At 32.8% G+C, this 60,948-nt stretch overlaps 2 protein-coding genes across 4 annotated transcripts in view; one reads left to right on the forward strand and one right to left on the reverse strand.

Moving 5' to 3' along the window:
* The window catches only part of LOC139513704 (uncharacterized), a 1,997-nt gene extending 1,560 nt beyond the window's left edge, over positions 1–437 (forward strand). The window contains exon 3 of the mRNA XM_071302449.1: positions 1–437. This exon is cut by the window's left edge and continues 41 nt beyond it. Coding sequence (XP_071158550.1) covers positions 1–126 — 126 coding nt within the window. The 3' untranslated portion in view covers positions 127–437.
* Positions 438–4,135: 3,698 nt separating this feature from the next.
* LOC139513705 (deleted in lung and esophageal cancer protein 1-like) lies at positions 4,136–60,452 on the reverse strand. Of its 3 annotated transcripts, XM_071302450.1 has the most exons (41): positions 60,322–60,412; positions 58,341–58,572; positions 57,874–58,027; positions 56,831–56,941; positions 55,023–55,213; positions 54,393–54,610; positions 53,725–53,806; positions 52,948–53,035; positions 52,053–52,226; positions 46,891–47,024; positions 45,455–45,638; positions 44,805–44,967; positions 44,270–44,453; positions 42,201–42,357; positions 41,805–41,944; positions 41,282–41,375; positions 40,196–40,326; positions 39,671–39,829; positions 37,630–37,772; positions 37,098–37,251; positions 36,707–36,817; positions 36,196–36,326; positions 34,840–35,001; positions 25,785–25,861; positions 25,049–25,200; positions 24,420–24,446; positions 22,101–22,207; positions 20,503–20,514; positions 19,816–19,886; positions 17,692–17,823; positions 17,256–17,270; positions 14,310–14,572; positions 13,636–13,755; positions 13,121–13,212; positions 12,613–12,694; positions 12,019–12,207; positions 11,636–11,782; positions 11,214–11,367; positions 10,702–10,825; positions 5,227–6,377; positions 4,136–4,507 (listed from the first exon to the last, which is right to left on the reverse strand). In XM_071302450.1, exons 2-40 carry the CDS (start codon positions 58,569–58,571, stop codon positions 6,254–6,256), a joined length of 5,184 nt encoding a protein of 1,727 aa, XP_071158551.1. In that variant the 5' UTR covers position 58,572; positions 60,322–60,412; the 3' UTR covers positions 4,136–4,507; positions 5,227–6,253. The 3 variants fall into 3 exon arrangements, with proteins under 3 accessions (XP_071158551.1, XP_071158552.1, XP_071158553.1); XM_071302451.1 differs by lacking the exons at positions 17,256–17,270; positions 20,503–20,514 and having other exon boundaries at positions 60,322–60,421; XM_071302452.1 differs by lacking the exons at positions 17,256–17,270; positions 20,503–20,514; positions 24,420–24,446 and having other exon boundaries at positions 60,322–60,452.
* Positions 60,453–60,948: the final 496 nt, after the last annotated feature.

Consider the following 60,948-nt stretch of genomic DNA (forward strand, 5'->3'; position numbering starts at 1 on the left):
GCTATGATAGATGGTATTAATACTGATGACTTGAAATTTGATGTGAAAGGTGAAATTGAAGACTCAAAACACGGACTCGCCAAAGCTATGGGATGCTGTTTAGATGGCGTGCAATCTACAGGATAGCTATTTTTCAATCAACACCAATGATCCATTGAAATGAAATAACAACACCCGTTTTGCCTTGATATTTTTCACTGTACATTGTATATAATCAAACCATGCTCAAACAGCACATAGTATGTGAATTCTACAAATCTTTGTATCATTCATGTCTAGTTTGTCCAACTGACTGTCCGCTAGCAGTCTTTTACATTTTACATTTTGACATCATGTTTCATATTTTTGTAAATATGTCAAAATTATGTTTCTATTTCATTTTTCAAACGAAGGTTGATAATGGCCGAATAGTTTTTATAATAAAATGTTACAACATTTATTGTGTCTTTTTCTCAATTTCATTATAATTTTGTTATAAAACAGAGCAGTCACACACACACGACTATTATTGAATACTTCACTGTATGAGAAGTTGAAATCCCAGTTATTCTTTCTACGTATGCTGCAATGGTAAAAAGTACGCACACTCAATTTCTAGATAGTCTGATCAAAGGAGATGCTAGTTCACTAAACAAATTGTCGATAGTAATTACAAAGATCCAAAATTGTTGAACTTCCTTGTCTGAATTTGGAACCTGCCATTTACTAACTGATTCAACATTTTTTGAAATCGGACTAATGCCATTTTTACTGACAGTATGACGTGATGAACTCACACTTAAAAGGTTTAAGTTGCAAACCAACATTTTTGTAATCTACCTAGAACTTCATCTAATTTATTAAAATGGTCTTCTGAATTTGAACTATAAATTATATATATTAATCCTCTTCGTGCTTTGAAGCACATAAGGCCGACACTAGCTCTCTCCATAACACTCTGTATGATGATGGAAGTGTTAAACGACCTTGACTGGATATACATCCCTTGCACGGTCGGCTCGGTGCCCATGGGCGATTGGTGAGCTTTAAATATTTTCTGCAGTTGGTGGTCAAGGAACAGGTTAAAGGCGCCATTTTAATGAGCGGACATTTTGGTTTTGCTGAGTTGTTTTTGGTTTGTTTAGGGAGCTACCATTTGATTTTTATGGGGGGGGGCTAGGATGAAAAATTTTGTCCTGCCTTTTCTTTTAGCTGTAATCTCTGTCCTGCCTTTTTATTTTTCACTCTAATCGGTCCTGCCTTTTTTTTTTTAGTTTATCCTGATTTTTTTTTACCTAAATTGTCGTCCTGACTTTTTATTTTTGCAAGTGTCACATCCTGCCTTTTTTTTTTTAACTCAAAACTCCTGGCCTGCCTATTTTTTTCAAATTTCATCCTAGCCCCCCCCCCCCCCCATAAAAATCAAATGGTAGCTCCCTTACTATTTTGATGTTTCTTTACAGTCATACTCCACAACGGCTGCTTTCAGGGCCAGGTTGATCAGCTGGACAGCCCGCTAACCACGACGATGTGTTGTTGGTAAATGAATCATTGACTCTGTAGTAGATGACTGCATATTGTACAATTTGCAATTGCAAAACTACGATACAATAGCCCTCCGACGTCTGGGCAGCATATGACACTCACCAATCCACAATGGGTTTCAGAGTGTCGCTGACACGGATCTACTGTAAAGGACGTCTCAAGCCTACCGGTTTGTCTTTGAACATTCTGAGCAGCATAAGATATTGTAGCCAACGGGTAATCAGGAGCTGATACAGCACGTCCTTTCAACTGTAAGGACTGAGACGTGACTAATGGATTGAATTGAATGGATTGGTAATGACACTCTGTCTTTTTTTCTCTACTTCTCGCCATGACATCCCAACCTCCTTCGTCTCGCTTTCCACTGTTCTTCTCAATGTTTCTTTTGGTCTTCCCCTTTTTCTCTTGCCAGTTGAAGTCCATCTCAGTAACGTATTAGCGATGTTTGCTGGTTCCTTCTCTTTGTGCTGTCAGTTTGAATAGTACCTGATTGGTTATTTTGTTGGACCAAAAGATTTTACATATTCTTTTCAAGCAGGTATTGTGGAATGCAGCCAGTTTGTTGAAGTCAGTTTGTATAATTCTCCAACTTTCTGAGTCATAAAGCAGTACAGATTTGACATATATATTATAATATCTTTTAAATAAATCAACGAAAAATGACTCAATACATCTTGGAAAAGTTAAAGAAGCACACATATTCCGCAAGGCATCTCAGTGTACTAAAAATTACCATTTTTCGTAATATATGCATTTTTATGTCGATCTTTCTGCGCCATTTTTCAATTGCCAATAACCCCACTGAGGGTCCATGACAGGAAATATGCTAGCGCTGGCTAGACAATCTAGGCACATAGATATATTTGGTATCGGATATTCATCCTTATTAGTCAACTCATTGAGTTTCCTGTAATCTATGCACCACATAAATGAATTGTCCTTCTTACAAACCAAACAATTATTCATGCTGCGAAAAAGGTTTTTATATTAAAGAATGTTTTCTGTGTTAAAAGTTGTCCAAGTTGACAAATGAATTTGATTCTCGAATTGTGTATTGAGCGCATTAAATCAGTATCATTCTGTTTATTGATTTGGTGATGCAACCAGCTGACTGTTTCAACAAAGAGACTACTCTTCTATCTCAAAACAAATATATCAGTTAGAACAGTAGAACATTTTGGACAATATAAAAAAAAAATGACCAGCTATACAAAAAATGTAAAGGAGAGAATCTTTTCTTATACATATGCCTTTCATTTTTTTAACCAATTAATATGTAGAAAATCTTTTTATGGCCACGCAACGAAGTTGTCGGTGCTATATAGTTTTACCCTTGTCCGTAATTCCGTCATTCCAAAACAAACCATTATACAGACCTTTTTTCTAAACGCGTTCAGATATTGGGCTGATTTTTGGTATGTGAGTTAACCATGATGAGTTATAGATCAAGTTTAAGTTTGGTCAGCTCCGCTAATTTTTACCGAAATTACAGGTTTATTTGGTATGTTAGTTAACCATCATGAGTAACAGATCAAGTTTAAGTTTCGTTCTGCTCTGCTAATTTTAAGAAATTACGGGGTATGGACTTTGATAAATTGTTTAAAATCACAGTTATACAGAGTTTTTTACTAAACGCTTTCAGATATTGGGATGATATTTGGTTTGTGAGTTATCCATGATGAGTTACAAATCAAGTTTAAGTTTCGTTCCGCTCCACCAATTTTAGCCAAAATGAAGGGTTTACAGTTTTGAAAATTATTGAAAATCACAGTTAAGAGACTTTTTTTCTATACGCCTCCAGATTTTGAGCTGTTTTCTGATATGTGAGACTACCATCATGTTTGTGTCTGCATGTTTTATTGAAGTTGCAGATTTTTCAATTTTTAAAACAGTGCCTTCAGGTCGCTTTGACACATCTAGTTTTTAATCTATAATCGACAACCTGAAGATACTACCCTGCAGTTTTGATCTTCTATATATATATTTTGGTTTTGCTGTATGTAGACCCCTCTACAACGAAGTTTGTTTTACAGTCACACTTATAAAAATTGCTGTTTTTATCCAATGCAATCATAGGTTTGAACGTTGTTTTCAATTTAGACTTATTTATATTTATTCTGTTTGGGCTTGTATTATATTTTCACTCCGGTTTATATAATCCGTTCATCCTATTTCAACTTTTTAAAATTCAAGAGTCTCTTAGAGGCTCAAATTTCTGAAAGAAACTGTTACAAAATGATAGAAATTATTATAAATTAAGAAATGTATCTCCCTCATGCAAAGCTCTGATTCCTTTCACGGATTTGGCTACACTTTTTGGACCTTTTGGATTATAGCTCTTCATCTTTTATATAAGCTTTGGATTTCAAATATTTGTGCCACAAGCATCACTGAAGAGACATGTATTGTCGAAATGCGCATCTGGTGCAAGAAAATTAGTACCGTTAACTTTATTTTATTGACAATAGCTCTTAGCACAAATCAATTAAAATAGTTAAAGTACATATAAATGTGTACTAAAAAGAACAAATCACATTTAAAAACAGAAAACTATGGACTTTTCAGCAGCATTTAAAAAGGAATATTTGTTAAAAAAGACAAAACAACTCAATGATGCAATAATTTTTAATATCACAGTTCTCAAATTATAAATATGGTTTTAATTCTTATCATCACATAAAACTGGTAACTTTCTTTTGATTTAACAAATATAGAAATACTTAAAATTTAGGACTTGATAACACATTCCAATAATGTACACATAAAGCCTGATACTAGAGAGAAGTGATGAGACTTTGAAGAACTTGGTGAGATCTCAAAGATAAATGCTAGCTTACTTGTGATGCTACCATTATGCTGACTTCACATTTATTTTGTACTACTTTGTTTAAAATTAATACAGTAACTATAACTAAAAACCTAAGTAATGTGACTTTTCTTGGCTAATTGTCCTGAATTTTAACCATTTCAACACAATAACAAACTTAAGGTAGCACAATACAAAGATTTTTCATCCCCAATCAGACATCTTTAAACTGATGTAATTCCACTCATCTTTCTTTAAATTTTATAAATGAGGTACCAAAAGAAAGAAGAAGGATTAATCTTTCAAATTGTGATAATTTCATTATGACATAATTATTACATAATTAATTGTTATGTAATTATTTGCCATATTGTGATGTCCATACTTGAATGAATTTAGCTTCTTTGTTACTCATAGCGTCCCAAAATACTTTATAGATTCTTGCACAACACAGTTTGACCTCCAAAACTGTGTCTCAGATTTTTCCTATTGTATTTCATTCTCTCATAAATCTTCAATGAAGTTTGCAACATCAATTCATAAGAGACCACTAAATTCAATTGGGTATAAAATTTGTTCTATTGATGTTTTTAGAAATCTGAGACACAGTTTTGGAGGTCAAGCTGTGTTGTACAAGAATCTATAAAATATTTTGGGATGCTATGAAGAACAAAGACGCTAAATTCATTCAAGTGTGGACATCACAATATAGCAACTAATTACATAATAATTAATTATGTAATAATTATGTCATCATGAAATTATCACAATTTGAAAGAATTAATCTTTCTTCTTTCTTTTGGTACCTCATTTATAAAATATAAAGAAGGATGAAATGAATTACATCAGTTTAAAGTTGTCTGATTGGGAGTGAAAAAATCTTTGTATTGTGCTACCTTAAATTAAAAATTAGATTAACTTAGTTTTACATTTATCGCTCTTCAGTGTAATTCATCAAAGTAGGTATAATTTAAATACAGCAATCATATGACACTTATTTATACACTAGTAACCAAGAGTGGGTTTCACAAAAATACTTAAGACTTAGATTGATCGATCATGAACAATTCAGTATAATTATGATCAATCTTAGTAATAAGGTTTTTGGTGAAATTGACTCCAAGTTATTACAAGAGAGTCTAGATAGAAACAAAACTACAAAAGGGAAGGCAAGTTCCTCATCCCTGCTGACTGCTAGCAATTACAAAAAAACATGTTCCTAAAATACAAAAGTTTCCAAGAGAAACATGACAAAATATAAAATAAAAGGACGGAATGTATTATATAATAACAAATTTCATTATTATGTGAAACAACAAGTATTATAGCATACTTAACAGTGGTTAAAAAACACAAAACGCACTGTAATTATGTTCATTTCACTCCTTCAGAGTTAAATAATATAGATTATTTCAAATTTTTTCAGGAAATTATTTTAAAAAAACATTAGAAATCAAACGATTTGTTCGAAAATTTCCAGTCTGGAGAATAATTTTGAACAGATCAATTATGATCAGTTTTTAGTTCTTAGGATAAGAGAAAGTATTCACCAGAGAGTTATTGCCAAATAGAATTTACAAAAATAGATGAATTGCATTATCATCTTGATTTTTGTAAGAGCTGTATTTCCCAACTATATTATTAAAATTCAAAATTTTATCATTGAATTTCAGACAAATGCTGATTTAAAATTTAAGAAAATAAACTGTTTATCAAAAGTTAAAAATATACTATCTTGCTCATGCAAGCTTTGACCTTTAATGATGCTAGTATGAAAAAAGGCATTTAAACTTTTGCATAAGCAGTGTTAACATGAACAAATATAATTAGGTTTGAGAGAATCCCTCCATAAAAAATAATGTATCATATAAATACTCATACATATATATCATCTCTAGAATTTAGTCACATGACAGTCAATGTTCACACATTCAAAATGGCTTCATGTTTCTCATCATAAGATCCAGTGCCTCTGATAAACAATTTACGTGATTCTTCACCAAGGTTTCCACGGAAAACAAATACAGATTCATAATGCTCAGAATGCCTGGAAAAAAATAAATCATAATAAAGAAACAATTATTCAACAGCTTAATTTCATCATATTCTGGGTTAAATCGAGGTTACCTATAGAATCATTTTCAAAAATGTGATAAAGAAAAGTTTTCAATTCACTTCTTTGTAAAGAGTTATTCAAAAGGTGAGTGATAGCAAATTTATTTAGAAAGAAATGTCTCAACTAAGCTTTCATACTATTTAAAATCTTCTACATTATTAAGAATTAATCATTCATTTGAATTAAATGTGATATCCAGTTAAATATGTGAGAATACAATACCACGGGAGATAATCTAAACTGATTGATTTTGAAATATTGATCTTATCTCCTTTTACATTACCTTGTGAGAACATATTGACGTTTATAGTATATTTAACAAAATATTTTAAATATTAATTTAAAGAAAGCTTTGAAATATGCAAAAAAAACACCATTTTAGATGAAATAATTTGAAAACATAATTTCAAACAAAAAAATTCAACACCCTATGAATATCTCTTTACAATAAAAATATGAATAGAAATTTGAAGCAACGTTTTCATATCAGCAATGAGGTGAAATTAAAAATCATAGAATTGAAGGTATGCTTTATATTATCACCTTCCACTTTCATGAAATGTTTCTGGTTTTCTACAGTAGTTGGTTAAGATTGATGACCAGACAAACAAAATTGATTGTTGTTATTTTAACATGGCAAAACATTTCAGATGAACAATAAAGTTTGATAAAGCAAATTGCATTTAAGTCAAAACTGCAAAAAAGTGGAGAACAAAAAGTTACATTCAAGTCAAAGTAATCCTGCAATGCCTGCTTTATAAACAATTTATATACCTAAATCAAACCAAAGGTTCCTAATGATATACCTATATCAAACCAAAGGTTCCTAATGATATACCTATATCAAACCAAAGGTTCCTAATGATATACCTAAATCAAACCAAAGGTATTAATGATATACCTATATCAAACCAAAGGTTCCTAATGATATACCTATATCAAACCACAGGTTCCTAATGACATACCTATATCAAACCAAAGGTTCCTAATGATATACCTATATCAAATCAAAGGTTCCTAATGATATACCTATATCAAACCAAAGGTTCCTAATGATATACCTATATCAAACCACAGGTTCCTAATGATATACCTACACCAAACCACAGGTTCCTAATGATATACCTATATCAAATCAAAGGTTCCTAATGATATACTTATATCAAACCAAAGGTTCCTAATGATATACCTATATCAAATCAAAGGTTCCTAATGATATACTTATATCAAACCAAAGGTTCCTAATGATATACCTATATCAAACCAAAGGTTCCTAATGATATACCTATATCAAACCAAAGGTTCCTAATGATATACCTATATCAAATCAAAGGTTCCTAATGATATACCTATATCAAACCAAAGGTTCCTAATGATATACCTATATCAAACCAAAAGTTCCTAATGGTATACCTATATCAAACCAAAGGTTCCTAATGATATACCTATATCAAACCAAAGGTTCCTAATGATATACTTATATCAAACCAAAGGTTCCTAATGATATACCTATATCAAACCAAAGGTTCCTAATGATATACCTATATCAAATCAAAGGTTCCTAATGATATAACTATATCAAACCAAAGGTTCCTAATGATATACCTATATCAAATCAAAGGTTCCTAATGATATACTTATATCAAACCAAAGGTTCCTAATGATATACCTATATCAAACCAAAGGTTCCTAATGGTATACCTATATCAAACCAAAGGTTCCTAATGATATACCTATATCAAACCAAAGGTTCCTAATGATATACCTATATCAAATCAAAGGTTCCTAATGATATACTTATATCAAACCAAAGGTTCCTAATGATATACTTATATCAATATCAAATCAAAGGTTCCTAATGATATACCTATATCAAACCAAAGGTTCCTAATGATATACCTATATCAAACCAAAGGTTCCTAATGATATACCTATATCAAACCAAAGGTTCCTAATGATATACTTATATCAAACCAAAGGTTCCTAATGATATACCTATCAAACCAAAGGTTCCTAATGATATACCTATATCAAATCAAAGGTTCCTAATGATATACCTATATCAAACCTACGGTTCTTAATGATATACCCTAATGATATACCTATCAAACCAAAGGTTCCTAATGATATACCTATATCAAACCAAAGGTTCCTAATGATATACCTATATCAAATCAAAGGTTCCTAATGATATACTTATATCAAACCAAAGGTTCCTAATGATATACTTATATCAAACCAAAGGTTCCTAATGATATACCTATTTCAAACCAAAGGTTCCTAATGATATACCTATATCAAACCAAAGGTTCCTAATGATATACCTATATCAAACCAAAGGTTCCTAATGATATACTTATATCAAACCAAAGGTTCCTAATGATATACCTATATCAAACCTATGGTTCTTAATGATATATCTATATCAAATCAAAGGTTCCTAATGATATACCTATATCAAACCAAAGGTTCCTAATGATATAACTATCAAATCAAAGGTTCCTAATGATATACCTACATCAAACCACAGGTTCCTAATGATATACCTATATCAAATCAAAGGTTCCTAATGATATACCTATCAAACCAAAGGTTCCTAATGATATACCTATATCAAATCAAAGGTTCCTAATGATATACCTATATCAAACCTAAGGTTAATAATGATATACCTATATCAAACCAAAGGTTCCTAATGATATACCTATATCAAACCAAAGGTTCCTAATGATATACCTATCAAACCAAAGGTTCCTAATGATATACCTATATCAAATCAAAGGTTCCTAATGATATACTTATATCAAACCTAAGGTTAATAATGATATACCTATATCAAACCACAGGTTCCTAATGATATACCTACATCAAACCACAGGTTCCTAATGATATACCCTAATGATATACCTATCAAACCAAAGGTTCCTAATGATATACCTATATCAAACCTAAGGTTAATAATGATATACCTATATCAAACCAAAGGTTCCTAATGATATACCTATATCAAACCAAAGGTTCCTAATGATATACTTATATCAAACCTAAGGTTAATAATGATATACCTATATCAAACCACAGGTTCCTAATGATATACCTACATCAAACCACAGGTTCCTAATGATATACCCTAATGATATACCTATCAAACCAAAGGTTCCTAATGATATACCTATATCAAACCTAAGGTTAATAATGATATACCTATATCAAACCAATGGTTCCTAATGATATACCTATATCAAACCAAAGGTTCCTAATGATATACCTATATCAAACCAAAGGTTCCTAATGATATACCTATATCAAATCAAATGTTCCTAATGATATACCTATATCAAACCAAAGGTTCCTAATGATATACCTATATCAAACCAAAGGTTCCTAATGATATACCTATATCAAATCAAAGGTTCCTAATGATATACTTATATCAAACCTAAGGTTAATAATGATATACCTATATCAAACCACAGGTTCCTAATGATATACCTACATCAAACCACAGGTTCCTAATGATATACCCTAATGATATACCTATCAAACCAAAGGTTCCTAATGATATACCTATATCAAACCTAAGGTTAATAATGATATACCTATATCAAACCAAAGGTTCCTAATGATATACCTATATCAAACCAAAGGTTCCTAATGATATACCTATATCAAATCAAAGGTTCCTAATGATATACCTATATCAAACCAAAGGTTCCTAATGATATACCTATATCAAACCAAAGGTTCCTAATGGTATACCTATATCAAAGCAAAGGTCAAACCAAAGGTTCCTAATGAAATCTTGTGTAATGTGTTAGACTGAGAATAAATACTTCAAAACAATGATAAAACTTTTATTCTAGATCTATAAGTGTCAATGTTCAAAGTGTGTGATAACAATATCATAACTTAATGCCTGTTTTAAAAGTTTCATGGACTGAGATGAAACTTTGTTTTTTGTACATATAAAAAACATCAACTTTTTTAATATTTTAACAATCTTCGACAGTCTCAAGAAAGAAAAATTTGATAAGGAACAGGGTCTGTTATATGAAGGATTTTTTTCTTCTATTGGTATTCCTATCACATGAATGTTTGTATAGGTGTAAATGAATTTCATTTGCTAACAGTAACTATATGAAAAGTTTTTGAAAATTTCTTAAAACAACATTTGCTGGATAATTGTTCTTACTTACTCAAAACAACAAAAAAACGTAAAAACAAATACATTCTGACAACAAATATATATACTAACTTTGCAGTGAAGTAGACTTTTAGCAGAGATTTACTGTCTGAGACATGGGTAATGTGAGCCTCTAAATATCCTTCTGTCGGTTCAATGGAGAACCTATCAATAGTGCTGCTGTCGTATGTGCTCTCTGTAAAAAAAAAAAAAAAAAAAAACAATTGGAAAAGTTTCCTTTTGCTATATATAATAAAATCATTGTTCAAAAATGTTTACTGTGATTCATGTATTTTCGTGGGTACCAATTTTCATGGATTAAGGAACACTATTATGTTCGCGGATATTTAAATTTGTGGTTTCGCCAAAGTCTGCATACAAGCCTATTGAAAATTTATTATTCGTTGAACATTTAATTTCGTGGTTCGCCTATACCCATGAAATCCACAAAAATTGGTATCCACCAAATAATAATGAATCCACAGTATTGACATAAGTGAAACACTATATGAACTAAGATTGTCAATTATAAACTCAGAGTAAAACGAACCAAAACATAAAAGAAATAATAAAGACATATTTACCTTGATAAACTCTCCAGTGACAATGAGAAGCTGTCTTGTTAGATATGGTCAGTTGTAGCTCCCGTCTCTGTCCTACTAAACAGACACCAAAGTCCAGGGATTCTTTAGATAGCTCCATCTGAGGTACTGATAGGGTAGCATACAGTGGTAGTTTCTAAAGAAAAACAACATTTCAATTTGAAGCAATTAATCAAGCATAAAAACAAACAATATAGATATAAACTATAGTAATTGGTTTCAGAAATTTTTTTAATTATTTCCAAGCCCTTCAAACTTATCCAGATTGTTTTATGTTAAAAATCCAGCAGTAAATCATACATAGAAAAAACAAGAATGTATCCATAGTACACAGATGCCACAATCAAGATGTACAAAAAAAAGTGTCCAGACATGGAAATACGTTTGTCAATAAGATAAGTTACCTGTGTTGTTCCATTGTTGAACTCTACAACAAGATCATCTTTAATGTCAATCTTTTTACCATCCTGTTCTCTCAAGGTAATGTTATCAAAGTCCGAGTCATTTAGGTATTTAAGTAAGTCTGTGGTTGTTTGAAATGCTATCTTTACCTACAATAATTAATTTTTAGAATAAATAACAATATTTTACAGATATAAATTTGGTGCATCTAAACTTTGATAAATAAAATAATACTATTATAGAGTCTAACAGAATGCAACTACTCTCTCCTTGTAATATAAAATGTATGTGTAAACAGTTCAATTTCAGATAATCATATTTATCTCAGATTGCTAATTCTTTTCCTTATATTTTTCTAAAGAATTCTATACCTTTAACTACTTACTGGAAGATTATGTTGTGGTTTTAACGTCTGGAACTCTGTAACATAAGCTTTAGTTAATTCTTCTCTGTTTGTTGATGGATCTAAATCCACTAATAAGAATGGAGGTTTTGATATCAGTCTGAAGGCAAGGGGACTCTCTGTATGGTTAGACAATATAGCTCCCATTACTCGGAAACTCTCAGAATGTGTCTACAAATAGAATGTTTGTCAATCAACTTATACATTTGAGGTAAATGTCTAAAAATAAATACACATAAAAGATGAGAGACCTTGATTTTGGTGGTTATGAAAATAATCTATTAATTCAATTACTTAAAAGAAACTAGATGTGTCAAAACAACACAAATGGCCCCGTCTTAAAAAATTGAAATACTGTAATTTCAACAAACATGTGGACATAAACATGATGGTAGTCTCACATATCAAAAATCAACTCAAAATTTGAAGGCGTATAGAAAAAAAAACTTCGTTGCAGGGCCATAAAAAAGACAAAAAGAGGGAAATGAACTTCAGTTTTTGGTTGAAATAATATACAAACGGAATCTAAAATGGATCTTTAGAAAAATGTTATGATGCTTGTAAAAACAAACTTACATTTCCTTGACTGTCCAACATTAGATCACTCATAGCAGATCTGTATCTCATACCCTCCTCATCCATGCATTCCATACTTAATCTGAAATAAACAATCCAAACTTTTACTGCCAATCAACAATTAATTCCATATGACATAAGCTATTTTACAATAGAATAGTTCCCAGTACTTTTATCATACTACTTTTTATCACAATTTTTTGGTTCAAATAATGACTTCAATATTTCTTTTATCTTTTGAAACTTATTTATAGAAATATCATATGGTTAAAATATTTATATGTCATTATTTAAATGTTTAAATGTAGAAATATTTTTTGTTCTGAAATTGCTTTATAAAGAGAGGTCACTCATTTTCATTAGGTTGTACTGTCAACTATATTTTTATTCCTTATTTACCTAGAAAATCCTAAATATAAGTCGCTGGAAAGTGGACAAGAAAGAGTACGACACTATAAGAAGTATCTGTGAAAGTTAGTTGGTTTATGGTATATAACATTTGACTCACAATGCAGGTTTAAGATGAGCAGCCATATCTAGATGGAGAGGATTAACTTCATATCCCTGTTTTCTTGTTACTTTATTTTCAACATCAGGATTCTACAAATATATACCAATATTAAAACTGATAAATCAAAATAATTAGGAGTAGATAAGCACTGCTATACACAACACAAAACATTCATTTCAAACAATCTGAATACAAAAGAAATTATATTGGTAATTTATAAAAGGATATGTAGGATTGTTGAAAGATACATCAAATCAAAAATGTTCCGTTGTTTAAAATTTTGAATCCAGTATTTTTCTTGAATCTTAATAATAATTGGCCTCACACTTAATACGATCTAATTTCAAATTTATTTATTTTCTACTTCCAAAGATGCTGATTATATCCATTGTTTGGTTGGCTTCATAAGATAGTATGTATCATGTCTATGTCTATAGTAAAGATAGGAGATACTTTATGTTATGATTTCTATATGTATGTCATCTTAATAGATAATTTAGAATCCTTCGTACCTTATCCAAACTCATATGGGCAATGGCATATCCTTCACAGTCCATCTCCTGTGTGACTATTTCTGTTGGTAGTGGTGTAAACGTGATGTTAACATTGGAGAATCCTCTAGCTGGGATAACCTGTAGTATAAAATTACAATAATAAATTAATCTTCATATCTGGTGAAAATTACTGAGACCTTAAGCAATTTAGAAATTGACAAACTGTTTAGATACTTGTCAATTGTTTAAGATTGTGTTGACCTAAATATGTCTGAGTTTTTTTGTGACACCATGTTGTCATCATTAACATATACCCATAATGGCTTCTTCATAAATGTACATTATCTTTACTAAATTCAAATCATACAACATTTATCATATAATCTTATTTGCAATTAAATTCAGTTTAAAATTATCAACAATTTACCACAATAAATTCGTTTCTATTTACAAAGGGTCTTCTTGAGATTATTCAATTTTATATTAATTTTTAAAGATTGTTGTAACAGTCAACAACTTCAAACTATTTCCTGAACAGTTTATGAGTAATTGAACATTTATATCTGAGATATTGGTATCTATTACTGAGTCCAGACAGACTACATTTAATATGCATGAAACTATCCTTTAGTTAGAACATTGCTTTTCTGCCTTCAACTGAAGGGACAATACACTAATAAATGTGAACCTACCAGTTGTTTAGCTTTTATGTTGTAAGGTTCTTGAGCTGGTTCCCCTTCGTGAGCTCTGTAGAACAGGGACACTACTTTAAGTCTGTTTTCTTCCTCCTTGACCTCTAGCTCTACCTCTTCCTCTTCCGAGTCTGAGTCTTCTTCAAGTTCAATGTATGGTTGAGAACGTAGTGAGTATTTGGAGTGCCCTCTGCTGACTAATGGAGAAGAATCAGCAGTGTCTGGTATCATATCCGTTGGCATTCTCTTGATAGGTTCAGGAGCTACAAACACACAACATAAAACTCATATTGTCATTGATTGGAAACTCAAGTCAGATTAAAGATTTCTTTATACTAAAAATATGCTAAAATTGAAAAGCCATGAATAATAATTAGAATATACTGAAAATAACCAACCCCACTCCCTATTCAATTCTTCTACATGGTTATGTGTTATAAAATATTTCACTCTCATTTGTTTTTAAATTATAAGTAATTGATACTTGATTCTAAAGTCATTGCTGAATGGAATAATCACCTTCTAGTACCAGGTACAAGTATTTCATCGAATAGCATCAACCATGCATTTTCCCAGGGAATTTCTCGAAATGCATCACAATACAGAATTATTATTTGTAATTACTTAAAGCTTACTTTGTGCATGTTATAAGCATCTGCACATTGTTGGGCCATATGTAGTTCTCTAATATTTTATTTTAAAACATTTGCTGACTATGAAGAACCCTTTATTTTTCATACAATTAAGTACATGTATTAGATTAGTTATGTTGAGGTTTAAGAAGGGCATAATGGTAGATCTATGGTTAGATTTAAAGTTTGGTTAACGATATGGTATATCCAAAAAGTTGCTATGGGGTTTAGGGTACTATATGGTTTAAATCCCCTGATGTAAGCTAATATCTTCTACCAGACTTTTCATTCTCGATTTTTTGCCTCATTTAAATATACTCCACTTCTCTCCTCCTTTATAAACATGTACCATACTTTATAAATAATGGAGTTTTATTATGACATAAGCTTCTTTTTATATCATCTTCATAGATAATTATATGTTGGTAATGAATAGATAAACACAATCAACAATCTTTGCAATGAGTTTATTTTTTTATTAAGTCCTAAAAAAATTAAAATTTTCAAATCGGGCAACTTTCTTAATATATAGTACATTAAAATTTTAAAATAAGAGGTTCAACTTTATTTAGTTATCAAGGTTATCATTTTGTATTTTATTATTAGTTATCTTCATGGATTTCCTTTAAAAGCTTAAATATACAATCATCAAAGTTCACAGATGCAGAAATTTTTTTTCTCATGTGGCAGTTTTAAAACCAAATTTCTGAATTCTTTTTTATGAAATAAGCAAATAAAATATTCACAAACTTTCAAAATAGAGCTCTGTATTTAAGCAAATCTAGCTTTAAGAAATTAACAGCATTTATTTTTATTTTCTTGTAGCTGGTAAAATTTATTTAGATAATAACATGAAAGCCATTTTATAATAGAATTGATCTTGTAAAAGTAAATAGTAAATATGTATAATCTTGACGAGAGACATAAAGAAGAGAATCTAGATTATATGTAAAAAGAATATTTATCTTATTGGAATTCTAAATGAAATTTACACTAACAAAGAGGCTTATATAGAATATCAAAAGAATAAGGAATGAAAAAGATGGAATCCTGAACTACAGGCTTTTATCTGCTTCAGACATGCATGACTAAATGTCTGCCACTAACATCTGAGGCTAAAGCCTGCCACTAACTTCTGAGGCTTAATGTCTGCCACTAAAATCTGGGTCTAAAGACTGACACTGACTTCTGAGGCTTAATGTCTGCCACTGACATCTGAGGCTTAATGTCTGCAACTGGCATCTGAGGCTTAATGTCTGCAACTGACATCTGAGGCTTGATGTCTGCCATCTGAGGCTTGATGTCTGCCACTGACATTTGAGGTTTAATGTCTGCCACTGACATCTGAGGCTTAATGTCTGCCATCTGAGGCTTGATGTCTACCATCTGAGGCTTGATGTCTGCCACTGACATTTGAGGCTTAATGTCTGCCACTGACATTTGAGGCTTAATGTCTGCCATCTGAGGCTTAATGTCTGCAACTGACATCTGAGGGGCTTAATGTCTTCAACTGACATCTGAGGCTTAACGTCTGCCACTGACATCTGAGGCTTAATGTCTGCCACTGACATCTGAGGCTTAATGTCTGCAACTGACATCTGAGGCTTAATGTCTGCAACTGACATCTGAGGCTTAATTAATGTCTGTCACTGACATCTGAGGCTTAATGTCTGCAACTGACATCTGAGGCTTAATGTCTGCAACTGACATCTGAGGCTTAATGTCTGCCACTGACATCTGAGGCTTAATGTCTGCCATCTGTGGGGCTTAATGTCTGCCACTGACATCTGAGGCTTATTTACTCTTGTTACAGAAAATCTCACAAATAATTATCCTAAAATGTTATAGTGATTTATATCTCAAATGTGAAAATTAAAGCATCTCTTGCACGTGCTGAAAACATCTCACACAGTGAGCCAAATCTGATATCATGCATAAAAGTGAATAATGAAAACACCCTGGTTCCCTTACTGGATAGTCTGATCTAACGCTAAATATAATCCAAAAACTATAAGGTGAAAAAGTACTTTCTCAATCATTTTCAGTACTTACTAAATTTTGTAAATGTGAGAATCAAAACTATCATATGAGACACAAATTAGAAGAGAACTATGAAACAAGTCACCCCTGAGCTAAGGTTACCAATATGCAAATATACTGCTATTTAGGTTTTCTATTTGTTAAAATTTCTTTTCAGTTCCAGACTTAACCTATCATGATATCCAACAGGGAACCAGATCGTGTAATGATTCCAGGTAAAGCTTGTGGAGGCATGCAAAAGATGAAATGATTTCTTTGGCAATAACATTCTTACCCGTTTCCTCTTCACCTGTTATAGATTATTATAATGTAAATATGCAGTAATAACAGCAATAAACTAAACTACAAAGGATTTGTGCAGGAAACACTTCATCTATCTTTAAATTAACCTTCAGAAATGGTAAAGGTGACTTCAAATCTAAATCAAAGTTCTACATTATAAATGAAGCAAGTTTTTTAGGCTGAGAATGTGCACAGGTAAATGTTTATGGGAGTGCATATAAAATAAATATTACTGATAACTCTTGATTACCATAATTTATACATTCTTCTGAAACATGGTGCAAATTGTTTTGCTAATTAAAGTTTCATACAAATTTAATTTATACTGAAATATATTTTGCATTGTTTTTGGGTGAATGTTCTAGTGTTATATTATATTGAAATTGTTCTACAATTAAATTCAAATAGTGATTTTTCTTTCAACCTACTTTGCCATGGTGGTATAATTTCTGTTCCCTTGGTATCTCTGGGTGGGAAAGCATTACCAAAGGCAACCATTACATCCAATATCTTGTTGTCTTCATCAACAATATTGTACGTCTCCCAGTCGACTCGGATATCTACAAAATTAAATATAAAACACTGTATGTCTCCCAGTCTACTCAGATATCTACAAAATTAAATATAAAACACTGTATGTCTCACAGTCGACTCGGATATCTACAAAATTAAATATAAAACACTGTATGTCTCCCAGTCTACTCAGATATCTACAAAATTAAATATAAAACACTGTACGTCTCCCAGTCGACTCGGATATCTACAAAATTAAATATAAAACACTGTATGTCTACCAGTCTACTAGGATATCTACAAAATTAAATATAAACACTGTATGTCTCCCAGTCTACTTGGATATCTACAAAATTAAATATAAAACACTGTATGTCTCCCAGTCTTCTAGGATATCTACAAAATTAAATATAAAACACTGTATGTCTCCCAGTCTACTCGGATATCTACAAAATTAAATATAAACACTGTATGTCTCCCAGTCTACTCGGATATCTACAAATTTAAATATAAAACACTGTATGTCTCCCAGTCTACTCGGATATCTACAAAATTAAATATAAAACACTGTATGTCTCCCAGTCGACTCGGATATCTACAAAATTAAATATAAAACACTGTACGTCTCCCAGTCGACTCGGATCTCTACAAAATTAAATATAAAACACTGTATGTCTCCCAGTCGACTCGGATATCTACAAAATTAAATATAAAACACTGTATGTCTCCCAGTCAACTCGGATATCTACAAAATTAAATATAAAACACTGTATGTCTCCCACTTGACTCGGATATCTACAAAATTAAATATAAGACACTGTATGTCCGAGTATTAGAAAAAAAAGACCAAAACTCAAAAACTTAACTTTGACCACTAAACCATGAAAATGAGGTCAAGGTCAGATGACATGTGCCTGCTAGACATGTTCACCTCACAATCATTCCATACACCAAATATAGTAGACCTATTGCATACAGGATAAGATAAACAGACCAAAACACAAAAACTTAACTATAACCACTGAACCATGAAAATGAGGTCAAGGTCAGATGACACCTGCCAGTTGGACATGTACACCTTACAGTCCTTCCATACACAGAATATACAAGACCTATTGCTTATAGTATCTGAGATATGGACTTGACCACCAAAACTTAACCTTGTTCACTGATCCATGAAATGAGGTTGAGGTCAAGTGAAAACTGTCTGACGGCCATGAGGACCTTGCAAGGTAGGCACATACCAAATATAGTTATCCTATTACTTATAGTAAGAGAGAATTTAACATTACAAAAAGTCTTAACTTTTTTTTCAAGTAGTCACTGAACCATGAAAATGAGGTGAAGGACATTGGACACGTGACTGACGGAAACTTCGTAACATGAGGCATCCATATACAAAGTATGAAGCATCCAGGTCTTCCACCTTCTAAAATATAACGCTTTTAAGAAGTTAGCTAACGCAGCCACCGTAGCTGCCACCGCCGGATCACTAACCCTATATGTCGAGCTTTCTGTAACAAAAGTCACAGGCTCGACAAAAATGAATAAAATATTGTTTGTTTTCAAGACTTGCAACAATAATTTGTAATTTTTAGATGTCTTCAAGCATTTTAACCCAAACATTTATGAAGTTAGATATACAGCACTGAAAACCCAAGTACAGCTTACTGAGTAACTGTTCAATGTAAGAACTTTAGCACAATGTATCAACTCTCATGATCAATTTGGATGTTAATAAAAATTACAAAGCAACAAGCTAGACTCAAGATTATACTTGAATATCTGTAAAACTTAGATTTCCAAGTATTGTCTGTAATAGTATTCACCTTAATGATGATCAATGATGTGTTCTAACACATACTCTAGTTTTCAGCACTTACAAAAGACGACAATGGATACATATATCTACTTTTTAAAGAACACTACTATTAAAGTGTTTAATTCACTGAATGCACATGTGTGACATTTTTGCCAGTGTAGTTTGTGAACAAATGTACATGTTTTATGAGAAATGAATGATTTTTACATGAACTTACCAAAAGGGCTGATATTGTTAATTCTCATAGACCTATTTATAGGTGCTACCCCTGACACATGGGTACCAAATCTGTAATATACAATAGGAATAGGTGCAAGAATTCAATTAGTCAAGACGATACAAGCATTCATAAATGCTGATAGCTGAAAAAAACGTTCAGAGACTTTTTTAAATACTATTTCCAGGATATTTTCAGTTTTATGATGCAAAGAGTCATAGGGTTTGTAACTTTACCTTAAACAAATTAATGAAGACGATAAAATAAATAATTTGGCTTCTTTAAAAAATAATTTATAAGCAATTACTCTAAAAATTGTTGCATGCAGTATTATTATAATATATATGTTTTGTACAACTATTAGTGTAGAATTAATTTTCATGCAAGTTCACTTTTCGTGCTGTTACATTTCATAAATTTCTATATGACAAGGTTATACTAGTTTATTAGATGTCCTAATATCCTTATGCAAGTAATGGTATGAACTTTGCTAATTTTCTCTGAGTCCTCTTTTTATGTCAGTTTCTATATGTTAAAAGACAGTATCAAAGTAGACATTATTGAGATACTACATGTATTACAATTCATTTTGTTTAGAAAAAGACATGAACTGATAAAATCAACAAAGTTGTAAATAAAAACAACAAATTTTAAAACAAATACAATTAATTCACAACTACATCTTACCTAGTAAAATATCTGTTGAAAAGTATTTAACAATCATATATTTATGTAAAAGTGGTATTTCATCCTATAAATTTACTGAAATATGGCTTTATATTTGAATACTCCAGGAAGATGATTGATTGTTAGTTTCTTTATGTCCAGTGGCAAACATTTAATGCATGTCCAGGACATGAATCAAAATTAACAATAAATACAATAGGTAGATCCTAAAATAGAGGCCTTCTTGGATGAAGATTGGGAAAATTTGGACTGCCACTGGAAAATGAGTGTATATCGGATAGGAAATTATGCCTTACAACAGGCCATCTATGGAGTCCTAAAACAGTTATTACAGCAAGGTTTTTTTTTATAGAACAGTGAGCAAAGCACTCTCTTCACAAGAAATCAGATTCAATATAGCTGTTTACTTATACATCCTACACAGGCAAATGTATTCCCAACTTTGGCAAGGGTTTCATAGACCAAAAGGATTATGTTTGTATTCCACAGTCACCTTTTCAGTGATGCTTCCCAGATGTAAGGGTTATAGGAAACATCGACCAGTTTGCTGTACAGATATGATTTGACGCTCTTTTTAATTGATCAATGTTTTAAAACTAACCTTTTATCATAGTTAACAACAAGAATGTGACCATATTACACAGGTGCCCTACTTGCATTATCATTTTCTTTGTTCAGTGGACTGTGAGACCATTTTACACAGGTGCCCTATACTTGCATTATCATTTTCTATGTTCAGTGGACTGTGAGACCATATTACACAGGTGCCCTACTTGCACTATCATTTTCTATGTTCAGTGGACGGTGAGACCATATTACACAGGTGCCCTACTTGCACTATCATTTTCTATGTTCAGTGGACGGTTAGACCATATTACACAGGTGCCCTACTTGCACTATCATTTTCTATGTTCAGTGGACTGTGAGACCATATTACACAGGTGCCCTACTTGCACTATCATTTTCTATGTTCAGTGGACTGTGAGACCATATTACACAGGTGCCCTACTCACACTATCATTTTCTATGTTCAGTGGACTGTGAGACCATATTACACAGGTGCCCTACTCGCAATATCATTTTCTATGTTCAGTGGACTGTGAAATTCAGGTCAAAAATCTAATTTGGCATTTAAATTAAAAAGACAAATCATAAGGAACATGTGCACTAAGTTGCAAGTTGATAGGAAATCAATTTAATCAAAATCTACCTTGACAAAAAACTTTAACCAAAAACTTTAACCTGAAACTCGCACTATCATTTTCTATGTTCAGAGGACCATGTAATTGGGGTCAAATATATAATTTGACATTTAAGTTAAAAAGATCCTAACATAGGAAACATGTGTACTAAATTTTTCAAGTTGAATGGACTTTAACTTCATTTAAAACTACCTTGACCAAAAACCTTAACCTGAAGCAGGACAGACAGATGGACAGATGGACGAATGCACAGACCAGAAAACATTATGCTCCTCTACTATTGTAGTAGGGGCACAAAAAGAATGATTTGATTGAAAATAACTTGTGGTTCCCAACTTCTCCCTTTTAGAAATATTTCAAATTCTATTGGAGTTATTAGACTCTATTAATGATTACCTGACAACCGGTTTCTGTTCATGTTTGGCAGCGGTCATTTGGAAGTTCAGTGGACATCCTATGACATTCATACTGACGGGTATACAATTAGTGTCCAAATCTCCAACCTAGAAACATATTATAATATAGACTTAGTTTAACTGTATTAAACTCCTAAAATGTTCTTAGAATTTCCCTTTAATGTACCACATATTCAATCCTAATACCAAATTTGTGTATCATTTTAATTCAGCTTACTTTTTATTACATCAAATAATAATTATATTTATTTATAATCAGTGACATGTTTATAACTGCTCATAACATAAACAATTGGCATGTAATGTTAAAAAACAAAAAACTCCCTTACACAGATATTTGCATAAATATATTGTCTTGAATTGAATTTTAATGTGCGTATTGTTATGCGTTTACTTTTCTGCATTGGCTAGAGGTATAGGGGAGGGTTGAGATCTCACAAACATGTTGAACCCCGCCGCATTTTTGCGCCTGTCCCAAGTCAGGAGCCTCTGGCCTTTGTTAGTCTTGTATTATTATAACTTTTAGTTTCTTGTGTACAATTTGGAGTTTAGTATGGTGTTCATTATCACTGAACCAGTATATATTTGTTTAGGGGGCTGGCTGAAGGACGCCTTCGGGTGCAAGAATTTCTCGTTGCATTGAAGACCTGTTGGTGACCTTCTGCTGTTGTCTGCTCTATGGTCGGGTTGTTGTCTCTTTGACACATTCCCCATTTCCATTCTCAATTTTATTAATGTTTTGTTACACTATCATAAAAAAAAAAAAAACTATCAATTTTAACAAGCCATAAATAATTTAATTAACTGCCCTTAAATGTTTCCAATACTCTATTAATAAGTTATTGATTCTCAGTCAATCAATGAAGTTGATGTTTAAGTTTTTGCGCATTTTTTATATAGTACAGTGTTGTTTTTTTCATGTGTTACCAACTAGCAAAAATTTAACATGCCTATTTTTGTCATAAAATCATTAAAAAAGCTGATACATAATAAAATAGCTTCATCAGCTAAAAATACTTTGGGGTTTCAATCTAACATACTAGCAGCAAAATCAGTTTTCACCATTACCTCATAAAATCTTATTATTATTTCAATAAAATCAAACTTGTGCAGACTCCCATAGTAATTATATCCATTACCCAATTGTATTCACAGGTAATTGTATCAGACTCCCATAGTAATTATATCCATTACCCAATTGTATTCACAGGTCATTGTATCAGACTCCCATAGTAATTATATCCATTACCCAATTGTATTCACAGGTCATTGTATCAGACTCCCATAGTAATTATATCCATTACCCAATTGTATTCACAGGTCATTGTATCAGACTCCCATAGTAATTATATCCATTACCCAATTGTATTCACAGGTCATTGTATCAGACTCCCATAGTAATTATATCCATTACCCAATTGTATTCACAGGTCATTGTATCAGACTCCCATAGTAATTATATCCATTACCCAATTGTATTCACAGGTCATTGTATCAGACTCCCATAGTAATTATATCCATTACCCAATTGTATTCACAGGTCATTGTATCAGACTCCCATAGTAATTATATCCATTACCCAATTGTATTCACAGGTCATTGTATCAGACTCCCATAGTAATTATATCCATTACCCAATTGTATTCACAGGTCATTGTATCAGACTCCCATAGTAATTATATCCATTACCCAATTGTATTCACAGGTCATTGTATCAGACTCCCATAGTAATTATATCCATTACCCAATTGTATTCACAGGTAATTGTATCAGACTCCATTTCCCAAACTTTGACTCCATTAGCCTAAATACATCAAAAGTACTGAACTCATCCACACCAAACGAAATGTTACCCCCTTTCAACATGTAAAGTTTGCCAGTATCAGTAATTTTTAAAAGTGTTTTAAGATGCAGTCTGCAATACTGTGGATTCATTATTATTCCTTGGATACCAATTTTTTTGTGGATTTTGTGGGTACAGGTGAACCACAAATTCAAATGTTTAACAACATTACCATTTTTCTATAGGCTTTGTATACAGAAATAGGAAAAACCATGAAAGTTGATAGCCACGAAATACATGAATCCACAGTAGTTGGAAATATTGTAAGTTCCCTCAAGAGTAGCCATCACATATATGTACAGTTCCCTCAAGAGTAGCCATCACATATATGGACATTGATTTTTGTTCAATAAATCTTGGGAGCATAGAACATGTGTTATTCCTTTAGAGAATTAGTATGGATGAGTTTAGTACCTCTGATTACAATCCATGTCATAGTACTACCCTATACATTACCTTATGTAATTGATAACTGTGGTAATACTGTTAAAAGTAATAATGTCATAAAATCCTTTCTTACTATAATCATAATAAAATCTTTTTGTTTATTTACCAGATACTTAAAAATATTGAAATGCTGTTATTTCTATATATAGCATCCTTTAATTTGCTTTAGATGAGGTTGTCCTCTTCATTGTCATAGAATCACATGCAACAGTTATATTTATTTATCTAGACAAGGACATCCACATTTATATAATTTCTAAATATCAGTTATAATTGTTCAATCCTCAAAAAGGTATGGTCAGAGCTACATGTATAATATAATAGGTCAAAAGGTTAACTTCTTAGCAGGTTATATATAATGTCAGGTTTTTACTCCATTTATCATCTATATAAAAAGAGAGATGTAGCGTGATTGCCAATGAGACAAAATTGACCTAAAATAACTGACCATAGACCAAAGGACATAGATGTAAATAAGAAAAGGGTCACACACAACCCTTCAATAATAAGCAAAAAACTCTAAGATCAATCATTGAAGGCTATTAATATTATTTTGATAATACAGAAGGTTTTCTTTTTTTTTTAACTAAAATGCCACCAATGAACTATATTACATTTAGTGTTATATTTGTAATTACCTTGACGTTGATTGTGTCAGTATATGAGCCCCACATATCACTATAAGCTGTTATTTCAATCAACTCCTTACTATATGGCTGAAGTTTGCCTGATGCTGGCAGTGCTACAAATGATGCTCCAAGACCTTGAACTAACATGGCCTGGCATAAATCTAAAATGAGATGTATAATAAACAGACAGAGACATAAACGATGCTCCAAATCCTTGTACTAACATGGCCTGGCATAAATCTAAAATGAGATGTATAATAAACAGACAGAGACATAAACGATGCTCTAAATCCTTGTACTAACATGGCCTGGCATAAATCTAAAATGAGATGTATAATAAACAGACAGAGACATAAACGATGCTCTAAATCCTTGTACTAACATGGCCTGGCATAAATCTAAAATGAGATGTATAATAAACAGACAGAGACATAAACGATGCTCCAAATCCTTGTACTAACATAGCCTGGCATAAATTTGAAATTCAGATGTATAAAAGTTCCCCCACAGATAATGCTTTAATCTAGTATATTAACATTGTTAGATATTAGTCAGAAATCTTGTAGTTCATAGTCAGAGCCAGATGTGATCCAAATTATCTTAACATATAAGAGAACAATGGTGACTGTGGACAATGTTCTACCAACAAATTGGATTTTATCAAACAGAATTTTTGTTTTCTTATACATTTCAAAATCTTTTCTGGCCTAAATAAGAAACTTAAAATATGATAACCCTAACTAACCTGCCCTAGCCTTTGCTGATGTCTTGGCAAGGGGGTCTGCAAGATTTGGTGTTTTGTTTAGCAATGACTTTCTTGTACTGTAAGAAAAAAGAAATTTTATTTAAAGATAATATAACAGTGAAGGCCACAGGGCTAATGTTTACATAATATGTATATGTCATATTAAACACTGCCATGCTCTGAATTGATATAGTAATTCAAAATTTTTGACATTATTGACATTTATTTCACTTGGAAAATCACAATATTTCATTGCAACAAGTGTAATAATTGATAAAAATATTGTGAAAAGATGAAGACTTCATCAGAGAGCATCTTTATATACACTGTATTTTTTTCATGCTTTCATCTAAAAATTATGGATGTGAAGGGTCTGGATATAGATTCCTTTAATTTTTAACATACCAGGTCGACCTCCAAAGATACAATATTGAAACGCCATGTAACTTGCTGCCTCAGATATGTCAAATAGCTATGTTCTGTTCATAATATTTCAACTTATCATGATTGGCTTGCATAACAATTACTGAGGTTAAAAAGATGTTCCAGTGCACATTGAAAATAAGATAGCTAGTATTCTAGTAATACAAATCATATAAGTAGCAAATTACCTTCTATTAGCTTTGTCCTGAGGAGGTGTTGGGGGCTTGGCAATGAAGTAGTCTGCACTAATACTATAATGAGCCGAGATAGCAGACTCATTACTGATATGGAGATATAACTTAGGGGGGTTACTAACCTTCTATTAGCTTTGTCCTGAGGAGGTGTCGGGGGCTTGGCAATGAAGTAGTCTGCACTAATACTATAATGAGCCGAGATAGCTGACTCATTACTGATATGGAGATATAACTTAGGGGGGTTACTAACCTTCTATTAGCTTTGTCCTGAGGAGGTGTTGGGGGCTTGGCAATGAAGTAGTCTGCACAAGATAGCTGACTCATTACTGATATGGAGATATAACTTAGGGGGGTTACTAACCTTCTATTAGCTTTGTCCTGAGGAGGTGTTGGGGGTGTTGAAGAATCTTAATAAATCATGCGTTGTGTTTTTCTATACGTTTAATCGTCGTGATAGCTAATGCATATAATATAACGTCACAGAGTAAAGCGGTATTGTAACAACGTTACCATAACGTAATGTTTGTACTTCGCGTATTTTCCGACATTCTGGGGGCCGACAAAAGTGCAATATGTAACGAAAATTAAAAAATGTAAATTCACAATATAGATGAATAAATTTAAAATTAATGTCCATCTCAAATAAATAATCAAATTCCTTAACCTTGACTGAACACAATTAAAGTTTATTTCTTAGTCCGTTCGTGGATGTTTCTTCTGGCACACACGGTAACTTCACTAAGCGGTAATTTTCGTTATGCGTTATAAATTTGTCCTGTATCTATGTGACTTGTTGACTCCAACAGTTGAGGGTGTGTTTTTTCGGGCGGTCTAGGTAGCAAGTTACTTCCTTGGAGAGTTTCCTCAAATTGGTTCATGTACGATCTACTTTGTACGAGCCATTGCGATGTGTTCTCTGGTCTTCTTTTTGCAACGGTCATACCTGAAGGTATATCATCTAAATGGTCATGTTTCCAAGGCACCTCTGCCGTGGATTGTCCTTTCTCGTTGTCAATAGCTGTGTTCTTGTATGAAATGTCGTTTACAAGATCTGTAGATGTTGACGGATGGTTGATGTTTCTATTTATCGGTCCTGATAATAAATATCCGATCTTTGACTGGACAGCGGTGGGTCCGTTTCCTCTAATAACTTTGTCGTCGATAATGTCCCAATAGTAGTCGGCGCCTATGAGTAAATTTATTTCAAAACGATCTCCACTATGCACAGAATGTGCAAGTTTAAGTCCACATAAATGTGGCAAGCTCCTTGTAGTTAGTGAAATACTATTGTGAATCGGAACGGCAATTTCCGGAACAATAAGCGTGTTAATAACCATATCTTCTCCCGTGTCGGTCTGTAGCTGTATTGTTGCAGTGTCTAAGTTGCGATCTTTCTGAGACAAATCTCCGAACGCAGAGAGTTGAATGCTTACTTTTTCTGTGGGTTTTATTTCTAATTTATCAGCTAATTTCTGAGTTATAAAAGAACGCTGTGCTCCCTCGTCAAATAAGATGTTACATTCTACTTTTTGGTCGTTATATACAACTGGTGCAATTGCTGTTTTCAGGAGAATGTTGTGACTCTGTTGTGATGAATACATTACTCTAGTCTCGTTTAGTGTTTCAAATTCGTTTATTGCTGACTGTTGTATTGTAGGCTCCGGTGTCGTACCTGGAATGACCTCTTTAACTTTACATATGCTCGTATGATGCATTCCGTCACATTTTTTGCATCGTTTTGTAGACTTACATGCGGCCACTCGGTGTGACCCTAAACAGTTAAAGCATAACTGTTTCTGTTTTACGATTTGATTTCTAGCGTTTGCGTCTGTTACTTCAGAGCACTCCGTCGGATAGTGCTCACCTGAACAGAAAATACATGTACGTGTATTTTTCTTCGTATGTGTGTCTGTGAATTTGCTCTTGTATGAATGTGATTGGGTACCCATAAAAAATGCAGTGGCGTACAATCTGTCCGATTCCATGACTCCCTGTCCTGCCTCAAGTATTTCAATCTCTTTAGTTATAGATTTGCGTAGATTATCCAATATCAAATGATCTCTTCCGTGTTCTCGTGCAATATTCTTTCTTATGTCAATCGGTAACTTGTCCAAAACTACAGGTACCAAAAGCGAACCATACATCTCTGGTGTTTGACCAAGTGACTCCAATCCTCGTACGTATGATTCTAATCTGTCTCCGTAAGACCTCAAGCTAAAAGCATCATTTGTTGGTGCGGGTAAATTCATGAGTGCTTTCATGTAAGCATGTATAAGTTTGCTAGGTTGTCCGAACCGATCTCTGAGAAGGTTGACTGCGGTTTCGTAGTTACTATTAGTCAAAGCGAATCCCTCTACTGTTTGCGCGGCGCTTCCCTCAAGCTGGGCTTTAAGATAGTTAAACTTTTGGATTGGTGTTAATGTGTCGTTGTAGTGTATAGATGACTCGAAACAATCCCAAAATGTTTGCCACTTGAGAATATCTCCATTAAAATAGGGTAAGTCTAACTTTGGAAGCCTATGGTAATTAGTTTTTGAAGATCTCGGTTCTGACGGGACTTGAAACATGACATTCTCTGACGGACGGATATGCGCTGCAGGGGCGTTAATTGAATACTGCTGGTTCATAGAATCTATTGCACATCTGTTCATATCAACTCTAGCTTCGGGTGTGAAATGATATGCGTCTGGGTTAAGTCTGCTCGTTGAAGGACCAACAGTATCATGCGAAATTATAGTATTTGTTTCAAAGGACTTAATAAATTTCCGAATTTGTCTAATTTTACAATCAAGTTCGTACATATACTCATCTGAGTCGGTGATTTCCTGCTCCAGATTTTCCTCCGATGTCTGTTCCAAAAGTCTGTTATTCAGGTCAATCAATGTTTTCTGTTTCTGCGTGACGGCGTCATCAAGGGCTTCCACTTCGTCAACTTCTGTGTCTGTTTTTGACTTTAACTCGTCGAATTTCACCAGTAGCTTCGTGACGGCTCCTTTGTGTCCAGCACGAACTGATTTCAGCTTTGAATCCATATATATCCAAAGGTTACGGCACCATTAAATGTTGAAGAATCTTAATAAATCATGCGTTGTGTTTTTCTATACGTTTAATCGTCGTGATAGCTAATGCATATAATATAACGTCACAGAGTAAAGCGGTATTGTAACAACGTTACCATAACGTAATGTTTGTACTTCGCGTATTTTCCGACAGGGGGCTTGGCAATGAAGTAGTCTGCACTAATACTATAATGAGCCGAGATAGCAGACTCATTACTGATATGGAGATATAACTTAGGGGGGTTACTAACCTTCTATTAGCTTTGTCCTGAGGAGGTGTTGGGGGCTTGGCAATGAAGTAGTCTGCACTAATACTATAATGAGCAGAGATAGCAGACTCATTACTGATATGGAGATATAACTTAGGGGGGTTACTAACCTTCTATTAGCTTTGTCCTGAGGAGGTGTCGGGGGTTTGGCAATGAAGTAGTCTGCACGTAACACAGATTCAAAGTTCAATATATAATGTTTATTAAATCAGCATTCAGTATAGTTTATCAATCACAATAATCACAATAATCACATAAGTTCATGAGACAATTAAACAGCCTGTCTAATATAAATCCAAGTCTATAACATCAGTGTCCAATACGTGACTATAAGGCAAGTCCCAAACTGCATGGTCAACTACTATATATTGTGTTTCATTATTCAATTTTACATACATTAATACTCAATATATTTACTTTACATAATAAATCTTATTTATCTATTTTCCCAAATATCAAGTCTTTGTGACATAACCTAAAATCTTAAAAAGTAAGAAATCCCTTTTGTATATATAGCACTTCTCTAATCCTTAATTCTCTATTGTTATTTAGGCCTCAGGGATTACATAATAATTTGCTTTACACTTATCTAAAATTGTGAAGATTTATATTTTAACTATTTATCAAGTAAATTATTTCTTAAGCTAGTGCTAAATATCTTAACTAATACTGAATTATAACAATTATTCAAATTCCACATTTTAACATTCTTGCATCTAAAATATACTGGTTATAGATATAACTATGGGGGGTTACTAACCTTCTATTAGCTTTGTCCTGAGGAGGTGTTGGGGGCTTGGCAATGAAGTAGTCTGCACTAATACTATAATGAGCAGAGATAGCAGACTCATTACTGATATGGAGATATAACTTAGGGGGTTACTAACCTTCTATTAGCTTTGTCCTGAGGAGGTGTTGGGGGCTTGGCAATGAAGTAGTCTGCACTAATACTATAATGAGCAGAGATAGCAGACTCATTACTGATATGGAGATATAACTTAGGGGGGTTACTAACCTTCTATTAGCTTTGTCCCGAGGAGGTGTTGGGGGCTTGGCAATGAAGTAGTCTGCACTAATACTATAATGAGCAGAGATAGCAGACTCATTACTGATATGGAGATATAACTTAGGGGGGTTACTAACCTTCTATTAGCTTTGTCCCGAGGAGGTGTTGGGGGCTTGGCAATGAAGTAGTCTGCACTAATACTATAATGAGCAGAGATAGCAGACTCATTACTGATATGGAGATATAACTTAGGGGGGTTACTAACCTTCTATTAGCTTTGTCCTGAGGAGGTGTCGGGGGCTTGGCAATGAAGTAGTCTGCGCTAATACTATAATGAACAGAGATAGCAGACTCATTACTGATATGGAGATATAACTTAGGGGGGTTACTAACCTTCTATTAGCTTTGTCCTGAGGAGGTGTCGGGGGCTTGTCAATGAAGTAGTCTGCACTAATACTATAATGAGCCAAGATAGCTGACTCATTACTGATATGGAGATATAACTTAGGGGGGTTACTAACCTTCTATTAGCTTTGTCCTGAGGAGGTGTTGGGGGCTTGGCAATGAAGTAGTCTGCACTAATACTATAATGAGCCGAGATAGCTGACTCATTACTGATATGGAGATATAACTATGGGGGGTTACTAACCTTCTATTAGCTTTGTCCTGAGGAGGTGTTGGGGGCTTGGCAATGAAGTAGTCTGCACTAATACTATAATGAGCCGAGATAGCTGATTTATTACTGATATGGAGATATAACTTAGGGGGGTTACTAACCTTCTATTAGCTTTGTCCTGAGGAGGTGTTGGGGGCTTGGCAATGAAGTAGTCTGCACTAATACTATAATGAGCCGAGATAGCTGACTCATTACTGATATGGAGATATAACTTAGGGGGGTTACTAACCTTCTATTAGCTTTGTCCTAAGGAGGTGTTGGGGGCTTGGCAATGAAGTAGTCTGCACTAATACTATAATGAGCCGAGATAGCAGACTCATTACTGATATGGAGATATAACTTAGGGGGGTTACTAACCTTCTATTAGCTTTGTCCTGAGGAGGTGTTGGGGGCTTGGCAATGAAGTAGTCTGCACTAATACTATAATGAGCAGAGATAGCAGACTCATTACTGATATGGAGATATAACTTAGGGGGGTTACTAACCTTCTATTAGCTTTGTCCTGAGGAGGTGTTGGGGGCTTGACAATGAAGTAGTCTGCACTAATACTATAATGAGCCGAGATAGCTGACTCATTACTGATATGGAGATATAACTTAGGGGGGTTACTAACCTTCTATTAGCTTTGTCCTGAGGAGGTGTTGGGGGCTTGGCAATGAAGTAGTCTGCACTAATACTATAATGAGCAGAGATAGCAGACTCATTACTGATATGGAGATATAACTTAGGGGGGTTACTAACCTTCTATTAGCTTTGTCCCGAGGAGGTGTTGGGGGCTTGGCAATGAAGTAGTCTGCACTAATACTATAATGAGCCGAGATAGCTGACTCATTACTGATATGGAGATATAACTTAGGGGCGTTACTAACCTTCTATTAGCTTTGTCCTGAGGAGGTGTCGGGGGCTTGGCAATGAAGTAGTCTGCACTAATACTATAATTAGCAGAGATAGCCGACTCATTACTGATATGGAGATATAACTTAGGGGGGTTACTAACCTTCTATTAGCTTTGTCCTGAGGAGGTGTTGGGGGCTTGGCAATGAAGTAGTCTGCACTAATACTATAATGAGCAGAGATAGCAGACTCATTACTGATATGGAGATATAACTTAGGGGGGTTACTAACCTTCTATTAGCTTTGTCCTGAGGAGGTGTCGGGCTTGGCAATGAAGTAGTCTGCACTAATACTATAATGAGCAGAGATAGCCGACTCATTACTGATATGGAGATATAACTTAGGGGGGTTACTAACCTTCTATTAGCTTTGTCCTGAGGAGGTGTTGGGGGCTTGGCAATGAAGTAGTCTGCACTAATACTATAATGAGCCGAGATAGCTGACTCATTACTGATATGGAGATATAACTATGGGGGGTTACTAACCTTCTATTAGCTTTGTCCTGAGGAGGTGTTGGGGGCTTGGCAATGAAGTAGTCTGCACTAATACTATAATGAGCAGAGATAGCAGACTCATTACTGATATGGAGATATAACTTAGGGGGGTTACTAACCTTCTATTAGCTTTGTCCTGAGGAGGTGTCGGGGGCTTGGCAATGAAGTAGTCTGCACTAATATACTATAATGAGCAGAGATAGCCGACTCATTACTGATATGTAGATATAACTTAGGGGGGTTACTAACCTTCTATTAGCTTTGTCCTGAGGAGGTGTCGGGGGTTTGGCAATGAAGTAGTCTGCACTAATACTATAATGAGCCGAGATAGCTGACTCATTACTGATATGGAGATATAACTTAGGGGGGTTACTAACCTTCTATTAGCTTTGTCCTGAGGAGGTGTCGGGGGCTTGGCAATGAAGTAGTCTGCACTAATACTATAATGAGCCGAGATAGCAGACTCATTACTGATATGGAGATATAACTTAGGGGGGTTACTAACCTTCTATTAGCTTTGTCCTGATGAGGTGTTGGGGGCTTGGCAATGAAGTAGGCTGTACTGATACTATAATGAGCAGAGATAGCAGACTCATTACTGATATGGAGATATAACTTAGGGGGTTACTAACCTTCTATTAGCTTTGTCCTGAGGAGGTGTTGGGGGCTTGGTAATGAAGTAGTCTGCACTTATACTATAATGAACAGAGATAGCAGACTCATTACTGATATGGAGATATAACTTAGGGGGGTTACTAACCTTCTATTAGCTTTGTCCTGAGGAGGTGTCGGGGGCTTGGCAATGAAGTAGTCTGCACTAATACTATAATGAGCCAAGATAGCAGACTCATTACTGATATGGAGATATAACTTAGGGGGGTTACTAACCTTCTATTAGCTTTGTCCTGAGGAGGTGTCGGGGGCTTGGCAATGAAGTAGTCTGCACTAATACTATAATGAGCCGAGATAGCTGACTCATTACTGATATGGAGATATAACTTAGGGGCGTTACTAACCTTCTATTAGCTTTGTCCTGAGGAGGTGTCGGGGGCTTGGCAATGAAGTAGTCTGCACTAATACTATAATGAGCAGAGATAGCCGACTCATTACTGATATGTAGATATAACTTAGGGGGGTTACTAACCTTCTATTAGCTTTGTCCTGAGGAGGTGTTGGGGGCTTGGCAATGAAGTGGTCTGCACTAATACTATAATGAGCCGAGATAGCTGACTCATTACTGATATGGAGATATAACTTAGGGGGGTTACTAACCTTCTATTAGCTTTGTCCTGAGGAGGTGTCGGGGGCTTGGCAATGAAGTAGTCTGCACTAATACTATAATGAGCCGAGATAGCTGACTCATTACTGATATGGAGATATAACTTAGGGGGGTTACTAACCTTCTATTAGCTTTGTCCTGAGGAGGTGTTGGGGGCTTGGCAATGAAGTAGTCTGCACTAATACTATAATGAGCAGAGATAGCTGACTCATTACTGATATGTAGATATAACTTAGGGGGGTTACTAACCTTCTATTAGCCTTGTCCTGAGGAGGTGTTGGGGGCTTGGCAATGAAGTAGTCTGCACTAATACTATAATGAGCAGAGATAGCTGACTCATTACTGATATGTAGATATAACTTAGGGGGGTTACTAACCTTCTATTAGCTTTGTCCTGAGGAGGTGTCGGGGGCTTGGCAATGAAGTAGTCTGCACTAATACTATAATGAGCAGAGATAGCTGACTCATTACTGATATGGAGATATAACTTAGGGGGGTTACTAACCTTCTATTAGCTTTGTCCCGAGGAGGTGTTGGGGGCTTGGCAATGAAGAAGTCTGCACTAATACTATAATGAGCAGAGATAGCAGACTCATTACTGATATGGAGATATAACTATGGGGGGTTACTAACCTTCTATTAGCTTTGTCCCGAGGAGGTGTCAGGGGCTTGGCAATGAAGTAGTCTGCACTAATACTATAATGAGCCGAGATAGCAGACTCATTACTGATATGGAGATATAACTTAGGGGGGTTACTAACCTTCTATTAGCTTTGTCCTGAGGAGGTGTTGGGGGCTTGGCAATGAAGTAGTCTGCACTAATACTATAATGAGCCGAGATAGCTGACTCATTACTGATATGGAGATATAATTTAGGTGTAGTACCAATCAACACTTCACCAAAGTCTAGCTTCTCTGCAGATCTGCAAAAAATATGTTAAGGTTTATGTACCCTTCTGTAGCCATTTTTGTACGAACTTTTCAAACTTCAATTGTATCAAAACTACAGATACTATGAATAATAGAGATAGGCCATTTTGTACATATTCCAAGGGGAAACTTGATGCAAAGCAATATTTTTTACTGTTCCATTGCATTTAATAGAAAAAGAGGACTGTGTGGCAAATAAATCAAGATTTTTATAGAAAATCCACAGCCTTTATCCTTGTACTCTCATATTTGGCAATTTGATGACTGATAGATATAGGATTATTGCATGCAGTGCTAGCATTGATTTCCTTAAAACAAGTTTATAAATGTAGTTATTGGTTAAGACAAGTATAAATATGGCCAAAATCAAGTACACCTTTCAGGGTGCGCTCGACTTTAGTGACTCAGCACGAGGTGTTTTGGAATTGACAGGTTACTTAGAACTTTTTGTAAAAAATAAACACTAGCACATCATAGAAAATCAAGTGAGTAATTAATGTTTCAAATTTTATAACAAAAATCTCTGTATTAAAGGCTGTGGATTTTCTATAAAAATCTTGATTTATTTGCCACAAAGTCCTCTTTTTCTATCAAATGCAATGAAACAGTAAAAATAATGCTTTGCATCAAGTTTCCCCTTGGAACATGTACTAAATGGCCTATCTCTATTATTTATTATATCTTTAGTTTTGATACAATTGAGGTTTGAAAAATTCGTACAAAAATGGCTACAGAAGGGTACATAAACCTTAAACAATCAATGATGGGCTCTTTCATTGCATTGTTTGTAAAAATTATTCCATAATAGTGATTCAATTGGGCTGATTATATGACTAAAATATCAACAAAGAAGGAATCATTAATACATTTCTATCAACAAATTAAATACAAAGAAGAAAAATATGTTCAAAAACTGTAAAAGAAATGAGTTTATGTCGCTCCCTATTTACAGTGGGTACATTTCTTTTATAGATCAATGGCAGTCAACATGTCACATGACATGGCAGTAGGTGCAGCTAAATGAAAAATATGGTCAATAACTGTGTAACACATTAAATATCATTGCATTTTGACAGCTCAAATGGAGATTAACCTTAATAACTTTGACTCTGCAGACATTCTGTATGAAGCTGATAGTCCTACAAACCTAAATATAGTGGAAGGAGGCATGTTTTTAAGTAACTTACTGAGTGTTAGTTCCATCTGTGGACATTCTGTATGAAGCTGACAGTCCTTTAACATCAGCAAACAGACCTAGGTATAGTGGAGATTCTATTCCTTCAACAAAGCATGGTATTCTAAGGTCTGAAAACTCTCCCTAAAATATGAAGAACTAACATTGCACAATACTTTCTAAGACTTTTTATGCAAAATAAACACACATGACAGTTCTTTTGAAAACAAGAAATTTGAATTGAAGCTTAAGATCTTCATATTTTCAGTCAATGCTTAATTTTTCTTTTTAATTTAAATTGTGTGATAATATCCCTGATGTACATGATTAACACAATTGAAGATTTGTAAGGTAATGAGAGCTTTCTTCTTTGTCAAGAAAACATGGCTGAAAATGTAAGCAAAACTGGTGAGATCATTATGTTCTTATATTTCTTAATTCTGTTTTGTCTGGCTGCTGTATGCCAACTTGAATTTGTGTAAAAAAAACTATGGATCACACTTGACTGAAGTTTTGATACTTACACTCCTATTAGCTCTAAAGTTTACAGTGATGGCTTTCTCTTCCCTTGGATTTATACAACCAGTCATTGGGTCAAGCTCAATCTCACAGTCTTTGGCATGCTCTCCTTCAACCTAAAATAAGTATACCATTATTAACCACTAAAGATTCTTATAGAAAACAGACATTATCTTAATGCCAAACTAATTTTGTCAATCAGCAGTTTATAAAATATTTAACTAAAGTCAAACCAAATCTGTTTAAACTGATTTCAATTAATAGTAAAGGAATTGACTTGACATTCATAAAAAAATAATAGTAAAGATCCTTTACAATAATTCTAAAATTTAATTTACGTTTTCTTCCACAGCCAAAGACATAAATGTAAAAGCTAAATGTTTTAAGTGTACTCACCTGACCCCATTTAAACTCTGTAGCAAGAAGTGTTTGGTTAACAAGTACAGCCTGGTACCTAACTGGTACCTGTTTATAAACATCCTCCATACAAATCTCACAAGATGACAAACATACCATAGGGGACTGTACTTCTCCAATGGCAGATATATTACTAAATATCAAAGCATAAATGAATTAAAAAAAAAAAAAATCTCAACACACTAATTTTTTATATATAAATTTACTTCTGATGAGTCATACTTCATATTAATATTATCATTCATAAAACTTTAAATAACATGAAGATTCAAATATGTAGTTTAATGTTACAACAAATACTTGACAATGTATATATTATTTTAACATGATTGAAAGTTTCAAAGTTGTTATTCAATGTCTTCTGTGTACATATAGAAGGTAAGCTTTTCTAAAACCATCTGATTTCAGCATTTCAAGTATTCAAAATTCTGCAGATCATCTACTCTAGATTTTAACAAAACTATGTGTTGCCTTTAGTATACCACATATCAGTTAAAATTAAATAGCTTACCATTCATTTCCATCCTCAACAGTGACTTCAAAAACTCTTTTGACTGACTTGATAGCTGTTGGAGTGAATTTGATAGATACTTTCGTCTTAGCTAATGGTTGAACTTCTCCACTTGATGGTGTAAATGTAAACTCACTTACAGCCTTAAAACAGACAAATTTACAATTTGTTAAAATAGAAACAGCTTCCTAATATGACTTTTCGTATCATTTTAAATAGGTAACTTGTAACTATTCAAGAAAGAAAAAAAAATAATTTTAAATTGTTGTATGAAGTTCAGGAGGCTCGAGGGTACAAAAATGTCAGCAAAATTTAAAAAAAAAAGTGTTTTCATAACAAATTTTATCTATTACACTATTACTTGTTACCTCATAATATGGTACAAAAATCAACCATAAAAATCAATTCGTTCTGTTCCCAAATGACTTTTAAAATGTCAATATCATTGAAAAAGTTCCAAATTATCTCCCTTTGGACAAAAATGTCATTTTTTGGCATTAAAGTTAAAATATCTTTTTTAACTCATTTAGGTGACCTATATTTTTTATTATATTTTTCAAATAACCTGTACTGAAACTAAACAATTCTAAAATTTAAGTGATTTCTGTAATTAATTACTTTCTTTATTTTGATATTACCTATATTTCTCCCATTAGTTCAACAGAAAAAAAGTACCTTAACAAAAATGGAAGCTTCTTTCAAAGGCAGATTGTGAGCTAAAATGAACAGTGACCCCATGTTTTTATTTCAATTTTCTATTAAGTATAAGATAAAGTTCATTTATGGAAAACAAGAATGTGTCCCCAGTACACAAATGCCCCACTCGCACTATCATTTTCTATGTTCAGTGGACCGTGAAATTGGGGTAAACCCTCTAATTTGGCATTAAAATTAAAAAGATCATATCATAGGGAACATGTATACTAAGTTTGAAGTCATTGGACTTCAACTTCATCAAAAACTACCTTGACCAAAAACTTTAACCTGAAGCGGGACAGACGGATGGACGGACGGACGAACGGACGGACGAACGGACGGTACGACCAGAAAACATAATGCCCCTCTACTATCGTAGGTGGGGCATAAAAATAGAGAAATCTTATATTTAAAACAAGAATGTGTCCATAGTACACGACTGCCCCACTCGCACTGTCATTTTATATGTTCAGTGGACCGTGAAATTGGGGTCAAACTTATAATTTGGAATTATAATTACAAAGATCATATCATAGAGAACATGTGTACTAAGCTTCAAGTTGATGTAACTTTAACTTTATCAAAAACTACCTTGACCAAAAACTTTAACCTGAACTTTGCACTATCATTTTCTATGTTGATGTAACTTTAACTTTATCAAAAACTACCTTGACCAAAAACTTTAACCTGAACTTTGCACTATCATTTTCTATGTTCAGGGGACCATGAAATTGGGGTCAAAACTATAATTTGGCATTAAAATTAGAAAGATCATATCATGGGAAACATGTGTACTAAGTTTCAAGTTGATTGGACTTCAGCTTCTTCAAAAACTACCTTGACCAAAAACTTTAACCTGAAGCGAACGGACGCACAGACGGAAGCACAGACGGACGGACGAATGAACGGAGGTACAGACCAGAAAACATAATGCCCCTCTACTATCGTAGGTGGGGCATAATAATGCCCCTCTACTATCGTAGGTGGGGCATAAAAAATATGGATTTATACCCGCGAGCCCCCTTAAGGGAGTAAGGTAATGAAAACATAAATATGATATACAACAAAATGACTTTCCCTATTTTAGGTCTTACAATTATATATTATTGATTCATACTTCATATTATCATTCATAAAACTTTACATTACTTGAAGATTTACTAAGCATGCATAGGTTCAAATAATTTTTTTAAATTGGTACGCACCTCTCTATTCTAAAAAGTGTTGCCTTTTGTAAAAAGTTTTAATTAAATAGCTTACCATTTGCTTTAACCTAAAACCCACCATCAACTCTTAAAACAAGAATCCCATGTGAATTATTACAGCCAATCTTTAATGAACTTACCATTGGGTCGTCAGATGATGAGAACACAGGACTATCTTGTATGCTCCATTTGGTAATTATTTGTGATTTATTCACCAGTGTTATTTCCTTAGTAATACTCTGGCCAAGTCGGATCAGTCCAAAATTAATATCAGGCTCTTCAATTTGCAGTTCTGGTCCCTGAAAATTACATACGAATTAGTTGAATCATAAAAGAGTATACATTGTTATAGTTTAATGAATTTTGAGACCAGAAAAATTAAACTCTTTTAAAAATTACAGTTACGAACAAAACAATAATTCCCTTTTCAGCTTTAATATTTAATTGCAGTGTAATAGGAGTTTTTACTGCTATTCAAAAGACAAACTGGCTGTTATAAAAATGTTATTTTAAATAAATATTCCTTTGATTTTTATCAATTTCAAAAATTCTTTGTTATCATGTATTACTGATATTTAAATGATCATGTATAACTGCTTCAGTTAACACTATCATGTCAACTTTAAGAATACAGCCTATCACTTATTTGACTATATTGTTATTACCTTGAAATCAGCCTCTACATGAAGATGTAATGGTTCGTCCAGATTCATGACATAACAGTAGAGATTGTCAATGACTTTCCCCGGCTCAGCACCTGTTATACTGATCTCCATATCCATAGCCATTCCAGGATCTGTATGAAAAAAATCATAGATCAAGTACATTAATTGGTTTATTACTCTCTAATGACTTTTCAATGTTCTGATTTTACATTTACCTAAATTCTTCACTGTACAGGTGTGGCATCTAGCATAGAGTTTTCTCAAATAGGTGTTTATTTTTTTAGAAAGTTTAGAGCTTTTGCTTCCTATTGCAAACCAAAATCTACCTTTCATGTGAAGAACAGCCATAAAGCAATGTTTTTTTTTGCCTTTGCTCTTGTCGAGTTTGTGTAAAAAAAATTTTTTGGCAAGAGTGTAAACATCATATTCAATCTTTCCCCTCCCCCTCCAACCCATAAAAAACAAGAATGTGTCCAAAGTACACAGATGCCCCATCTGCACTATCATTCTCTATGTGCAGTGAACCGTAAAAATGGTGTAAAAACTGAAATTTGGCATTAGAATTAGAAAGATCGTATCATAGGGAACATGGGTACTAAGTATCAAGATTGGACTTCAACTTCATCAAAAACTACCTCAACCAAAAACTTTTACCAAAACCAGGACAGACGGACGAACGAATCAAATGGATGAACAGACACACACACCAGAAAACATATTACCCATAAATGGGGCATAAAAAAGATCAAGCATATCAAAACTGAACTCTTGTTTCTTTTAATATAATTTATATTTTATTCTAATCTTCATGTAACAGAAGTATTTCCAGAAGTATTTTAAAAACTTTAAAATATAAAAGGTGAGCTCAAATTATCAATATTTCAAAAATCCTCTTACTGTGACAGACATACTTAGTTAACATTTTTAATACAGATAGTACTTAATTATTCTATGAAACAGAACATTTACAAACAGCTTTTAATAAGGATAATAATATTAAGAAAATATCAAAATATTATTCAAACATTTGTAATGACATTGTTTCTAAGAATGTATAAAATAAGATAAATAAATTTAAGTTCTTACCAAGTTCGCCAAAAGGTGGCTCTACTTCTAGTATATGTTTTTCATTACACGGCTGCCATGTAAAAGTTACAGTTGATCTGCTATGATTGGCCATCTGTAGAACAAAATTCATCTTTATAAAATGTTAAAATTAATAACTCAGAAATTTTACCTGCATGGTTGTGTTGTCACGGAATAGAAGTTCCTTCATAATATAAGTTCCAAATGGAAACAATATTCTGGAATATTATTTCCACTGGAATAAATATTACAGTAAATGTTCCTAACGGAATAAATGGTATAGAATATTTGTTCCAACAGGAACACGTATTATGACATTGTTTATAACAAAGTTTCCAGGGAACTTCTGTTAGGTGGAACAAATATACGTTGACAGTGTTCAACTGTATGGTAATAAAAAGATTTTTTCCTTGAAAATCATCCATTATGAACACTACTAAATAAAGAATCAAAATCCTTCATCTATCTTCATCTATTTGTTTTTAAAGTATATTGAGATAACTTTCTATCCTGATAAACTTACAGCAAATAGTTTTTTGACCGTAGTTCCGACCAAGTTTTGACCTGGTATATAAATAGCATAGGGATGAAGAACCACATTCAGTGGAATACTGCTCCCCTTTACTTCTATTTCTAATGCTGTGTAATCTCTACTCTCTTTCACTAAAATTACATAAACAATCACATTAATATTTTCAATACAAACATTCAATATTCTACCTCTGGAAGTTAAATTAGTTACATGTGTATTCGTATGACAGGGTCTCTTGACATACAAACCTTAATTATTTCTTTGCATGGAGTCAATTATTTTAAAAGCTTACATTTCATATTTAATTCTACAGGCTAAAGAATGAAATTTTATCACACTCCATAAAAAAGAGGAAAACAAAAGAGAAAGTTAAAGTCTGTATCTTACCATCTGTATTCAAGATTATTTCTGAAACACTGTCATCTAAGTTTTCCTCCTCCCCATGTTCAGAGCTACCAGCCTTTGATGATTTAGCAGATCCACCCTCACTGAAGGGAGGAACTTGTTGTAACTGCATGTGTAATACGCTGTGGAACTCATTCACCTGCAAAATTATGGAAGTTATGATACATTTTAAAAAATCTTTAATCTAGTACACAAAAAGAAATAATCTTAAACAATTAACCCTTTCACAGATTTTTAACCCTTACCATGGATGGGCTGTACTATTACAGCTGTACCCAAAACGCTGTCATTTGGCGCCAATGGTGATCCATACATTTGGAGGTCAACGTAATGCCATTTATTAAGAAGTGTATGCATGTTTCCTCAATCTAATACTATATATTATCATTTTTCTCAGTTTTAATGTTCAGTTTACTTACTATGGGTGGAGCAAATGTGATTTTGAATTCTATCTGTCTAGTACTTACTATGAATGGAGCAAATGTGATTTTGAATTCTATCTGTCCAATACTTACTATGGGAGGAGCAAATGTGATTTTGAATTCTATTTGTCCAATACCTACTATGGGTGGAGCAAATGTGAATTTGAATTCTATTTGTCCAATACTTACTATGGGTGGAGCAAATGTGATTTTGAATTCGATCTGTCCAATACTTACTATGAGTGGAGCAAATGTGATTTTGAATTCTATCTGTCCAATACTTACTATGGGAGGAGCAAATGTGAATTTGAATTCTATTTGTCCAATACTTACTATGGGTGGAGCAAATGGGATTTTGAATTCTATTTGTCCAATACTTACTATGGGTGGAGCAAATGTGATTTTGAATTCTATTTGTCCAATACTTACTATGGGTGGAGCAAATGTGATTTTGAATTCGATCTGTCCAATACTTACTATGGGTGGAGCAAATGTGATTTTGAATTCTATTTGTCCAATACTTACTATGGGTGGAGCAAATGTGATTTTGAATTCGATCTGTCCAATACTTACTATAGGAGGAGCAAATGTGATTTTGAATTCGATCTGTCCAATACTTACTATGGGTGGAGCAAATGTGATTTTGAATTCTATTTGTCCAATACTTACTATGGGTGGAGCAAATGTGATTTTGAATTCTATTTGTCCAATACTTACTATGGGCAGAGCAAATGTGATTTTGAATTCGATCTGTCCAATACTTACTATGGGAGGAGCAAATGTGATTTTGAATTCTATTTGTCCAATACTTACTATGGGTGGAGCAAATGTGATTTTGAATTCTGTCTGTCTAATACTTACTATGGGTGGAGTAAATGTGATTTTGAATTCTATCTGTCCAATACTTACTATGGGTGGAGCAAATGTGATTTTGAATTCTATCTGTCCAATACTTACTATGGGTGGAGCAAATGGGATTTTGAATTCTGTCTGTCCAATACTTACTATGGGTGGAGCAAATGTGATTTTGAATTCTATTTGTCCAATACTTACTATGGGTGGAGCAAATGTGATTTTGAATTCGATCTGTCCAATACTTACTATGGGAGGAGCAAATGTGATTTTGAATTCGATCTGTCCAATACTTACTATGGGTGGAGCAAATGTGATTTTGAATTCTATTTGTCCAATACTTACTATGGGTGGAGCAAATGTGATTTTGAATTCTATTTGTCCAATACTTACTATGGGTGGAGCAAATGTGATTTTGAATTCGATCTGTCCAATACTTACTATGGGAGGAGCAAATGTGATTTTGAATTCTATTTATCCAATACTTACTATGGGTGGAGCAAATGTGATTTTGAATTCTGTCTGTCTAATACTTACTATGGGTGGAGTAAACGTGATTTTGAATTCTATCTGTCCAATACTTACTATGGGTGGAGCAAATGTGATTTTGAATTCTATTTGTCCAATACTTACTATGGGTGGAGCAAATGGGATTTTGAATTATGTCTGTCCAATACTTACTATGGGAGGAGCAAATGTGAATTTGAATTCTATTTGTCCAATACTTACTATGGGTGGAGCAAATGTGATTTTGAATTCGATCAGTCTAATACTTACTATGGGTGGAGCAAATGTGATTTTGAATTCTATCTGTCCTGCTGGAGGTAGGGTACCATTAGGAGGATGTACACTGAAGACAGAATCTACATCTGGTACCCTGTCTATCTTCCTACCCTCCATCTCCTCTGGCTCAGACATATCAGGTTTATAAATATTCCATTGGAATGGTAATGACACATTTCTGAAAAAAACAGTTTTGCTTCATTTAAAAAATATTTTGAAACACTTGTAACAATCTGAATTGATCAAAAGCTGATAAAATCAAAAGTTGTTTGTCATAAAGAATATGTTTGATCCATAATTTGAATTTCGTTAGGTTTGTTATAACTTCTCAGCATTTTTATTCAGCCTGAAGCACCAATAAATTAACAAAAACAACACTGAAAACTAGCATATTTGGTTATGTTATCATTAACTTTGAATGTATTTCAGTAAGCAGTGACATAACATAAAATTGATATCAAGGATTTTGCATCATGGCCTGCGTCAGTATATGTAAATAAAATTTCATTTTGTGTAATGAAGAACTTACGTGGGATTTTTAACAATGATGGCCCTATCAGTGTATGTAAATGGATTGAGATCATCAAATCTAATCAGATGTTGGGCAGTATTATCTGTTAACTCTCCTGGTACTGGATCTGACGTTCCTCTTTCTACTGATACCAACTCAACACCAGCTTTCTGGGACTCTCCTGTGAAAAGGTATAAATTACACAAATTACCAATAAATCTTTATATCAGTGTCTGAAAAAAAGGAAAATATTTTTTTTTATCAAACTCCAATTAAATTCAAATTAGAAAGTCTGTAAATCAAATGGTAAAATAAAATCTCAAACACATCAAACGAATGGCAATAAGCAATTCATCTTTCAGTATATACAGCACCATTATTTTAACTGAATATGGCATCACTTGTTTGAGAAATACTCAACACATGCCAAATTCATGTCCTAATTAACAAGTGATATATGTCAGTAACTTGTGATAATTGGTATTCTACAACATTTCCCCACAATATTTGACTGTATGGTATGAGATAAAACCGGTTTAAGAAAAAAAAGTGTATGCATTAAAATCAAATTGAAACAAAATGTTTTTTATTTTATGTCCTTCGTATTACATTTCCCCCTCATGTTTTTATTTGATTTATGAACATATCTATTGTAAAGGAACACAAACCTTGTAGCATAAAATGGCTAACATTGCAGTTGTCACAGACTAATGTCATTTCTTGTGTGAAGCTTCTGACAGACTTAGGACTGAAGATAACCTCAATTACCCCACTCTCTCCCTTCATTAACTCTACAACCGATGGTCTGACATTAAATGGTGGCATAGCTACTGCACCATTTGTTACCACAGACTGTAAAACACATTCAAAATATATAATACATTTGTTACAAATAAACACAATTTCCCACATTTTTTCTATAAAAATTTTTAAGCTTAGTTTAAATAAAATACAAGTGATAATGACCAATAACATACCATGCCTGGTGTTTCAACAAATTATATTTATTTCTCTCCGCAGTCAGTCCAAATACCTTGATTGGAGGAAGGTGTTATTGGTTAAACTAGTAAATGCAGTAAAATATCAAAGGACTAATTAATTTTATCAGTTAAAATACAGGTTAGTTAGTTGAATTTAGTTTTGTTGATTACATTTTAAATGATATTTTCATGTCCACCAAAAAGACATATTTAGAGCATATAAAAGTCCAGTTTCACATGTGAATCTAACAAAATAATAACATGGTGTTAGTGCATATACATATATAGTTTGAGGAAAAGTGGGGTTTTCCCTTTCCACATAAATAATAGTGTATGGTGACACCCTTGGGTAAACATGCATTTACAATTCTTCAAACTTAAAACTACCAGCACATCATGCAAGGTAAGTGCAGCAGGTAAAATCATTCCAGTGTGGCAAGCATGTTTTTACTGTAGCCCACCATACTATATGATAGTTATCTATCATTCCAGTGTGGCAAGCTTGTTTTTACTGTAGCCCACCATACTATGTGATAATGTCAAGACAAAGCATGCTTTTACTGTAGCCCACCATACTATGTGATGGTTTCCTCTAATCACGACATTCACTTACTGATTTAGAGCTACCAAACTTCTTATGACCAAAAACCCATGAATTTATTTGCTACAAAAGGATCAAGTCATTAAATGGATAATCATAGAATAGAACAGCAAAAGTGGTAAAGAATTCTACCTCAAATATCTATATAAATTCTCAAGATTATACCAATAAAACAAATGTTACCATTTGGACATTAAAACTTTTGATGATGTATTTAAACTCCCATCAAACCTGAATTTTTCATATGATTACAGATGTACAAATAAAAATTCAAAATAAAAAAACAAAACAAAAAATAAATTGAATGATCAAGGAATCATCCATTTGAATTATAACCAAAATACTTTTACAATGAATTCTTTAAAATGTACCTGAAAATAGATATAAATGACTTAAATTATATATGTATACATTTAACTTTAAAAGTACAACTAAGAAAATGTATAATGCTTAATTCTGTGTAATCTACTAATCTCCTCAACTGTTCATTATATCTGGACTAATACAAAAATGATGAACTAACCTTGAAGTTATGTGCCGGCCAGGAGTTTCTGTTCAATACACAAAATCTTCCATTACCGCCATGGTTCTTAACAATAAACTGTGCCACATGGTAGCCACCCACTAGACAGTAACCAACATCTAACACCTTCGGTACTATAAAACAAATAAATCATTTGAATTTATTATGATAGGAACTAAAAGACACGTATGTTTTGGCTGTAACCCTCTGATCTTTAAAATATCCCTTTTACCTAAGCATAACAGTAAGTTCAACATATATATACATTTTTATATTTCATTTTTAAACACTATTTTGTATTTAGGATAGTTATTTAATTTATTCAAGTATTTTCAATGTAATATATCTTAAAAATTACTGTATAATTGATACTAAATATATATATGTGTATGGTCGGAAACAAGCCCTTTTAATAGACCACTTTCTAGTTCATCCTTCACTGGAAAAAAACTTGTCAATTATGCACGCCTTTATGATGTCATTTACCAGAGAGAGGGGATTGCCTGTATCCCTGCACTATTAACTTTCATCAAGGGTCTTAGTGATAGTCATTGTGTAGGATCAACTAGAAATAATGTTTGTTCTGTAGGTTCTCAATCATATGATAGCAGTGCTGATTGTTAATTATGATAATTCAATTTGCAGAATAATTCGTGCAATAAAGCATCATAGTTTTCCAACCACTCTCTCAACATGGGAACAGAAGTGACGATGCTCCTAAACCTGTGAATGATGTTTACTAAAATCAAAGTATTTGATGTAAATGCATTGAACTCGAAAGTTGTCTATTGGATTTAATCAAGTATTCATATTCATATACAACTGTAGCCAGACATAAGTCCTATAACTGTAACATCTTATACAACTGTAGACAGACATAAGTTCTATAACTGTAACATCTTATACAACTGTAGACAGACATAAGTTCTATAACTGTAACATCTTATACAACTGTAGACAGACATAAGTTCTATAACTGTAACATCTTATACAACTGTAGACAGACATAAGTTCTATAACTGTAACATCTTATACAACTGTAGACAGACATACGTTCTATAACTGTTACATCTTATACAACTGTGACTTCAACTGTAGACAGACATATTAAGTTCTATAACTGTAACACCTTAAGTTCACAGATCTAGAAGTGTTTTACCATTATTTTACAACGTTTGATGAATTCACCATTATATAACATTTGATGAATTCACCATTATATAACATTTGATGAATTCACCATTATATTACAACATTTGATGAATTCATCATTATATTACGTTTGATGAAGTCACCATTATATTACAACGTTTGATGAATTCACCATTATATTATAAAGTTTGATGAATTCACCATTATATATATTACAACTTTGATGAATTAACCATTATATTATAAAGTTTGATGAATTCACCATTATTTTACAACATTTGATGAATTCACCATTATATTATAAAGTTTGATGAATTCACCATTATATTACAACTTTGATGAATTAAGCATTATATTATAAAGTTTGATGAAGTCACCATTATATTACAACGTTTGATGAATTCACCATTATATTATAAAGTTTGATGAATTCACCATTATATTATAAAGTTTGATGAATTCACCATTATATTATAAAGTTTGATGAATTCACCATTATATTACAACTTTGATGAATTAACCATTATATTATAAAGTTTGATGAAGTCACCATTATATTATAAAGTTTGATGAATTCACCATTATATTACAACTTTGATGAATTAACCATTATATTATAAAGTTTGATGAAGTCACCATTATATTACAACGTTTGATGAATTCACCATTATATTATAAAGTTTGATGAATTCACCATTATATTATAAAGTTTGATGAATTCACCATTATATTACAACTTTGATGAATTAACCATTATATTATAAAGTTTGATAAAGTCACCATTATATTACAACGTTTGATGAATTCACCATTGTATTATAAAGTTTGATGAATTCACCTTTATATTACAACTTTGATGAATTAACCATTATATTATAAAGTTTGATGAAGTCACCATTATATTACAACGTTTGATGAATTCACCATTATATTATAAAGTTTGATGAATTCACCATTATATTATAAAGTTTGATGAATTCAACATTATATTACAACTTTGATGAATTAACCATTATATTATAAAGTTTGATGAATTCACCATTATATTATAAAGTTTGATGAATTCACCATTATATTACAACTTTGATGAATTAACCATTATATTATAAAGTTTGATGAAGTCACCATTATATTACAATGTTTGATGAATTCACCATTATATTATAACGTTTGATGAATTCACCATTATATTATAAAGTTTGATGAATTCACCATTATATTACAACTTTGATGAATTAACCATTATATTATAAAGTTTGATGAAGTCACCATTATATTATAAAGTTTGATGAATTCACCATTATATTACAACTTTGATGAATTAACCATTATATTATAAAGTTTGATGAAGTCATTATATTACACATTTGATGAATTAACCATTATATTATAAAGTTTGATGAATTCACCATTATATTATAAAGTTTGATGAATTCACCATTATATTACAACTTTGATGAATTAACCATTATATTATAAAGTTTGATGAATTCACCATTATATTACAACTTTGATGAATTGACCATTATATTATAAAGTTTGATGAATTCACCATTATATTATAAAGTTTGATAAAGTCACCATTATATTAAAATGTTTGATGAATTCACCATTATATTATAAAGTTTGATGAATTCACCATTATATTACAACTTTGATGAATTAACCATTATATTACAACATGTTGACAATAAAGACAACAACACTCATGTTTTTACCGCAAAGTATCTGTTTATTCGGTCTACATGTTTCGCCTAGTAGATAGGCATCATCAGGACAATTATACAAAGAAATATGACAGTGAAGTATGAATCTTGCGGTTTAGCGGTTTAACCGGAAGTTTAAGTTACATAATAGTAGTTATCAATGTTATTGTTTTCTTGAATGGTAACAGCATCTCGTGTGGCTGACATATATCCCGTTCTGTGTAGTTAATCTCATGGGAGGTCTTTGGTGGTATTGTACGTTGTGGTTATCTAATAATCATGTCAGTGAATTCCAAATTGGACAACACCTCACTAGTCATTCTGTACAGTCAACTGGCTTCGCTCTGGGACCCTCCAGTTACTGCTTCCAATTGCGTCGGTAATGGTGCGAAGTGTATGATCGTCGCACATTTTGGAAATTAAGATAGTGGTAGATCTGTAAATATTTAATTATGGGTTGTGTTAATGATTTAAGCTGTGGATTGATGTTGAATCTGTAAGAACTTCCAGCAGGTTTCTTCTTTCTTAACCGGTGGTCAAGTAAAAAAATGGTTGAGACTCTGTTAAATCTTTATGTTAATTTTGCGTAGTGTCATAAATTCAGCTAGTTGGTTTTGATTTCTCATTAGTGTTATCAGCGGTTGTAGCAGTTTTTTCTTCTCTTGCTCCTTCTCTTCTTGGACAGTGCGGAATCTTGATCATTTTCAGAAAAAGATCGGGAATCTTGGTATTGGTCTGTAGTATCATCCATGCTGTTGGTCGTAAGGTACAACGCTAGTGTGGCGAAGGTGGATCCTTGCGGATGCAGGGGTTCACAGTGAAAAGTTAAAAAGTAAGAATATAAGTGAACCAACACTTGTCCTGATGATGCCTATCTACTAGGCGAAACATGTAGACCGAATAAACAGATACTTTGAGGTAAAAACTTGAGTGTTGTTGTCTTTATTGTCGACATATTCATTTTTTTCAAGATGACTGTGAATATCTAACGGTATCCACTCGTTTTTACCCTACCGCACAATCACCACTCCAGGTGTTGGTTCACTTATATTCTTACATTATATTACAACGTTTGATGAATTCAGCATTATCTTATGTTTGATGAATTTACCATAATATTACAACGTTTGATGAATTTATCATTATATTACAACGTTTGATGAATTTACCATTATATTACAACGTTTGATGAATTCACCATTATATTATGTTTGATGAATTCAGCATTATATTATAACGTTTGATGAATTCACCTTTATATTACAACTTTGATGAATTCACCATTATATTACAACTTTTGATGAATTCACCATTATATTACAACATTTGATGAATTTACCATTATATTACAACATTTGATGAATTCACCATTATATTATAACGTTTGATGAATTCACCATTATATTACAACGTTTGATGAATTCACCATTATATTACAACGTTTGATGAATTCACCATTTTTTTATATTACAACGTTTGATGAATTCACCATTATATTATGTTTGATGAATTCAGCATTATATAACATTATTTGATGAATTCACCATTATATTATAACGTTTGATGAATTCACCATAATATTACATTTGATGAATTCAGCATTATATTATAATGTTTGATTAATTCACCATTATATTACAACGATTGATGAAGTCACCATTATTTTACTATTTTTGCTGAATTCAGCATTATATTATAACGTTTGATGAATTCACCATTATATTACAACGTTTGATGAATTCACCATTATATAACAATGTTTAATGAATTCACCATTATCTTACAACGTTTAATAAATTCACCATTATTTTACAATGTTTAATGAATTCAGCATTATATTATAACGTTTGATGAAGTCACCATTATATTACAACGTTTGATGAAGTCACCATTATATTTCAACGTTTGTTGAAGTCACCATTATATTATAAAGTTTGATGAATTCACCATTATATTACAAGGTTTGATGAATTTACCATTATATTACAACGTTTGATGAATTCAGCATTATATTACGTTTGATGAATTTACCATTATATTACGTTTGATGAATTTACCATTTTTCACAATGTTTGATCACTTTGATGAATTCAGCAACTTTAGATGATTTTCTGGAATAGCAGTCTATTTCACATATACATACCATACAAGAAACAACTTTAAAAATAGTAAATCTTACAAATGTTTAGAGTTTGTTGTAAACAGTCGGTTATGTTAAGAAACGTTGCTGATTAAAAGGTAAGAATCTACACACTGTGTAAATGTCTTTTAGTTTACATTGTGACTTATAGTTCAGGTACATACATGTAAGCTTTGGAGGTTCTCTTCTTCCTTGAAGTGGTACTAAAATTGGTGCTGAGGACTGGGTTTGGATTCTGATCACATCATCATAGTCCTTTAACGAGTCTGGGGCAAACCTTATAGCGTAGTGACAACTCATTCCAGGGGCTACCAAACCATGCTCTCCTGGAAACTGACCTGTAAACATACAAGTAACAAAATCTCTTAGACACTTATACATGTGATATAATATACCAAAAAATGTGAAGATGTGGGAAGTCTTGATTATTGAATTTTAAAAAATATGATTAATATACTGATATTATATCTGTCATCTTTAAATGAACATAACTCAAAATATTTAGTACGCCTGCCATTGGTGACCTACAATGTTTTGTTCACTGACACTATACATTTATAAAAGAAGTTTTTGCATACCATTGGACATAAACTACAGGAAAATTACAATATGAGACAATTATACAGACCGACTACTTACAACAAGTTTGTATAAATAGGATTAATATACTGATATTATATCTGTCATCTTTAACATTTTTGGTTTATTCTATCTTTTCTCTGGTTTAAAATATTAAAAAACAATTATGAAGTAGTTTGTTCAATGAAAATGGAAAATTAATTCCATAATGAGGCAACAAGAGGTATTTGGAACAGTGAAGAAAAGTTATGGTGTTCTTTTAAATTTATAGATAACGTGTATGAATTTCATCCTAGTGTAAAAATAATATTGCAGCAAGACCTGGTATAACCAATAAAAATCCTTGTTTGGTTCCAATTGAATGGTAAAAACAATTTAATTTGCATACCTTCTATTAAAGGTAATTTAAAATAAGAACAAACGCATTGAACTTAATAATCACTTGTAAAACAAAGTTTATACAGGTTAACCATGACTTACCAAGTCCGACAGAGAAGTAAGAAGTTGTTGGTGGCAATGCTCTACACTGTCTTAACACAGCTGATACATTCTTAAGTTCCAAGGTCAACTGTAAATATAATATGTCATATAAGAACTTTGACCTTACACATTTGACATTGAAAAAGTGAATAATTATTACTTTTAACATTATTTTTTTTCAGATAGAAACATCCTCTATTGGTAGGAATACAAAATTGTAAGAATATTCCCAAAGATCACCTATTCAGGAGCAGAGCCAATAACCCCAATTATTAGTGAATCCTTTGTGCATGTTCATGTATTGCTAAATGTATTATATTTGAAAGTATAAGAACAATTCCATATGGGCTTCTTACTTATAACTACATCACTGTCATCAGCTTGAAAAAGGGATAGATTTTATGTTAGTCTATTTCTCTAGAAATGTTTTACTTTTTTCTACCTTTGTTCATGATTTTATATGTAAAGCCAACTCTCTCCCGCTGAAATCTTTGTTAAAAAGTAAAGAAAATGGTATTTAGAGACTATTTCAACAAAAATATTTGTGGGTGGGAGGTGGCGCCAGTTAATTTTTCAGAAAACCTTCATTTATAATGTCACAAATACAATGCCAACCTTATAACCCAATTCCTTTTACTTATCATTACCAATTTGTTTATAATGAAAAATCGATCAGTGATCTAATATCAATTTCAATAGACCCCCCCCCCCCCCCCCCCCCAGTTTTTTTTCACATATACATGAATGATTAATTTTAATATTAATGTTAAGACTTACTTCATACACCTGTCCAGACTTGTAGTTCGTAAACTTTACAATAGGTGGCGACAACAAAAAGATCAGGGATGGCTCCTTTTTCCTAAAATATTTTCAAATATTGTTATACTTCTTCAAGCTTATGAATTCATATAAATTTTCAAATTTAAGAAATAAAATTAAATGCCTCAAATTTTTGTTTTTGTTTTTCATGATCCAATTGTCAATATCACTGTAAATAATTACTGACACACACTGTATAAATAACTTGATTTGAAAATTTTGCTAAGCTACTTACATTTGTCCACTATCCTGTCGAGGGCTAATAAATAGCAGTCTAATTTACAAATTTTTATGGAAATTAAAACAAGTGATAAAAAACTGCTGATTATATATGACAAAGCTAATGATTAATATGTACACAATGAGTAAACGTGTTGTGAGATTCATTATTATTTGTGGGATACACATTTTTATGGATTGTGAGGGTAAAGGTAAAACACAAATTTAAAAAGATTAAAATTTTCTATAGGCTTGTTTGCATGCAGACTATGACAAGAAACATTAAGTATTACAGTGCAGAAATAGTATTTTATTTTCAGCAAGTAGAGTCTAAAGACAGCAGGACAGTGTTACATATTCTTCTTTTTTTTGACAGCAGGAAAGAGATTCTGGGTTTCATAACTTACTTTTCATCCCCAAGATCTGGTTTAATGCCAACTTGTTTGGAGACAGGGTTATAGCCCTTGATTAAAGTTCTACCACCAGGTGTTGCTGATGGAGGTACAAAGCGAGGATTTCTTTTATAATTGACTTTAGACTGTAACGTAGCCAGATCCTGTCTGTCCTGTTCCCTTTGCTCCTCTGACATATATATCTTCCATCCATGCTCTCTTTTTGTCCTTGTCTGAATGAAATATCATTTTACTTTTATTTCAAAGGTATATCATTTAATTTTACAAATAAAAAACTGCACAATTTGCAAAATATGGATTGAATATTTGACATCTGCATTCTATCTGACCACTTGTCTCTTTTATGTATAGTTATAACATTTATATTAACTATTAATGTCCACTTCAAAATTTACAATCAAAATGATACAACAGATTTTTAATAGAAAAGAAAATATTTAGTTGCAAACTTTTTGCCTTGATTACTAATAAACTATTGACACAGAGAAAGTCTGGGGTATTTCTTTGTAATAAAGTCATTAACTGATATATATATATGTATATTTATACTCCATAATGTCACAGCTGATATATCCTTAGTGCACATTTTTTTTATCAAAATAATTCAAACATTTATTCACTCACAACTTCTTCCATGTCTGGTCTGGATGATTCCGGTCCTCCCTCCTGGAAATCTTCAGAAAGGAAGGTTGGTCCTTCTAGGTCTTCCAAGTCGGTTCTCTGTGGGGGAAACGGTGAATGGTCCCTCATCTCAGACATTCTGGTATGTTGTTGTGAGGATACAGTTACTCGTGCATAACTAGGAATCTTTGGAGCTGTAATATATATTATGAAATGGTACTTAACACTGAACAGTTAAACCTTTAATCATGTTATCATACTTTTTTCATTTTGAATCTTTAGTGTATGTATTTGCTTATGCTTTTTTTATAAGTAGTTTGGTCTACTCAACTATAAAAGGTTGTTCTCCCGCCTCTTTCATTTATCAAGATAAATTCACACTGAATAACCAGTTTGACAGGTATATTATTGAAACATTATTTGCATGTAGCAATGTATGTATGTACTAGAAATTCCACCAATTAAGACGCACCCCTTGATTGACTGCAAGGGTACAGCGGATCCATGTACACTCCCTAAGGATTAATGGAGATGTGTCCTTTACAATATTATCCCACCACCAGAACAATCCCCACCCAACACCGCCCAAGGAAGCGTGTAGGACACCGGGAAGTCTGTTATTATGGTGGAGGAAGCCAAAGTACTCGAAGAGAACCACCGGGCCACTCAGTGGAAACAGACAAACCAGAGAGATATCAGAAGATTGATCTCCAGGTCAAAGTAGGGGGACAACTTTTACCAACCGAGGCCCCCTAAGTACCCATTCTAGTTTAAACTCCGGTCTGGGTACCAGAGATGTGTGTGAGAGGGTGAAAATTACCCTTCTGATGTACTGATATTTTTAGTATCCCGAGTGAGAATCGAACTTGGGACCTTCAGCACTGTAGCCATCGGTCTTAACCACTAGACCACGAACTCACGCAATATGATTACAATTTATCTAATATGATACCAATTTATCTAATATTAACATGATACCAATTTATCTAATATACATGATACCAATTTATCTAATATTAACATGATACCAATTTATCTAATATTAACATGATACCAATTTATCTAATATACATGATACCAATTTATCTAATATTTTGTCTTTTATTTTGTAGATGCATGTTACTGTTCATTGAAAAAGTTGTTTTGGACTCTATCGAAAGGAGAAGGTTCACGAAGGGTTAAAATTGGCCCTGAATTTTTTATGTTTTGTAAATCGGGCCAAAAAATTAAAAACCATCTACGATCCAAAATGTTTTTATATTGAGGAAAGCTTTTAGGTCTGAAAAATGCACAAAATCATCATATTTTGACAAAATGTCTAAAATGGGCATACTTTGGAGAATATTTTGTACTCTTATAAAAATAATTGATATATTTAGCATTAAGACTTTTGAAATAGACCCATTTAAGAACCAAATTGAGACCTTTTTGGTGTTTTATGATAAAGTTGATATTTTAGGCCATTTTGGGCCATAGTGAACCTTGTCCTTTATTGTCATATATTACTTAATCAAAACTGGTTTGTGTGCCATCTCAATCCTTCATATATTAGTTTGTCATTTATTATAGAGAAATTAGAAATTTTTCATAATCGTATGAACGAAGTGAAATTGAATATAAGAACCAAATATCAAGACAATGAAGGATGTGCCAATATACTGCTGATGCCAATATAAACCTAGTAATAACATTTACTTATATGTAAGTGGGTGTACTACTGATGTAATATGTTCTTGTTTTGAATACAATTGAATGAAATAATTTCCACTTAATCAAGCACCAGTAAGTTAATTGGTTTGTGGCACACTTACATGGTGGTGGTGGCACTGCTGATGGCTCATCTGTGGCATAGTCTTCAGGTGTCAGTAACTTGTTCTTCCTCAATAGATCAGTATCAATACATGACCTGAAATGTGATCTACCTGTAAAAAAAAAGTAAAATAATTATTATTTTATCTTTTTCAAGAGAAAACAATAGTCAAACAACTATTCTGAGAGCAATTGTAATCAATGGTTTCATTATGACCTTCAATTCATTCATAGTTAAAACAAAATTTAGTAATTTAGTAATTTAATCGTCTAAATTCTATATAAATGAGTGTTACAGACCACATCAGATTATGTGTAATAAAAATTCAAAACTTCTATTTTCAGCAGGGTCACAAAATTTTCTCCAAAATAAAAAAAAAACTCAGTTGAACTGATTTACTCACTATCTAGATTCAGAGTGATTAGTAGTTATAAGTCTAATGCATGAAAATATTATTATACTTAATACATTTAGTAAAAATTAACATACTGATTTCATCTGTAGATAAAGTACACAAACAGTTTACACATACAAACAAATGTACTAGCATGTATTACTAAGAGATAGTTCCAATAAACTTAAAAATAAAACATCCAAAATATATTAAAATGTGTATTATCTTGTATTCAATTAAAAAAATAAAATTGTAAGTCAATTAATTTAATTATCGATCAAGTAAAACAAAGCATCTGGGGATAAAGAAAGGTGAATAACTTTAACCTGCAACTAAAAATAACCTCTAAATAAAACTGAATATATCAACAGACAGCAGAAATAAAACCTTTCATTGTAAGGCCCTCTTGAATGCATATAAGATCAGGTAATAATTTCTGAATTTACAGAATAATGTACTTGTGACAATTTCTTGCTTCCATTCTCTATTCTTTTATGAAAGTAAACTTAAATTGAATTTGGTAAACACAATTCCATAAAACTTTAACTTATTAAATAAATATTTTATTAAAGTATGTGATAAAATGTTGGTATTAGTGAGTCAGCGATATGTTCTATTGATATCCTAATACCACAAACATACAAAATTACCTGGTGGAAGTCCTAATTCATTATAATTTTCACAACTTTTAGAAACTCTGTTTAGTTCCTTTTCGTCAGCAGACATTGCTCTAGCCTGGGCCTGCATGATATGTTTCTCCAGCTTTGCTGCTTCATCTAACCTTCTTTGTCTTTCTTCAAACACCTAAGGAATAAAATTCAAAATACATTAAAAAATTTCTTCTGGATTTTAATAACTGATTGATTTGATGCCTGTAATATGATATTTATCATTATAAACATTGCTGTAACAAACATTTACCGTAAATTTTCATGTGGGTACTCCTTTCCTATACCCTTATCTATGTCAATTCAAATTTTTCTGTTTTAAAAAAAGAAATATTTTCATTTAAAAATATAATAAGTTCTATAAAGGATATTCAATGTGACTGAAAAATCTGATTTACTGCATATGCTAATACATATAAATGAAAATAGTGACAATTTTTACACAATACCTTCTGTAGTGACTCTACATATCTCTCATGATAAGGATCATCACCACCTTTAGACACATTCAGATTGCGAACAGTTTCTGGCCCTATGGCATCCCTGGTATATAAGTCTCTAAATGTCCTGGTCAAAATGTGACGAACATCTTGTGACTTTCCTGTAGAGGGCCTCTGTAGAAACATGGGAGGCTCCTCTCCTCTAGCAGTTATATTCCCTTGAACTTTCATGCTTGCCATTCTGTTGAAATACAGATTAAATGAGAATAATTTATTCAAATCTATACTGTAATTACGAATATTATAATTCACAGTTAAGGTCGAGTTTTAACTTAAAAGGTTTGTATTATAGTAGGAAATTGAACATTTTATCATGTTATTACTCAGTCGTAAGTCGTTCTGGAAGATGATGCAGTCATCACTAATAGAAATGAAGAATCTGTGGTCACCTTATAGCATTTGTTTAAGTTGCATCTGATTTGAATTGTTTTTTCTATGCATATGGTAATCTCATGGACTTTATTGCATACCATACACATACAATATCCTGGCAGACTTTGAATAACAATGAATTAGTCTGGTTTACATTTAAATGATATCAAATGCAGGAAAAGCACGAGTTATATACAATACCCACAAGAAACATTGAAAATAAATAAGGGCAATAATGAAGCACACACATCGACCGAAAACAAAAACAAGAAGTAAAACGTCAGAACACAAACACGAGAAATATAGAGGCTGAAAACGTCGCACGAAAATAACTCTTTATCTGACACCCTCTTTTATATTATTAAAAATTCTTGAACATTAATGAATTACATGGAATTTATACTTATTTTTATCTTTTATCCTTATAAATATTTTTCATATGTATATTTTTGTGAAACTGCCTCTTTACAACAGTGGAAAGTGCCAGCAGGGTACTGACACCTGCGTCATCAATTAGTACATGTGAATTTACAACATAATATGATTGTAGTAATGTATATTGGGGCAGGATCAACTTTGGACAGAAGGACATTGGCATAATCAACATAAGAGCCCCTAAAAGTAGCCACTCTAGTTTAATCTCTGATATGGGTACCAGCCAAGGGTCGAATTTCAGCTTTTTTGTGTACTGGTCAGCTGGACCAGTGGACTAAAATCTACTGATCTCGCTCTTAATCTACTGGTCCTGCGAAAATTATCTTTTTCCTAGGATTTTTCATATTTACATTTCCCTTTGTCAATTTCATAAACTTTATTTCGATCTTTTTGATTTAGATTCTTTTTTTTTTTGTCTGGCAGTTTATCTCCTTCCAAAAAAATGTGTGGTTGTTGTGAGGACGCTCACTGGAGATTAATACACCTTATCGCTATTTGTCCGCCATTACTGGATACCACACAGGTTCCCGTAAAATTTTGACGTCATAAAGCAAAACATCTGACGCCACAATGGAAAAGTAATTGTTGTTGACGTCAAAAGGTCAAGCGGCTGGGTCAGCTGGGATCAGCGATAAGGTGTATTGAAACATTTAGTACCACTCCTGAGTACCATGTAATTGATTTCGCAGTTAAACTTGCACTGCAATCAGAGATTTTTATCAACAAATTCCTACTGGTCCACCAGCTAACAAAATCTACTGGGCAAACCCTAATTATACTAGTCTCAGACCACCGGACCAGCACTAATTTTGACCCCTGGTACCAGCTATGTGAGTTAGAAGGGTGAATAATAACTAAAATTTCCAAGATCGGCTAACTGTACTATAGTCATTGGTCTTAACCATAAGACCATTAATCAACATACACAATGGAATGGAAAGTTTAGTTTTTACTGCTTCAAAAACATCTGAAATAATATCTTAAAATTGATGCATTTTATCGAACAGGCACCTGTTTGCAGTATGCCTGTATAGTGTTTCATTCGTCAGTTTAGCGCTTAAATCGAGGCGAAAGAAGCTTAGGGTTGAGCAAGATAGGAAAGAAAACCTTCGCAAGTAGATACCTCTTGTTTATTTTGGAGAATTAAAACAACTGTCTGAAACAATAAATATTTAAATCTTTGTTTTCGCCATCGTTGTCAGTTGTCAAGATTGTTTAAAGACTCTAAACAGAAGAGTTCCATCCATTGGCGATAAGTCTTATAACCAACTAATAAAGGGTTACCAATAACGTACGATTATGTATGGTTTATTTTTTATTTTTTTACAGATTCTCTAGGTCTATTTATACATGAACTTTTTTGAGGGGTCAATAAATATTTTCTCTCATTTTGATACTAACATCTTTTTTTTTATATCTATATAGAGTGGGGTGCTCATTTTCGCCATATCTTACCATGTTTTCCACAGTTTACAGTATGTTGAGGTCCAGTGGCGGATCCAGGGGGGGGGGGGGTTCCGGGGGTGCGCACCCCCCTTTATTTTTGCCGATCAATGCATTTGTATCGGGACATATGTTTTGCACCTCCCCCCTTTGCCCTGGGTGCCCTGGGTTAGCACCCCCCTTTCGAAAATTCCTGCATCCGCCCCTGAGGTCTATATGTTTTTTGAATAATACTGATATTACATATGATCAAATGCAAAATATTCCTAAGCTTGAAAACGTGTTTGTTTGAAAATAATCATCTGTA

Source organism: Mytilus edulis, chromosome 2 (assembly GCF_963676685.1).
Source record: "Mytilus edulis chromosome 2, xbMytEdul2.2, whole genome shotgun sequence".
Lineage (NCBI taxonomy): Eukaryota > Metazoa > Mollusca > Bivalvia > Mytilida > Mytilidae > Mytilus > Mytilus edulis.

Bases quoted from the DNA above. Each gene is read 5' to 3' on its own strand.
- LOC139513705 (XM_071302450.1), bottom strand. From the start codon at position 58,571: ATGGCAAGCATGAAAGTTCAAGGGAATATAACTGCTAGAGGAGAGGAG. The intron at 58,028-58,340 runs GTATTGTGTAAA...TTTATTCCTTAG, and splicing joins ATGTAGAGTCACTACAGAAG to GTGTTTGAAGAAAGACAAAG. The intron at 41,945-42,200 runs GTAAGATACAGA...ATGTAATTTTAG, and splicing joins AATAATCTTGAATACAGATG to TGAAAGAGAGTAGAGATTAC.